General features: G+C 37.9%; 1 long non-coding RNA gene across 1 annotated transcript; it reads right to left on the reverse strand.

The window, feature by feature from the left end:
• Positions 1–24,085: 24,085 nt before the first annotated feature.
• On the reverse strand, positions 24,086–52,953 carry Gm40551. Its single transcript, XR_872915.2, has 3 exons — positions 52,762–52,953; positions 28,387–28,663; positions 24,086–24,160 (listed from the first exon to the last, which is right to left on the reverse strand). It is a non-coding gene; the product is annotated as a predicted gene, 40551 (long non-coding RNA).
• Between the last annotated feature and the right edge of the window lie 19,136 nt (positions 52,954–72,089).

Below are 72,089 nucleotides of genomic sequence, written 5' to 3' on the forward strand. Positions count from 1 at the left end.
AATGTAAATAAATAAAATATCAAATACAAAAGAAAGTAGTACTTTGCATACATATGTATTATGCCATCCTGAGTCCTGACCTTTGTTAGAATTTCATAAATGACTTAAGTATGTATTTTTATTTTTTAGTCACAGTATGTCCTAGTTTCCTCTGTACCTGGGTTTCTGCTAATTCACTGATTCTCAGCACTGCCCACATTACTTCAGAATTGGAACTGGCTATAAGACAAACAGACTTTGATTAGAGGTTTGAAACCTTTTTCATTATCCTGTCCCTGACCCCGTAAAGGAAACAGAAGCAAGAACTTGAAATTGATCATCAATGACCAGTGCTTTAATGACTCAGAGACAAGTTCAACAGAACTCTTGCACAAAGCCATATGCATATGCGATGTCACTGAGTGATGAAGAGATCCTTGGAGGTGGCATGGAAAGAAAGCACACAAGAAAAAAGTATTCTATCCATTTCTTCTATGTGTTTCAGCTCTATGTATTTCTTCCATGGGTCAATTTTGGAGATGTGATCTATATATTAAGATTATCATTGTAAACATAGTATTTCAGGAGTTCCAAGAGTCAATCTTTTGAATTTTAAAACCAAAGGGCAAGCAAACCTACCCATTGGTTGTTAAGCAGAAATTCAAGGAGAATCTGCTTTTCAATGGTGTTCGAAGTGGAAACGAACAAGTGGAGTCTTTAATCCTTCAGATCTCTTCTCACTCTGGGCCACTGACATTGGCACAGAACAATACTGTAGACATGTTAGATGATGCTGGAGAATTACTTAAAAAATAACTGTTGCACAAAGTTTATGATTAACTGATTAGGAAATTATTATTATTTTAATTATCTTTAATTTTATTTTACAGTTCAGCCATTATCTTCCCCCACACCCCGTCTGCCCTCCTACAGTTCCTTATCCCAATTCTCCTCCCCGTCTCCAATAGGAGGTCCACACACTCCCCACCCCACCCCACCAGGCCTTCCCACTCCCTCCCTGGGGCCTCAAGTCTCTTGAGGGTTAGTTATATCTTCTCTCACTGAAGCCAGACCAGGAAGTCCTTTACTGCGTATGTGTTTGGGACTTCATATCAGTTGGTGTATGCTGCCTGTTTGGTGGCTCAGTGTCTGTGAGATCTCAGGGATTCAGGTTAGTTAAGACTGCTGCTCTTCCTATGGGGTCGCCTGCCTTCTCAATTTCTTCCATACTTTCCCTAATTCAACTACAGGGGTCCCTGACTCCAGTCCATTGATTGGGTTTAAGTATTAGTGAATCTCTCTGTCAGTTGCTTGTAGGGCCCTTCGGAAGGCAGCAATGCTAAAGTCCTGTCTATAAGCACACCGTAGCATCAGGAATAGTGTCAGGCCTTGGAGCCTCCCCTTGAGATAGATCTCAATTTGGACCTGTCACTGAATCTCCTTTCCCTTGGGCTCTTCTCCATTTTTGTCCCTGTAGTTCTTTTAGATGGGAACAACACTGGGTCAGAGTTTTTGACTGTGGGATGGCAACCCCATCCCTCCACTTGATGCCCTGTCTTTCTGCTGGAGGGGAGAAAATGGAAAATGGACTGAAAACTGGTTAAACCACTATGGAAATCAATGCAGAGAATACTCAAAAACTTAATAGTAAACCTACCATATGTCCCAGGTATACCAGTCCTTAATATATGCCAAGAGACTCCTAATCCACAGATGTTCAACCGTGTTCATCAGTACTTGATTCACAATGACTAGGAAGTGAAAATAGTGCAAATGTCATTCTAATGAGTGCATCATGAAAATTGTCTGCATATATTATGGAATACTGTTCAGGTATAAAGAAAAATAACATTATGGAATTTTCAGGCAAATAGATGGAACTAGAAAAGATAATATTAAGTAAGATAAAAAAGTCCAAGAATGACAAAAATCATAAGCTCTCCATCATTTTTTTCCTAATTCCAAATCTTCAGATGTTACCATATAATCTGGAATAACCACAGAAATCCAGGATAATACAACCAAATCATTGTGCTGGGTGGGTAAGAGCAATAGACAGGGGAAATAACAAAACACAAGTGAGCTATGAGGGCAAATGGGCAGAATGGGGGCTAACTCAAAAGAAGTTAGAGAAAATAATACAGAAGAAGGGAGGAGGTAAAAATAACCCCAGCAGAACACTTAAAATTCCATGAGCAGTCATATTATTATTATACTTATCTAAATTACATATAATATATGTGTCTATGTGTCTTCTGATACACATATATGTATGCATATATACATATACATCATATACACAACCAGTTTATATGAAATTTCTCTACCTGGGCTGATAATGCTCCCTACAAGGCCCATACTGACCTAGTGCCAAGATTGATAATTCTCTTACAAGTTGTTAATCAGTGGAATCCAAGACACTCCAAAGCATAACACTACCAACACTTTCCTTGTTGCCTCCCAGACACAGGACCTGAAGGATCTAACTGGTTCTAATTTGAAAACCCCTGAGAACAAGGTTTCATATTACCAGAAGATACCATCCAAGCTCCAAGGGAGGGGAGCAATTGACCATATTATCTATGAACTAAAAATTGACCATATTATCTATGAACTAAAAAATGGCCAGCATGGGGTAATAAGTTTAAGGGTGCAATAGTGCCACTCACATTCTGGCAGTAACAAAGAGCTCTCCATTTGGGCTTAAGGACCACTCAACAAGAGGAAAATGAAGCCTAGGGTTAGATACCTAGCCAGAATGAGAGTTTTCTAAAAGCAGTTGCCCTCTTAAGCATGTACCACTTTTAAAACACTGATAGACATCTTGTAAGAGGTTAAGTGTGTCCCCAAATAACTTTGAATATTAAATGAAAATACTTATATAAAATGCTGTGCTATTGTTCTGTAGCTATTACCTTGAGTCTTGCCTTTATTATTAGATGTTCCTAGAAGGAACATCTAATAATAAGCTAAAGCATCATATTCATTAATAATAAATTAAGTACCTTGGTGAATGTCCTAAAAATACCCTTACCTATTATTAATCAGAAAACATTCCACAAACTCTGATTTTCAAGAATCCAGTAATTCCATAGTTTTTGAAAATTAGCACACACTGTTGTTAATGTATCTCAAATGTCTAGAAAAATACCTGACATGTAATAAGGGAATTATTTCAAATGAAGAGTTTGTGTTTTAAAGAGTTGAATTTTTTTTTAAAAAAGTGCTGCTAGATTTACTTTCAAGTATTTTTGATACAACCACAGATATATAAAGAAGGTATATAAAAGGATCTCATGGCAGTCACTAATTAAAAGCACTGGAGGATTATTCCCTTAATGACCACTGATGTTTGCAAAAATGTCCTAACGCATAGAGTAGACTTCAGAGGCACAGAAGAGAATGGTGTTTTTAAACAGAGGCTGTAAAAGTTATTTTATTCTCAAGTAAAGAAAAAAATGTTTATATCACATACAGCCATGGAACAGACAGGATGTTCTTTATTTTATAAGTTTTATTCTTCATAAGGTCTGTCAAATGCAGGTTCACATAATCAACATTTCTGGCACCAGAAACAATATTTAAGAATCCTAGTTAGATTATGGAGACCTTTGAGAAATGCAATTATCTCTTCTGGATGCTTTGCTTTCAGTATCTTCTAGTTCCTTTGTTTTAAAGTTAAAGTTAAAAAGAAGTTAAAACATGTTCCTCTAAATAACTTATTTTTTAAAAAAGTTTCATGTAGCTAGTTTAAAGAACCCATTCAAACAATTGTTCTGTGACCAACTCTATAGTGCAGTGAACTTGTTTCTGTATAGTAATATTGACCATGCTGAAGCAATGGAGCTTTACTTAGGGTTCTTATTTTCATTACCAATTACATTTTATTTTTATACTCACTACAAACACACATACACACTTATATGTCATTTATATGACATGTGACTGAGTTGAAACCAGAAGTACTAGTAGTAAATATTTCACATATGGCTACCAAGACATGGAACCAAATGAATTTTGGAACTATATCAGAAGACATCACATAGATGCCCTAAGTCTGACTGTGTGTACTTAGAGAACATAGAAGATGCTCCTATACACTCAAAGGACCATCACATAAAACTGTCCCCACTCCAGATGCCCAAAGAAAGCATGTTTCAATAAGGCTTCTTAGTGGCTATAACTCTCTATTTCTATCTTCACAATTGATTTGGTTGAGTGGCTCACAGAATTCTTAGAACTCTTGTGTTTATTGACTTAATAGTAAACACTATACTAAATTGTATAGGTGAAGTTAAAAGGAGTTTAAAGCTGTGTACTCACTAATTCCACACTCATGCCAGGCTTTCTAAAAAATCTCTACAGGCTTAGCAATAAATGTCATTTATACATTGTACTTTGAGGTTGCTCGAGATTTCCCTTTAAAGGCATAATTATATGCAGCACTGGTCATCCTGATCAACTCATTCTTCAAATCCTCGTCTTCCAAGAAGTTCAAGAAGTAGGTGCTAAAAGCTCCTACTCATTAAATACATGATTGGTTGTCCTGGCAACCAGCTTCTATCACCTCATCTGCAAGCTGTACTGGAGCCCACCAAGAGTTACCCATTACTCAGGAAATTCCAAGTTACTTAGAAGATATGTCTGGACCCAAGCTCAAGTAGCTAATAATAGGATGAAACACTACCCTTGAGCTGCTGTCTTGAAATATATTAAGAGACAAATATCTGGTCCAACAAAAAAAGACCAAATACTGAAAAAGAATCTCCTCCCAACATGATTGCTATCAGAAAATTATAGAGACTTTAGGAAGCATGAGCCAAGGACCATGGGAAAAATGTGCGTATGTTTTAGTATTTCACTGTGTCCATAAAAGCTCAGAGGATGAATGTATGAAACATGTTTAGGACATTGTGACTAGCTTGACCTGACTTCAAGAAGTAAAAATCTGATAGATGAAAAGCTCAGATTTTACTAATGATTTGGGACCAGTTATAAGCAGAGAGTATGAGGTGTTCCTAGATCTGATGGATTGAGAAAATAGTGGAGTGATTTGATTAACAAGTTGGAAAAAAAATCTCAATCTAGGAAGTCAGGAGAGTTTTCATCTAGGAGAAAAATGAAAAATCTCCCTCTGGAATGAGAGAATTTACAATATTTTTTTTTGTAAGATGAGAGGCCAATTTCTACCTGGTGGATCTCATTATCTGCTCCAGGAAATTAAGGTTGAGAAAATCTGACTTTCGAGACAGGACTGGAATCTGCTTCCTAGCTCCTTTCAGGGTGATTTACACTGCTGAGTTTTAAGCAAAACACCAGAAATATGTAATATTCCTCCATAATTATATCTTATATTTTCATGACAAAGAATGTTCTTTTAGCCTCAGTACATGAGTTCTGAGTTCAGCCAAAAAATAAAGGAAAAAAATGAACTAGATTGCCATTCATGTTCATGCCTAGGTATGGAATAGACATATCACTAATTTTTAATTGATTGTTCAAATTAAATCATTTTTTTAAGTTATGTTAAACTAAGAAGTCAAAATAAATATAAGAACTGAGCCTGATTTCCCAAGGTTATGTTGAAACCAAGGACTTTTGAGACCATACATCAGGTGTGGGTTTTACGCCAATCTCTTTCTTCCATAAAATGCCTGGAAATTTCATTCGCAATCTGAGGCTGCCAAAAATGATAAATACCAGATTTGATAAGTTAATTTGATAAGTTAAAATCACCACTTACTTATAAAAGTTTAGAATCTTACAGGAGAAGCTGTAAGTTTATTGTTTGTGAATTAAGTAAAAGTAAAAATAGTATGCAATATAAATTAACTTTACACAAACACATACATATGCACATAACACAATACACACACACACACACATACACACACACACACACACACACACACACACACACACACACACAAATTTTTCCTTGGGCATCGTAGAATAGATTTTAATCTAATCCGTGAGTAAACCCTAAATATCTGAGTATTAAACTAAAATGAAATAGAGCCAGAATTCAATGAAGGAATGTGTCAAGTTGTCTTTCCTCCACATATTCACACATTTTAAGACACATTTTTGAAATGGACATGAATAGAAATTCAAGTTCTAAAGCATGTAGAATAGAAATACTTCTAAATAAAAAAATCATCAAATTTTTACATTAAAAGACAAATCAATTTTGAAAGATTGATGTGAACTGGCATATGGATATAGACATGAAGAGCAAGACTTAGACAGAGATGGTAATAAGCTGACATGTAAAAAGTTTTCAGTTATACAACTCACTACTTTTGAGACAGAAATTTGATTTTTCTTAGCATTTGAAAACAACAATATATTTTTCACTTAAATTTTGTAACTAAACAATTGTGTACTTGCAAGTTAGAGCCTTATCTTTCTCAAGTATAACTTTATTTAATAACAATTTTTAATTATTGTTCAAAGTGAGTGAGTGGCTCAATGAGAAAGAATGTTTGCTGTAGAAGCATGTAGACTTCAAACATCCATCATCCATGTAAAAAGTTAGGTATAGCCCCTAGCACACCTGTAACCTAAGGAAACAGAAAAAGAAAAGCTGTTCTGATTGCTGACTCACAGCCAAGCTTCAAGCTTGGCAAGAGATATCCATTCAAGGGAATAAGACTGAAAGTGATTAATCAGAACAACAATTTACACATACATTCTCTCTCTCCTCTCTCTCTCTCTCTCTCTCTCTCTCTCTCTCTCTCTCTCTCTCTCTCTCTCTCTTTCACACACACACACACACACACACACACACACACACACACACCACCACCACCACCACCACCACCACCACCACTAGCCATAATACATTTTGGCATCTGTAATATGCAATTTTCCAAAACTATTATATTAAGAGATTTAAAATCCCACTATTTTCAACATTAACATTTTACTTGGGGAAACTCAAGATACATGCAAATGTATTGTTAAAAGACACTGACCTAGTAAACTATACAGACATGCTCCAATACTCATAGATTCTATTTTTAATGTTGACTGCATTTTTTGGTGTGTGTGTGCATTCTTCATGAAGGATGGTATTTTCTCCTTCTATGAAAGAATATCTGACAAGAGAACTTTAAGAAGGAAAAAAATTATTTTGACTCCCAATTTAAGGCTAAAGTCCTTCAAGGGGTAGAATGTGTGGCCAAGCTGTATGACATAAATGGTTATATTGCTCCTGGAGTCAGGATACAGAGAATATTGAGTACAGGTACTTGGCTTACTTTTCAAATTATTAAAACCATTACTACATTGAGGTTAGTTCTTCTCACCTCAATGAACACAATTTTAAATGTCCCTTACAGATATGTTCAGTGGTTTGTGCCCCAAGTAGTTTCTAATTACATCAAATGAGTCATTATTTTTCATCAATAATCCATTTGGACTATATCTGTGGAATGTTTTCTTCAAGGGAAAGTTAAAACAAACAAACAACAACAGAAAATAAATGATCCCAGTCCCATGCAAGAAATATGGCATCAGAATTTCTGGATCTGAGAAGTGGGGACTATGTTGACTTGTTAAAGTTTTAAAACCAGTGATAACATGCAACCTTATGTTCATATTTCCTATTATATTTTCAGAATACTAGGGAACTGGTATCACTATGTCTATTTCTCTGATAAGAAAATTAAGAGTACAACTTTGTCTAAAATTATATAGCCAGTGTAAAAGCCAGCTCTTAAACTCAGTTTTTTTATTCCCACAGGAAAGACATATTTTTATAGCTACTAAGTTGCTTCACTTCAAAGAAAATCAGTATATCTTTCAGATATCAACAAACCCTCAAATTATTTAAATAAAAGCTTTAATATTGTCAGCTTTCTGAATTTCAAAAATGCTGTTCAAAAAGGATATATGTTCTAAGTATTGTTGCAATTAACAGATTAAATTAAGTCATAGCATATGGCATTATTTTATTCCTAAAGAGTCTACTTACAAATCCTATGATACAATGCTTTGAGTTCTAGTGGAAAAACCATAAAGGACACAAATCAAACATTGTCCCTGTATGAAATTAGGGAATAAGAATCTGTATTATTTTAAAGGCTATTGATTGTTTACCAGTAAAATGTTATCCCATTTATTTTACCGTGTAAGGTACAAAGTCGAGGCATTTAATTTTTTATGGCTTGGAGGCTGGGGACATAGTGGAAAGCTTACTTTGTGCTTGGGTCAAATAAAGCTGCTTTTCAATCAGGCGATATAAATTTCAGTTGTCCTGTTAGAGTCATTAAGAGAAAGGATGCGATTCAAGGTTATAAAGTTAAGTATTGTTTCCCATCATTCTCAAAAATGCACATTGCATCTTTCTGCCAAATGAAGAAAGGTCTTTACAGTCCTGGAAAGTGCAATGTGACACTGCTACCCACATGTTTTCCCCAATTTGTGGTCAGAAACCACTCAGCTACTTACCATAAACTCAGTAGTTCATTTGCCAATGATAGTCAATAGGACTTGTTGAATGGGAAGCGTAGACTAAACAAATACCATGTAGCTCAGGCCAAAAGAAAAACAGGAATGTCTTGATTTTTCATAAGTATCCTATACTTTCAAACTCTCTAGGGACTGAAAGTTTGGGTGCTTACAGTTCTGCTCTATATTCATGTCAGGACTGCAATTCAAAAATCTAGAAGTATGTGTCTATTGACTGTCTGGAAGAAGATTTAATACAAGTGATCTGTGTTCCAAAATTTGGCAGCATGCTGGAGTCATCCTTTGTATCAGAAAGAGGGGTGACATTTTTGTATTTGAGACCAATCTCTGTCTTGAAATATATCAACTCTGGGAAGTTCTCAAGATGCATACTCTATATAACCATTAGTACTAATTGTCATATGCCTAAAATCTTAAATATCCTAGGAGAAAAGCTTCCTGTTATACCTGTGGGATAATCTAGGCTGTTAGTTTACATGCAAGCCTATGGGAGATTATCTTGATTTTGTTCCTTGATGTGGAAAAAATGCATCTTAATTGAGGGCAGGACCAATACTTACACAAGAAGTCCTGAAGTGCATAGAGATAGCAGACTGAGAAATATAATTTATCTCCTTGTGTTTTGTGTTTGGGGATAAGGTATAGAGAGATGCTTAGAGCTACTGCTGCCTTGACTTCTCTGCTATGATGAAACTAGGAAACAAAACCAAACTTTTCTCCCTTACAGTGCTTTTGTTAGAGTATTTTATCACAGTAAGTAGAAAATAAAGCAAGATATTGCCAAGTGAAAAAGTTTTTCTCTTTCCTCTTATTCATCTTACCCTATAGAGATGATCTACATGGTTACCTCATAGTACATCTTTACAGCATATAATAAATGTATTAAGCTAATTATTCATCCAACTATTTCTTACATTTATTTATTCTCTCATCTTTGTCTCTCTATTTGCCTTTCTCTCTATTTCTTTCCCTTTGTCTCTCTCTATGTCTCATCTCTGTCTATCTCTCTGTCTCTGTCTCTGTCTCTCTCTCTCTCTCTCTCTCTCTGTTTGTGTTTGTGTGTGTGTGCTTGTGTGCGTGTGTACTTGCCATTGCATTCACATAGTCATTAGAATACTTAAGGGGTTTAGTCCCTGAGAGCTCTGGGGGTAGTAGTTAGTTCATATTGTTGTTCCTCCTATGAAGGGCTGCAAACTCCTTCAGCTCTTTAGGTCCTTTCTCTAGCTCCTTCATTGGGGACCCTAAGCTCAGTTCAATGGATGGCTGTGAGCATCCACTTCTGTATTTGTTAGGCACTGGCAGAGCCTCTCAGAAGAGAGCTATATCAGGCTTCTGTCAGCAAGCACTTGTTGGCATTTACAATAGTGTCTGGGTTTGGTGATTGTATATGGGATGGATCCCCAGGTGGGGCAATCTCTGGATGGTCATTTCTTCAGTCTCTACTCAACACTTTGTCTCTGTTACTCCTTCCATGGATGTTTTGTTCCCCCTTCTAAGCTGTATTGAAGTATCCACAATTTGGTCTTCCAAAAAAAGAGTACACATGATGGGACTCATGGCTCCGGCTGCATATGTAACAGAGGATGGCATAGTTGGACATCGTGTGAGAAGAGACTGTTGGTTCTGTGAAGGCTCTATGCCCCAGTATAGGGGAATGCCAGGGCTAGGAAGCTGGAGGGGTAGATTGGTGAGCAGGGGAAGGGGGGAGGAGATAGGTGGAGGGGGCTTTTGGAGGGGAAACCAGGAAAGGGGATAACATTTGAAATGTAAATAAAGTAAATATCCAATAATAAAAAAAAGAATACTTAAAGGGTCATTTTTCTCACTCCATCACATGGTCCTATTTCAGTGATCAATTTCAGCTCTATCAAAATTTACAAGCACCTTTACCTACTGAGAAATTTTTCCAAGCTTCATCCAGTAGCTACTGATAATTTTTAAAGAAGTGGTTATATACTATATACATATAAATGGTTATATACTAAAATACGGCTGGCAAAAGTATTATGGAGCAGAGATGACTGACTGTGTTTTATAATTAATGTATATCCTTCATTAACTCACAGGTCTAAAATAGATCAAGAAGTAATACAGAACTAATATGAATAAAATTCTTCGTCCTCAGAATGTTGGTTCTATGCAGAAGTAGTTGTTTTCCTATCATAACACTGACAACTTCTGGTAAAACTCAATATAATTAAGCTCATTTTGTCATGACTGGGAGTTGGGACAACTATGGGATGGTCAAGAAATTCTTCAATCCGTCAGATGTATGAAAGAAATAGAATTGTGTTATGAAAGAATTTCCATGAGAACAATGAAGGGATGAACATTCTCTCCCTATCAAGAGGAAGCGAAGGAACTGCTGAGCACATTTGTCCAGCAGTGGAACTCATTCCCCTCTTTGATACGTCTGTCTCTGACTTGAACTAAAGATGTCTTAACATGAAAACAAGGACCACAAAGCTAATACCTGGCTCCAGGGTTTGGACAGATGCCATGTAACACTTTATCCCATGCACTTGCTGGATGTGTGCATTGCGGCATTAATTACTTGTCATTGCCAGGTGCAGTCCTAATGATTAGAAGTCCCAAAATTAATAAACATGACCCCGGGCTTTGAAAAATCTCGCCACTTAAGGAGATGAGAAAATGGTAAACATATCATTAAAATGAAAACGCCACCATAGATTATGTCCAATGCACAAAAGGAGCGCAAAGAAACGAAAAAGGGGAGAGGGCAGAGGTACCTTCAGATAATGACTGGCAAGGATGCTTTCAGCTCTTTAATTAAACTTCCAAAAGGGCACACTCACAACAAACAGTAACTGTGTACTTAGTAAGAAGAGGAGAGAGCATAAGGAGAAAGTCCACTGTTAGAAAACTGTCCACATTATTCATTCATACAGATGCATGGCCCACATCGTTCTAGCATTTTAACATTAGAAAGAAGATATTTCTCCAATAAGATTTAAAACCATTTAAATAATCATATTGTGCGAAATATGATTTTTAAAAGTTGAAATGATATTCTTCCATGGAAGCTAAGGTTTATGGAGAGTCTCTTTTAAACCCCAACATGCAGCATGAGCGCGGTTGTATGGGGCTCACTAACACATATGAAACCTGGTCCTGCTTTCTGAACGAGTAAGAAAACTCCAGTGGGTTTGTTTGTCCTGAGCTTCTGCACTAGGTGCTCACGCGTTCTTACACTGGGAAACAAATCAACAGAAACAAAACTAAGGTTGTTTTTTGTTTGTTTGATTTTTGTTTTTTGTTTGTTTGTTTTTTGTTTTGTTTTTGTTTTTTAAAGGGCTTATGTGACTAGCACAGAAAACTCAGTCAGTGTGTCATCAAATATTGAGACAGTAGAGTGTGGGAGAGAGAGACAACTGGCAGAAGGAGAAAAGATGCTGCAAGAAGACACTGGGACATCTAAGTGAAAACTAGAAATTCACATGGGTCAAATGGACTAGATTAAGCCCTTATTTAAACGGTTTGCATTGTTTAGATAAAAGCAGTGGAACAAAAATGAAAAGGTCCCAAGGGAGGTGCAGGCCTAACAAAAGTCAAAAGGGTGGGAAAATGTGTCTAAGCAGTTATTTGAGCATGTGAAATAGAAAGGTTCCCCCGTGCTTCCAGTCTTGATAGCATTGTGGAGACACAACCCATTATCCCCCCTCGAGCAAGACCACTTATCTGATCTCCTGTGTTCTACCTAGGAAGCTCTGGGGAAAACGGGCATTGATTGCTTTCACACTCAACCTTTCTAGCCCTTAATTCTCAGAAAGGTCTATTTTGTTCTGTGGTTGTGTTTCTGCACCAATTTTTAAAAGACACGAAGTTGTAAAATCATGAGCTGAAGAAAATGCAAATCTAGGGCATGTTGAGTAGAGGAAGAGTGGTTTTACTAGAAAGTGTTTCCTCTCTTTTCTGTAAAGAATGATGTGAGATTTAAAAAAAAGGAAAAAGAAAAAAGAAAAACGAAAAAAGAAAAGAATAGCAAGGGGCTTAAAACTCCTAACAGCTATCCAAGAGTAGCTATTTTTCTTTTAACTAAATATATATATTCAAAGTTGGGCTTTAAAATGAGTCATTTGCACCACATGTGCCTTTTACATATTGATGAAATATTAACACTAAAGACATTACAACATTTCAACCAAAGGTTGCATGAATCAATCTGTTTGGATAGAATCACAGTCCTGCAATGTAAGAACCATTTCCTCACCCAGGCATACAGAAGGTTCTCATCTTCAGTCCCTCATTCAAGGGAAGCAAACCAATGGCCTGTTAGTGGCTGCTTATTTTATAAGTTTCATATGGTACATTAAGGTACTCATTTACTTATGTAAATCTGTAACTCCATACTTGTTGTGATTTACTGAATAGTTATGTTTCCATCATACAATATATGTCGACCACAGTTTCCCCTACTTCCACTTCTCTTACTTCTTCACTACCTCTCCTCTCCCCAAGATGAACTGCCCTTGTGTTTCCTCTTCAGAAGAAAAGCATGCCCCCAAAAGACAACAAACAGCCAAACAAGACAAAAGGAGATAGAATAAGACAAGGCAAAAGCCCTCATTTTGAGTCTGGACAAGGCAACAGAGTAGGAGGGAAAGGGTCCCACAAGCAGAGAAAAGAATCAGAGACAAACCCACTCCCACTGTTAGGAAGTCAGAAATTATGCAGCGAGGTGGGGGAGGGGAGACGGAGGGGGAGGAGGAGACAGAGAATCTGAATTGGAGGTCTCTGCCATCAGAGATCAGGGGACCCTTTGGAAGAGTGTGAGTCAAGATGTAGTAATCTGGGAGATCGAGTGAGGACACTAGGAGAACATGGCTCACCACATCAACTGAGCAGGGCTCAAGGGCTCACAGGGACTAAAGCCACAAGTGCAAGCATGGAGCCTGCATGGATATGATCCAGGTCCCCCAAGTACATGGATGGCTGTTTTCATATTTGTGTAGTAGAGTACTACCAGAGAGTCATAATCATGAAAACCATCCAACCCTAAGGAACATTTAACGGACACTCTCTTAGATGGCTGTCACTGTAGGAAACGCTTGCAGAGCATGTAGAAGAGTCAGCACTTGATATTCTATGTAACCATGGATGTAGTTGGTAGACGGCCCTTCTACCACATCATCTATCCAATCCAATGTACAAAAGATATAAATTTCCTGAACAGGAAGCATTCTCTAATCTATCCACCTTTTTGTTGTTGAGGTTTTCTTCTCTGCTTTGTGAATATATCTTATTCTCTTATTTTAGAAAATCTTCTTTTGTAAACATCTGTTTCAGGAAGCTTTAAAGGCTATTACTCTTAGGCTATTACTCTTGTAGCTACCACCTAAAGACTGCCAGAGCACTGGACCAATATTAAACAGTCTCTTACCACATTATGTTGTGTTTCTGGCTTTGATGGTGGTGCATCCTCTCTTTGGAGACAGAAATCCCACCTTCTTTATTTCTCCTATGTCATGTATGATACCTAGCATTTAGTAGATACTCACATGATAATAGTGTGCTAATGCCAATTGAAAAATTAAGGCAATTCATACAGGTCTCCTTTGAAGACACACAGAATTTTTTTTTTAGAACCTGCTTGTGATTTTATTAGTTTAGCAAAGAACTAGAACCCTGATTTAATGAGACAAAGAGAAAATAAATCCTGAGATAGAGGGGCGAGGTTAACAAACATCTGGAACTGGGTGGCTCCAAAGGTGAGAGTCCTTGGAAACAGGAAAAAGCATTCCAGACAGGGTTTGAGAGGCCAACTCTGACCTCAGGGCCCCACCCTACTCTCAGCCCACCACACCCTGAGTTCCTTTGTACTGGAATTCACATTTTGCATCTTCAGTATCTCAGCTGGCATTGGGACCTTCCATTCTGCCCTGCCCAGTACTAAACCCCATGCTTAACTCACCCTAACAACTGCTGGCTCTGCCTCTTCCACCTTTTCTTCTATTGTGTACCTTTTAATACAAGCTCAACGTGGGGCTCTTTCTGCATGCATATTCTGTCTCTAAAAAAAATTTCCACTCCTTCTTCCAGAATGTTCCCTGAGCCTTGGATGGGAGGATAGAGATATCCCTTATAGAATCAAGCACTCCAAAATCAGTCATTTCCTATATTTTGATCATCTGTGACTCTGCCTGAGTATCCACTCACTACAAAAAGAAGTTTCTCTGTCAAAGGCTGAGAATGGCACTAATTTTCTGGTATGAATATTAGTATTTCAATTCATCTTATATTATTATCTCCGTGTGCATACACACAGAGCTGAAGGGGTTTGCAGCCCATAGGAAGAACAATATCAACCAAACAGACTCCCCAGAGCTCGTAAGGACTAAACCACCAAACAAAGAGTACACATGGAGGGACCCATGACTCTAGCCCCATATGTAGCAGAGGATGGCGTTGTCAGACATCAATGGGAGGGGAGGTACTTGGTCCTCTCTATGATCTATGACCCAGTGTAGGGGAATGGCAGGGCAGTGAGGTGAGAATAGGTAGATGGGTCAGGGAGCACCCTAACAGAAGCAGGGGGATAGGGAGTGGGATAAGGGTTTGCATAGGGGAAACTGGGAAAGAGAATAACATTTGAAATGTAAATTCATAAAATAACCAATTTTAAAAAGGAAGGAAGAAAAATCCATGGTGTCTTCTAGCACTGTGAAAACTAAACAACAGTGAGACAAGTCCCACCTCAATTCAAGCTTGTTTCTCAATATTCTGTAGTATAAGTGCATAGTGTTATCAGCAGTAGAGACTCAAAACTCATTCTGGTGTTCAACCAACACCACTGGCCTGTAATAGTTTGGAGGTCTCTGGGATCTGACTGACCAAACAATGTATAGGGATATATTCCACACTTGATACTAAGATTTTCAACATTAAGCTACTGAGAGTGCATTTTCTACCCATAAAGGCTATCTGTATTCAATGCCTTTTAAAACTGTGCTTTTAATAGATTATAAAATATCTGGTTTTCAGGGAGCATTTTTCACATATCTTTAGGTTTTTTCTCTTTTATTTTTAATTCTTCCCCACGCTCAGGTATTCCTACCTCTCTACTCTCATTTCCACTAAAACGTTCCAACACTGAACTTAAATGTTTATGAGATAATCCTCTTTTATGCGAGTTGAATATTAAAGGAATCTATAGAAATCAACACACACACAAACCCACACACCAATGAAATGGAATTTTAAAAATTCCACAAAGAAAACTATGAAAGAAAACATCGGGATAGTTGTATATGTACTTGACCTACTAAAGATAGGTACTTGTTGAATTTTGCCAGTGAAGGACATTTTTTATTACAAAAGCTAGAAGGTAGACAGTCATTCAGTAATTTCTAGAACTCCAGAGAACCGACTATTCTATTTTTTTTGTCCCACACTCCCAAGAATTTTTGAAGTACAGTGTACACATATGTTTACGTTTTTCACTTCTCAATTTGGAGTTCCTTTTACGTTTTTGTTAAAATCTGTTTCATTAGCTAAGGAGTCTTCCTTGAATGCCTATGTGATGATTAATCTTTTCTGCATTTAGATATTCACTGCCAGGAGAGTCAGAAGCTGAGCCCTTAACTCCGCTTCTTTTTTTTTTTTTTTTTTTTTTCTGGATTCCTATTATTTATATTGTGGGTAATTTGGTCTTAATTCTTTTTTTCTGGTTAAGTGCTTCAGTCAGTGTTCTTGAGAGACAGAGTGAAAGGACACATGGAGCTAGTCTCAATTTTATTTTAGTTTTTTTCAAGCCTTTTGTTTCCTCAAAAGCGACTGTCATATAAAATCGGCAGTTAGGTGATGATGATCTACTTAATGTTTATCTCCTGAGTCTGACTGCTGTGGACTCCTTTATGCCTCTTCAGGGGCCACTGAGCCTGCAGTTACCTCCCGAAAGAGTCTGCCAATTAAGCAGTATTCTGCTAACTAGCACTTGGGGCCTAAAAAACCTCCAACAAGTTTTGTAAGCATGGCTTTAACAGGTGCATGCCCCCCAGTCTAATCTGACTGCAATTTTATCTTCATGGATGGCTGATTCTATAATGCAGGAGTAAAAGCAGACAGTCCTTTTTTTAAAAAAAATTATTTAAGGAAATATTATAGGCATTAACTCACATTTTTTGGCTAACTGGTATTATGCTGATCCTGCCTAGAAAAACACTCTCTGTGTTCTTAGTTAATCACCCACAGAGGAGAGGCTCACGTTGTTTCCCTCTTTTCCAGGTACCCACCTTGGTCTTGCACAATAAGACAAGCACACCCGCCATTTTTTGGCCTCCAAGTCTTATCTCAAGACATGTAGCAATAGGCCAAGTTGAGTAAGAATTCAAACACATATATATTGGGTTAGAGCTGGGCATACCCTGGATAAAAGCACTAAAACTATAACTTGATGAAGAAGTTCTATAGAGCTTCTATCTTTTTCTGTGATGAGAAAATAAACGCCAGGATCCTATGAACACTTAATTACTAGCAACTGTGACTTCTAGCACTTTGGAGAAAAGAAACTCCCTAAACATAGGGATTTTTACCAAGATAGCTATGGAGGCAAGCAAGAAGGGAAGGGTGGAGGAAGAGAGAATGAAAGAAAGGGGAAGAGGAAAGTGGAAGAGGTTGGGGAGAAGGAAGTGGATAAGGATGCAAAGAAAGATAGTGATGATAGATAGACAGATGGGCAAGAAGATAGATAGATGGACAAATAATCTTGATGGCATCACCTGTCCTTAGGATCTAGGATAGTATGGAGTTAGCAGTGTGCTCCTCTTAGAGGGAATGCAACCAGCCATGGCAGCTGGCAAAACAAACAAACAAACAAACAAACAAACAACAATCAACTGAGTCTCCTGTTAAAACTAAATGTCTTTCTAGGGACTTTAAAGTGATGCCTAGAGTTGTTTAAATTCTAAACAACATAATTGTTATTAACAAAAATTTGAATATGGGAAAATGAGAAGAAAACCATCTTGACACAGAAATTAAGTCTAGACCAGGCCAGTTGTGAAGGTGACTGTGTCTTGACTAATGGGAAACTAATGCTATGCTATTTTTTTAACATCTTGAGATTTCAAATAATTTCTTGCAAATGTTCCAGAAATTCTAACAAATGTTCATGTAAAATTTGATGATTTTGTCAGATATGGCCACAAACCAATTACTGTGTAAATAATTAGCCATATATTACATGCTTTGTTTTGATAACTGCTGTTGTTTATTTTCCTATATCCATATGTTCCTGTATTTTGGGTGTTTAAAACAGAAATGTAAAAATAGTGATAATGTACTTTTATAATAAAGTCTTTTTTTTCTGTGTGTGTATGTATGTGTCATTTAAACATAAAGGAATTTTTAAAATCTTCTTCCAGACTTTGTATTTGCTGTAATTATGAAAATAATTAGTAAATCATAAGTGAAGGTAGGTTTTAAACAGCCATGTTTTATTAAATATTAAATATTCATCCTGAGGTAACCCAGACCCAAAAGAACATGCATGGTATGTACTCACTGTTAAGTGAATTTATCTAAAAAGTTCAGAATACCAGTGATGCACTCACAGACCATATGAAGCTTAACAAGAAGAAAGGTTCAAGTGTAGACACTTCAATCCCACTTAGAAGGGGGAACAAAATAATCACAGGAGGCAGAGTAAGGGAGGGACCTGGGGGGGAGAGGGAGAGGAAAGGAGAAGAGAGGACAGAATTAGGTATGAGGGATGACAGGAGAAAAGCCCAGAGAGCCAGGAGAACAAATGGAAATATGCAGCTGTCAGGGTTGGGGGGCAAGAGAACCTCTAGAAAATTCCAGACACTTGATGTGAAGAAGACTTCCAGGACTCAATGGGGATGACCTTAGCCAAAATGCCCAACAATGGGTAAATGGAATGTGAGCAGACCACCTCCAGTAGATAGATATATAGGACTCTAGGAGAGGCAGAGGGTCACCTACTCATCTTCAAAAATTTGTCCCAGAATTGTTCATGTCTAATGGAAATGCTGGGACAAAAATGGAGCAGAGACTGAAAGAAAGACCACCCAGGAACCAGCTCAACTTGGGATCCATTCCATGTGCAGGCACCAAACCCAGTCACAATTACTGATGCCATGGGAGCCTAGCATGGTTGTGTTCTGAGAGGCTCTGCCAGCAACTGCCTGAAACAGATGCAGAAACTTGCAACCAACCATTGGCCTGAGGTCAGGACTGCAATAGAAGAGTTTGGAGAAGGATTGAAGAAGCTGAAGGGAATGGTGACCCTATAGGAAGAACAAGAGTGTCAAGGAACCCAGACCCCTCAGAGCTCCTGGAGATTAAGCTACCAACTGAAGCGCATACAGGGCTTTTTTGGATCTGAGGTACATGATGTAGCAGAGGACTGACTTGTATGGTCTCAGTGGGAGAGAAAGCCTAAACCCTGTAGAAATGTGATGCCTCTGGGAAGGGGAATGCTGGGAGGGTGCTAGGGAGGTGTTGCATGGGGGAGCACCCTCTCAGAAGCACAGAGGAGAGAAGATAGGATGAGAAATTGGGGATGAGGGCAGGGAAGGAGAGCAACATTTGGAATGTAAATGAATAAAATAATTTAATTTATAAAAGGAAAAAAATAATATCAGTTGCCTTAGTCAGAACTCATGTATGTAAGGATTCGGCTCCAAAACTTCATTGTCAATAAACAAACAAACAAGAACAAAACCTACACTGCTAATATCTGTAGAAATAGTTCTCATTAAAGTATTTTTGTGAAAGAAAAAAATCAGAAGAAACAAGTTCTACTAATTTAAAATGGCGTTTAAAAATTAGCATCTGCCATAATTTAAATATTTTGTCACTTGTATAAGTTTAAAGATTAACTTTAAAACCATTAATTGAGCAGAAACAAATTCGGAGTACTGCTAAATGTAGGTGAAATGGCAGTGTCCAAGTGAGCTGATGAGGAAAATTGGAAAAGGGAGAAAGAAAGAAATGCAGAACCAAGGAAGAGGGTAAAATACTAGTAAGGATGTCTAGAAAAGTCACAAGGCATCATATCATTTGTCCGTTTACCTAAAATTAACCTATAATACATGTAAGTCTCTGTGTGTGTGTCTGGGGTTGGGGGCATATTTTGCACTCAATCCACTGCAGGAACATTTACAGAATCATAAATATGCCTCCCTAAAGCTCCTAGGCTTATAGGAAATTTCTAGATGCTCAGATTGCCTGGAATGAAGCAGAGACATACTTTTCAAAAGTGTAGCAATTGTAACATGTATTAAAATAGTTGGTGACAAGAATGAAGAAAAGAAGAAAGTCCTTCTCAAAGGTTTGCTGAGAGAACCCAGTCATCCATCATACTTTAGCAGATCTCACCTGTGTATTAAAACAGGGGAATACTGTCCCTAAACTTAATGCCTTTTTCTAACAGATACCATGGAAACCATGTCCACCATATTTCTGGTGATTAAGAATAGCACAAACAGTTTCCAAAGAGGTTGATAACAATGTGCCCGAGATTGCTATATTCCCCCAGTCAAATCCCTTTCTTTCAGTCTATTATGGCGTGGACATTTATCCGAATTATTTCATCCAAGCAGTGAATCTGCCGTTAGTTGTTTTTGGATTGTCAAAGTTTGTTGATCCTCTTATGATATTTATCCTATTTGCACTCTGTTTGGATGTGCTATGACGGCCTATTAATTCCTGTGGCATCTTGCTGCCTGTTCACAATATGGAAGGTTTAATTTGATGTTTGCTTCTTCGAGTGCCTGGCAGTACACAGGTGAGAAAGCATAGGATACTAATCTCTTTTTATAAGCCTCAGCTAAATTAGCATTCCACATATTTTTAAACAGGTTATCATTTTTCAATCAGTTTGCTATTTCACCTTGTTAGTCCTGACAGAGGCGAAGTGGAAATGCTGAAAGCCACTGAATAAATGTCGCACTGAGTCATGTATGTTTTTGGTTGCAGACAACAAAGTTCAATTGCTTTTGTGGATAGTGTGGCTGTTTGTTTTATAGGCCTTAATTAGAACCAACATTGCTTATTTATCTGAGATGCTTTAGTATGAAGATAATACTCATTTTTAGAAAGGGGGGGGAGTTACATTTAATCAGTCTAAACAAGCCCTTTAGACAATTTGTTTAGAAATTTCTCTAATTAAAGACTGCCTCCAGGTAATGTGACGATCAGATCAACCAGCAGGCATAAATTAAGGACATTATGCAATTAGCACTGAGACCAGAAATGGAAGGAACAGCTGGTGGCTGGAAGCTAAGGAAATAAACAGTTCCTAGGTGCCACCTTAATATTAAGGAGCAGGTCTCCTGTTAGAATGTGCTGCGGTGACAATATTTTTAGCTCATTTGAGGGAACACTTTCTGATTCTGAGTATGTGTTAAAATATTAAACATGATCATATTCAAAAAATTTTTACAGATAAGATTGTTCTACTTCAATTTGAAAATGACTCTTGTTCACCATTCATTTGATGCTTTCTGAATGACAACCAAACCCATTTCACTCTGATAATAGAAAAGTCAGAAGATCAACAGCTATTCCAATTGGAACCAAGAAGATGATAGATTCTTTACCTGAATCTAAGTTTAAAACTAGTTGGTGTTAGAAAAACTGCTGGCTTTTCTTTTATACATGTTTATAAGATTCCCATATGTACTGAGCTCTGTTCACTTCATTGTAACCTCTTCTGTTTCATTTTGTTTTGCCTTAGTAATTAGGCTTTCTGACTTCAGCTCAACTATCTGCTTTGGGAAATGAAAAACATACTGTTTGAATTAGATGGTAGCCTTCTGTGATTCACAGCACTTAATAGTGCTCCGTGGGCAAAAGAGGCAAGCACGTTTTCAAATGGCCTCTTTGAAATCACATAACACAGAGGGCCCTGGGTATAAGATGGTTTCCCAACAATCTTATGGTCTTTTGTTGAGCAGCTCAGATATGAAGGAGAATCTAGAAACAGGGCCAAGTGGATGGCCTCTTGTTACCAAAATGGAATGCTCTTTGCACCTAATAAAATTCAGCATGATTTATGAGGAATTGAAAGGAAGAAACACAGTAAGTTTGAAAGAAATTCAGAGGGCAGAAGGAAAAAAAAAACTAAACTAAATGCTCAAGGGGCTATGCTGTCCATACAGTCAATAGAGGACTTGCCATAGAAGCACGAGCCACCAAGCTAGAACCCTAGTAAAACTTAGGTGTGGTGACCTGCGCTTGAATTCTCAACAAGGTGGAGGGGGAAATGTGGATCACTTTCCTTTATTTGGGGCATGGCAAGCCTAATCTAACCAATGAGCTCCAGATCGCCATGAGAGATTCTGTCTCAAAGAAGACAAGCTGGAGAGCTCCTGAGGAACAACACTAGATGCTGATCTTTTGCCTCCACGCGAATGCAAATGTGCAAACGCATGCATGTGTACCCACCCTTGTGCACACACACACATACACATGCATATATCAGTACAGAAACAGACACACATACAAGAACACGTGCACATATATCCAAAAGGAATGTTCAGAATTAATCTTTATGAAAAGTAGAATGTAGTACTTTACTGATTCCTAAAATAGGTTGTTAAGTAATGTTTCTATCTCAATGGATAGAAATCCATTTAGTTTGGGTTGGTGGTGAGTCACTTAACAAGCCTTTTGTCATAGTGTCATCTGCTTTTGCCTTGTGCTCATAGATAGAACATTCATTCCCATAATCAAGAGCTCCAGCTAATTAGTAAAAGGGAGAATAGATCTTATGAGACATTAGGATAAAAATTATTCAAGCCAAGCTTGTTAGAACTTCTGTCAGAGTAACTGAATGCAGGAAGTCTTTTCATGCTTTCTGTTCTCTGGCCCCTTCCAGGTTAGTGGGACAATGATGTGCATTAGTTTTTCAACAGCTACCGTTGATATTTGGGGTCAGGTGACCTGTTCTGAAGGTTCTGGAGCTGTATTATGTGTGGTATAGACTTTAGCAGAAGTCCTGGTCAAAACACCAATTGTTTCAAAACCATAAATAAATGTCTATATAAAGCCAGCTCTCCTATATGTTGTATAAATGGTTGCATATGTGATATATGTCCTCTATGTCATATGTTATTGAATGATTATTCCCTTCTATAGACTCTGAGGTTCATGTAACTGTAACTTGAGGAGGCTCAGAATATATGGATTTGCTGGGAGAAATGTGCTTATGAAGGTAGTCTATGAGAATTAATCTCGTGTCCTTTCTTTCTGATTCCTGTTTGTGATTCAAAAAGTGAGCTTCCAGTTGCTGCTCTAGTTGCTATGTCTGTATGATATCATCATGGACTATAACCCTCTGAAACTGTAAGCCCAAATAAATACTTTCTTCTACAATTATCTTGGTTATGGTGTTTCATCATAGTAATAGGAAAGTAACCAATATACTACTGAAAGAGAGATGACCCCCCGATTGAGAAACAATGCACTGGGCATTACGGTTATGGCCCAGAATATTTCAAAACATACGTTTCTTTGAAAAAGACAGAGCACTTGTGCTACAAACCTGAGAACTTGAACTTGGCTCATAGTAGGGTCAAAATATTTTAATAGAGGGTAGATACTCACCTGTAGTGCTATTTGTCTCATTTCATATTTGAAATGATTTAAATTTCATCGAGACTCAATATCCCCTTTTAATAGGTTGTATTAATTCGCAAATAGATTACTTGACAGGGGTTAACATTAGTCTTTGAAAGGCTTTGTCTGCTTTCATATAATTTACAGATCTCCTTTTGTATGTTCCTAAAGGACACCTTCAATTAAAATAAAGCAGACTTAACTAAGGAGATTTGAAATTACTTAAAGTAAATCATGATTCATTATATGTTTTGATATAAAATTTATAACACTCACTTTATCATTTTGATTTATAATAAGTATGAATTTGAGAGACATTATGTTTGGACTACAATATTTATAGCATGAGGCCTGTAGCCCTCTGGACCACTGTCTCCTTGCTGTTTAATGAAGAAAGTGAAATAGAGAAAAGACCTCAAACTGTTGTGCAGTGTTGGCATCCTCAGCTGAAGAGAACAGTATCCCCTTGCTCTTTGACATGTATCTCTTCTTTCTTTTGATTATCTTTTGATCCTAGGTACATGGCATTGCCATGAGTAGGCTTTGTGAACAGCTACTGAGATAATGTTTGGGGAAAAAAGGGAAGAGAGGATTAAAGGGGAGGTGGGATTTTGTGTTTTGTTTTACAAGTTATTTTGTTGTTCTTTTTTGTCTCTTTAGCTTTTGTTCATTTTGTGTTGTCATTGCTCTCAGTTTGGATTTGTTTTTCTCTTATTTTGCAGAGGAAAATGCAACCAACTTCATTGGGTTCTTTCACTGAAAACCAGCCTTGAAAAGATGCTCACTAAAGGAATTAAATGATTCCTAAAGATGACTTGCTTACTGTATAAATTTCTTTGCTGTTTACCGTGATCCCAAAGATTGAAGTCACTTTCTCTATTAAATTTCCTGTCATAGTTCACTTGTACAGGTATAACGAAATATCAAGACCAGGAAGTTTACAGATGATAAGTTTATTTCTTCCACTTCTGAAGTCTGAAAACACCAAAATGTGGTTAGGTGGTTCAGTTGTCTGGGGAGGGCTAGCCTCTTCTTCTGTGACGTCACTATGTCCTCTGGAGATCAGTGCCATCGTATCACAAAGGGGAGCAGAGCCTGAAAGCTGGAGATCCAAACAGTGCAGTTTATTGGAAGCTAGTGATCCAAACACTTCTCTTTGAGAAGGCAGTTAATGAACAAGGAGCTTCTTGCAAACACCTTCCCATGCTGTAGACTTCTATATATATATGCCACTCTCATATTCATTTTTTCTCTTTCCTTACATCAGTCAAGACTTAATTTTCCAGTAAAAGTGGAAGCTACACATTATGAATATATTACCATGGCTTTTCCCAGTTAGTTTGATCACTATGCCAACATTTTAGGTTGTTACCTAGTCTATTGGCTTCTTGTTATTGTAAAGTTAGAGGGAAGTGTTTTCCACATTACATTCGAAATGTATTCCAAAGTATTCTCCATTCTTTATTAACCAAAGTTAATAGCAGTAGTCAGTGTATATTCAAGAGCAGACTTTACTAACTGACCTTCCTTACTGACTGAAGCTATTCCTAAAATTGCACTGATTATATTCAGGTAAAATTTCAAGAGTCATTAGCCAAGTGGCAATGAATTTGAGAGATTTTGATGACCATCTTGTTGAACACAGAAGTCCCTCAATAATGCATAAAGTGTGGGGGAATTGAGTTTGGGCTGGCCAATCCTAAGGACATTTTTATCAAGAGGACATGTCATAGGTCTTAAAATTCACTGTGAAACAACTAAACTGGCCAGTCTACTTAAACACAGCATATTAAAGCCACTCTAAAATGCCTACTAGGGTTTATCTAGCTGTCTTCTTTTTTAAAAGTGAGCAAAATCCATAAAATTGTGCATTGCACATACAGCAAAGGCAGGGCAATAAAGCATTGTGATGAATAGATCTTTATGTTAGCTTGATTGATTTGAAGGGAATCTGAAAGATCTGTGAAGAGTGGAGCCTAGGTGTGTCTATGTGCTTTTTTTTTCTTTATATGATTAGCATTTTGATCAGCAAACTAAGTAAGAAAGATGCATAAAATCTCCATGTTGGAAGCATGGCCAAATATTTGAGGGACTTGGGTGGCTCCAAAGTGACAAAATTCTTTTGCTTCTGCCTTCAGACACCAGGTTGCAGGTCCTTTGAACTTCAAAGGTTAGGGCTTACACCAATAGGTAGTTTGGATACTGGGGACTTTAACCTCACAACAGGGATAGCTAGTCTGTCTCCAGATTCTGTAGTTCTCATCCTTAAGAGCCAGGCTATTGGCTGCTGCTTTCTTTCCCTCCAGCTTACAGATTGCCCTTTATGCTATATTTCAACTTCAGTCAGGTTATGTGGCAGCCCCCTAAGAATCCACTTTAATATATGAATATTTTACTCTTTTTTTCCTGGAAAGCAGGAGTAATGTAGCAATACTCTCAAATCAAAGTACTAGGTTTGAAATTACTAATAAAATAGATTGGCAGTGGCTATTATATGTTTTCTTCACATTTAAAAAATATTGCTAGGATTTTTAGATGATTTTCAATGATTTTTTTTTCCTTTTACTGAATAAAACATTAAGAGCTATTGCTTTTTCTAAGCATGCACTATTGCACGAGGAGATTATATTTAAGTAAATCCAATTGGTTGTTGGGTAAGATGATTAGCACACCCTGGGAACATAAATTGTCAAGTAACAAGGACTTGCCCCGTTCCTGTGGTGTGGGGGCTTTACTTTCCGACTCTGAGAGAATTCTGCAATTATAGAGTCACTTAATCAAAATAAAAATCTCTTCTAAGGCTCCTGTTTCTGAAAAGGCAAACACAGTGTACAGGGAAAGCATTGCTTTTAGCATTTCAAATTAAATTTACCATGAAGTTGTAATATGATTTCCCTCAAGTTCTTTTAAATTAATATTTAGTATTCTGTGTATGGTGTTCAAATTGGTTGTAATATAAGCTTATGAACAGATAATAGGAAAAATAGAACTAAAGTATTTGGTAGTCAATTTTACTTTTGCCCTCTCTGAGAATGAGCTGTGTCTAGGACTCGAGAATCCCTGCTAATCAGCTGCCAAAAACTCAGCTGTCACCTTTATGCCAATGTGTGACATGCACATGGTTTGAAAGCCATAATATTTGGTGTTTTATTGGAAGCTGCCGTAGTATGAAGATAGCTAAAAAAGAATTGTTTGTTTGTTTGTTTTGTTTCATATTGGTTTTTTTTCTTTTTTCTTTTTCTTTCTTTCTTTCTCTCTACCTCTCTCTTTCTTTCCTTCCTTCCTTCCTCCCTCCCTTCCCCCCTCTTTCTTTCTTTCTTTCTTTCTTTCTTTCTTTCTTTCTTTCTTTCTTTCTTTCTTTCTTTCTTTCTTTCTTTCTTTCTTTCTTTCGTCATCTGAAAGCCAGAAGTTCTACTACTAGACAACTCTATCCTCTGTGACAAAAGATAGAAGGTGAGCATCCCTCTGTGGACACATCACACTTGCTGCTGGAATCGATTTAGTTAAACATTCCACCTTGTGCATGTATAATATGAGTGAATTGCATTGAAACACGAAGCAGTGCATATTTCCATTGTGTGATTTTAAAATTCCATCCTGAGGATGATCATATAAGCCTACGTACGGTGTAGGCATATGTGCTAACAGGTACTTCATTACGGGTTTGCAGATACAATGGGGTTAAATTGCTCATTTGATAAGAGGAACCTGATCTGTAGGTTATACAGGTAAGAGATGTGGCATAAAAAGTTTGCAATTTATTGACTTCTCCCTATTATCTGAGTGCTGAGTGTGGCAGGGTAGAAGTGTTTGAAATGAGTACTCATGCTTCTCTTCTTGCTGTGGACGCCCTCTCAGGAGAATGGGGGTTATTTTGAAGGAAGCCCACATGTCTGTTGCCTTGATATGCTGTCAGTTCTGTTAGATTGGTTTACTGTGGTTTTGAGTTTTGGAGTTTGGGATTATTTAAATTCACACTCTAGTTTACAGACTAGATGGAGTCTTTTTAACAGGAGCAGTTACATTTACCTTTCTGTCTCTAAAAATAAGCACTGTTTCTATAGCATAGGGAAAAAAAAAACACATACATGTTTCCATTGACTTCTTTGCAATGGAAACAAAACAAATATACTCACATTCTTATACATAAGAACGGATCTTTCTGTTTTGTTTGTTTTTTGTTGTTGTGCTTTTGAGAAAGTCTTCTTATGGAGCCCAAGCTGGCCTAGAACTTGCTATGTATCCCACGCTGGCCATGTTATTGTAAAAAACACTTCCACTTTGTCTCTAAAGGTATTACAGCCACACAGCACCATATTGGTGCACCAATTACTGCACACTTAACAGCCAAATCCTTGTTTTTCAATATCAGTAAGGAAAAGAAAGGATACAGGAAGAGGGAAAGATGAGAGACCGATTTTTTGTTTGTTTGTTTGCTGTTTACATCTTCTAAGTACATCTTAAAATATTACAATCTTGTCTTTCACTTTGTTAGTCTTCCTCAACTTACATTTGTTGTTAACATATGGATTAACTGTCCTGAAAATTTTCCATAAGAATGACATTTTAGCCCAGCATGGTGGAACATGCCTTTAATCCCAGCACTTGGGAGGCAGAGGCAGGTGGATTTCTGAGGTCAAGACCAGCCTAGTCTACAGAGTGAGTTCCAGGACAGCCAGGGTGATACAGAGAAACCCTGTCTCAAAAAAAAAAAAAAAAAAAAAAAACCAAACCACACCAAACCAAACCAAACCAAACAAAACCAAACCAAACCAAACCAAACAAAACCAAAAACCAAAAACCAAAAACCAAAAGCCAAAAGCCAAAAGCCAAAAGCCAAAAACCAAAAACCAAAAACCAAAAACCAAAACAACAACAACAACAACAACAAAACGACAAAAAAAAAAGAATGACATTTTAACCTGAATTATCTGAATGGCATGAAAAATAATACTTTGTTACAGACAGACAGACAGACACACACACAAACACAACAGTATACACACAGTCATGTAATAGTGAGAAATGGGTGAACATTTCCCTTGGCTCAGTCTTCACAGGAAATTACTCATAGAAGGGTCTGGTTGGGCAATGGGATTTCAAGTCACACACACGGATTAATGTGTTACTGCATCTGCTTCTTTGAACTTTTGTCATCTTAGGAATGTATCATTTTACCTCTTTGTCTCTTTCTCCTATGAAGTTGATGAAGTGATATGAATTCATAGAGCTGTGGGCTTTGCTGGTGTATTGGGGTGCCTCTGAAATGTGGCACACCACTCATAGAACATTGGCTGCTCAACATTCTTTAATTTCTTGGTAACTCACCTGTGATAATGAGGTGGCCTTTTGCTTGCGGCTTCCCTGTGAGTGTGTTTTCATAGGCATGCTCTAATAGGCTTTACGTTTGACAATGGATTACTGTCAGAGGCAATAAGTCGCAGCCTGTTGCACTTTGCTTTCGGCAGGTGAGCAGTGGATGAGAAGCAGCGCTGTCAGACTGGAGAGGAAGCTCTACACCAGGACAGAGTGAACTCAGTTTTACATCTCTTGTCTGACATGCTTTCATGATATGAACTTGAACCTGTAACCTGAGAGCCTTCACCTGTAAAGAAGAACCGAATGACCTCACTGATAGAAGACAGAAACTTGACCAAACTTTTTTTTTGCCACTCCTCTGATGATTTAATATCAAGAATGTCTCATTCATACTGATTCTTTATATTCAGCTTCATTTTTTTCTGTTGTTTTGTTTTGCTGATAGCATTTTATAACACAATGGCCTTGAACTCTATAGGTAGTGGAGGCAGACCTTGAACTCTGAATCCTGCCTCTTCAGAAGACTAAGATTACAGGTCTGGACTACCTCACCAGTTTACGTGGTTCTGAGGATGAAATCCAGAGATTCTTGCATGAGGCAAGACCTCTAAAGATTCAGCTGTATCCTCATACATATTTATCTTTTTCTTTTGTATTGTGTTTTAGATCAAGTCCTGCTGGACCATATGAAGAGAAAGCCAGATAAGGACTGTCCTATAGGATTGTCTAAATTTATCACCAATTTAAGAGCACTAATAATGGAAGGTTGGGTAGTAAGTACTAATATATTATTGCTGTGACTGTGTAGCTAAGTGAATTTTATTTTAATTAATTTATAGAGGTGTCCGTTAGATACAGTGCAGAAGAGTACAAGAACACCAAGCTAAGCTAACTCTCCAAACCTAGCACTGTATTTACATAAACTTTACATATCATTAAGATCACTCATAATAGCACATGACTTCTGGAGAGTACATAGATGATTGTCAAAGGGAATTAAGTCATATGGATGTTCTGACATGGGGAGTGATAACATACTGTTATTACTTAATATGTTATTTAAAATTATATATATGCATATTACTATTATCTTGAAACATGTAAATACCTAAGTTAATTAAACTTGTATTTTTATGATATCTGATGGAAATATTTAAAAGATAACACTAAGTACTGCCTAATGGCATGATATTATATTCATCATGTTGTATATTAACTTATTTTTACAGATTTATTTCATTATTTACTTATTGTATTACTATTTATTTTGGTGCTTATGTGTATTTATGTATATGTCTGCACATGCCTGCCTGAGTGTAGGTGCCCAAGAAGGATAGAAGACAGCACCTAACCTGTGATAGCATGAGATGATAGGTGGCCCAAAACAGCTCAACTTGGGTACTGGTGACAGAATTCAAGTCCACTTAAAGCACAGCAAACCCTTAACCACTGAGCCATCTCTCTCATCTCTATTACTTACTTTTTGAAATATAGTTTCTTCTAAGTTTCTTTCTGTTCCATCAGAAAAGGGTGCTCCTGATGAAAAACTCATGATTTAGGTTCCTACCACAACCCATCTTCAGGTCCCCTCATCTCTGGGACATTGGAAAACAGGGAATGAAAGGGAAGGGTGGGTTTATAGGTGAGTTGGCACATGTCTACAACAAAATACCTGATAAGAGCAACTTGTTAAGAGAGGACTCTCATGGCTTGCAGTTCCCAGTACTGCACTCCATCATAGCAAGGAATTTATGATTATTAGGAGGGTAAGGTAGCTGGTTACATTGCATTTGCCATCAAATAGCAAGGGTAAAAGAAAAATAAACATTTGTGCTCATCTTGTATCTCACTCTTTTTCTTTTTTAAACAGTGTGAGAAGCAAACTTGTGGAAATTTAGGAAGAGCATTTAGAACTGGACTTTCTAGATCATTTCAAAGTTCTCTGGAAATGCTCCCACAGACCTGACAAGGACATTGCTTCCATGGTGACGCTAATGAGGACCAAGCGTCACAATGGACATTATTTTAGGGAAGTGTTTGGAAACTTGTAGCCTGTATACCCAAAGTCTTCAATACAGAAAAGAAAAAAATGAAAAAAATGCAATTTTACATATTATTTAAAGGAATACTGAACAAAATAAATGACCTTTAATAACATAAAAGCCAATATTTAATAACATAAAAGCCAATATTTGAAATCCTGTGGTAATACCTTAACATTTTACTTAATAGTGTCATCTATTTATAATACATAGTATCTGACAGTTTAATCCAAAATTAAATGTACAATAAAATTTTTCTTTAAATTTTTTCTACAACCATTTAAAAAATCAGAGTGATCATTTTATAATATTTTACATTTTAGAAAGCTCTCCTCTAAAATATACACTGCATGGTTCTCAGAATGAGATGGGCCTATGCCTTGGATGACTGGGTGTCTCTGGCGTGGTTTCACTTTATGTTAGAATAATGGAAGTGAAGCTGATTTAATGTGCAATAATGGTAGAATGATTAAAATTTTCAAAGCAAATGTCCAAGGCTCTTTGGTACCATACTCGCCCCTATTTGCCTTGTATATGGCCCTGAAAGGGTTACTTTTCCACTGAAAAAGCTTCTGTTGTGCAGGCTCATACATGATTTTGTCAGCTGTGCAAATACCTTGCATCAGGAAAGATCCCCTTGTGAAACTTTGCAAAGGATTAAGGCCCAAGCGTGTATACACACACACACACACACACACACACACACACACACACGCACACACACATGCACACTCACAATGTGATATAAGGCTCTAAATCATTCCTCATTCTAGTGATTTCGTGAATCATATTTGTTTTAGGGATTTTTTTATTTACTTTATTATGGCTTTATTAGGTTTCACTCTTGCATTCAACAAAGAATGCCTAGGAGGTGCTTGTCCAGTGCAGATTTTTCTTTTAAAACTGTCTTAGAAAATATATTTTCCTGTGGAGGCCAAGCTGAGATGTCCTTTCAAACAACACCCCTCCAAGATTGTCCACTGATCACTGCAAGGGGCCACTTTTATTGACTGTTTCTTGGGAATGAGGGTTAAGCTCCAGTAACTGTGTACCTTCAGAGGTGTAGAGTCTGCAGCATGATGTAATAGCAAGCACTTGATGTTTTCTTCAGATTTTTCCTTGTAAAAGAAGCAGGCCTTACTGGAAAATCATTCTAAACAGATGTTCTTAACTCATGTTCCAGTATTGCTTCAGCTTGGGGTACCATAGGTCATTAGACATTCTTCACAGGGTGCCAAGCAGAGTCCTGACTTTATGTTCAATGTTTATATTCACATTACAATGAAACTATTTATGGGATAAGTTCTGACATTACTCAAAGGTTCAACAAATTTGAGAACATTTAATATACCCAACTATCAATGAATTATGCATTTCTTAAGTTTTTCTTCCTTTCACGCAAAAGACAATATAATTATGAGAATATATAAATTCATAAAATGTGGAAGGTTGAAAATGAACCAGAAGTGCCTATCACTATTTCCAAACGATGACACACAAGTATGTCAGTGAATACTCATGTGCATTTTTAAGTTGAAAGCCATCAAAAAATCTACTTAGGTTGAAAAAGGGCACCCATCATAGAAAAACAATTGTACACAAAATTACAGAAAAAAAATTGTTGGATAATGGCAACTCTTGACCATCTGCATAAGAGAAGGTGCACATTATTGTTCATGATAGAGATACTATTCTGATTTGAGTAATGCCAGGTAAGCATTGTGAGAAGAACTTATGATTATTAATTATATTTATAAAGACTGTATTAGTACTGGTTATAGTAAAATATATAAATATATATATACGTTACACAGAAACTTACCTTAACTGAAGCTATGACTAAAATATTTCTGAGTTCACACTAGGCAATTAGAAAACAGCTGAAAACTCAAGGCAAGAAACAGAAAACCCGAGGCAAGGGCAAGGCTGCTAGATTTCTGCAACAGATATGCAGGCATGGCTGCATAAATGGTAAAGATTTCGACTAAATGAATGATTGGAAGTCTGGAAGGAAGTGAACCACAGAAGGTGATGTTTTGTCTTTGCTGAGGAGTCAGCTTAGTGGAGGCAAAAAAAAAAAAAAAAAAAAAAAAAAAAAACCTCTTGCTGATTCCTTGAGTCTTCTTTTTCCCTGATTTTCTCTACAGAGAAAGTGACCCAATTTACAACCAACATTTGGGATTCCTCCAGGATGTCTAAGAAACATTTAAACTTCCAAACTCAGCGCCAGTTCTTTCTCTACCTTCTGGTTCAGAGCAAAGTGTTGATCATTTGACTTATGGTCACACATATAACAACAGAAAGGAAGGAAAACCACAAACAAACAAAAAAAAAACAAACAAACAAAAATTAACAAAAAAACAAAAAGCTGGAGACCAGCTCTGAGCTAGTTGGTCATAGCTGCCCCATGGCCTCCTCCCTTCTTTATTATGCATTACAAATACCAAGCCATGAGTCACTGTAGCTATGTCTCAAAGGTTCTATATGTAATATTCAAATATACCCACAGACATAGTTCTGAGTTTAGACCTAAAGCAGAAATAAAAAGTAAAGCAATAAAGAAAGGGTGGCAAGGAGAAATGCACGGAGGGTTATATGGAGGGAGGAAAAGAGGGAGGGAGGGATGTATATAGAGAGGGAAGAATATATGGACAGATAAACGAAGGGAGGGAGGGAGGGAGGGAGGGAGGGAGGGAGGGAGGGAGGGAGGGGGAGAGAATGCATGACAAAGGAAGAAAGGAAGGAAGGAAGGAAGGAAAAAAGGAAGGAAGGAAGGAAGGAAGGAAGGAAGGAAGGAAGGAAGGAAGGAAGGAAGGTAGAATAATGGAATGGAGAGAGAAAAAAGAAGGAAAAGGGGAAGTGAGGGAAGGAGGGAGGAAGTGAAGTATGAAGTGAATAGTGAGAGAAAAGGGGGAAAGGGAAAAGTAAAATTTGTGCTATATAATTCATCAATACCCATGGAATTAGAGTGTGTAAGTGATAAACATAGCTCTCTTGGTCTAAAGACTATACCCACCTGGCACCAGCTGTCCCCATAGCTTATGTATCTGAATCATGGTTTGTATAGCTAACTACTCAACCAAAAACCTTTGCTTCAAGTTGGGAGATTCACAAGGCAGCTTCACAGAGACAATCTCAGAACAAAAAGGTGGTTTATTTGCTAAACACATGAAACTCAAGAAGAAGGAAGACCAAAGTGTGGACACTTTGCCCCTTCTTAGAATTGGGAATAAAACACCCATGGAAGGAGTTACAGAGACACAGTTTGGAGCTGAGACAAAAGGATGGGCCATCTAGAGACTGCCATATCCAGGGATCCATCCCATAATCAGCCTCCAAACACTGACAACATTGCATACACTAGAAAGATTTTGCTGAAAGGACCCAGATATAGTTGTCTCTTGTGAGACTATGCCAGGGCCTAGCAAACACAGAAGTGGATGCTCACAGTCAGCTATTGGATGGATCACAGGGGCCCCAATGGAGGAGCTAGAGAAAGAAACCAAGGAGCTAAAGGGATCTGCAACCCTATAGGTGGAACAACAATATGAACTACCCAGTGCCCCCCAGAGCTCGTGTCTCTAGCTGCATATGTATCCGAAGATGGCCTAGTCAGCCATCAGTGGAAAGAGAGGCCCCTTGGTCTTGCAAACTTTATCTGCCTCAGTACAGGGGAATGCCAGGGCCAAGAAGTGGGAGTGGGTGGTTGGGGGAGTGGGTGGGGGAGCGGGTGGGGGACTTTTGGGATAGCATTGGAAATGTAAATGAAATAAATATCTAATTAAAATCAAAACAAAAAAAAGTTGGTTTAACTTGAATGTGGATGAATAGACTCTGGGATGCAATTGACTTAATAGCACATAAGTGAGTGGTCAAGAATGTATCCACCAAGTTCTTCAAGGGTGGAGAAGAAAAATTCAGAAAGAAGAGCAGTAACCTGAGATGCTGTAAAAGATGAAAAGACAGAGGGGCCTCATGGTGGAAACTAATGAAGGCCCATGAGCACAGTAGGGAAGCCCAGTTGCGAAGGTCACTCTTAGGTTCAAGGTCAGCAGGGCGATGACATGAGAAGCCCTGGGAGCTCTCTGTGTACAATAAATACCAGAGATTTAGAGCAGAGACAGTGCAGTCTTAAGGATCTCTCTGTGCTACAGAAAATATCCTGTGGCTCTGCTCCCTAATTCAGACCTCACAACCACATCTGTATCTGAGATGTGGCTATACAACTGAGCAACTCCATTCTTAATGAAACTGAAGTAGCTATGGTTATATGACTACTGTGTTGGGCAGTCCAGTCCAGAGCAGGAGGGTTACAGAAAGGAACTGGCTTCAAATTGACAGCAGATTGTAAGAGAGCAATGATCCCAACATTTTGAAGATCAGGCTTGGAGGACCCTAGTTACCATCTGGGATGGAATGAGCTGGGTGATCTATAAAAAGACATGGCTCCTGGGGGCTTTTTGAGAGTTACTGAAAGCAAGAGCAATTCTTATTTCTACTGTGTGACTTTAGCTGTCATGCTTATTCTCTTTTGTGTAGTTCCAAGCTTCCTGTCTTCTTGCTTTTATGAGCATAATTATGTTTCCCTCAAAGCAAAAGCAACAAGAATTAGCATTCCTCCCTCAACACTTCCCAGTCCTCTGGTTTACTGCTTATTTCCATCCTCCCTTTCCCTCACATTGTCAAACTTTTTGAAAAAAAAAATACCACATAAGTATTTTCCCATCTTTGTCTTCAATTTATTCTTATCCCATTAACCATGGTTGTTTTACTGAAAACATATTAATTTCAATAAAAATACCAGAACTGCCAAGTGCAAAGACACTCCTAAATTTTAACTTTAATTGAATTATGAGTTGGCATTTGCCTCTGTTAGACATTTTTTTGGATGGCTTTTCCTCATTGTCTTCCATGGAGTGAGTCTCTTGATGCCCTCCTCTTCCTCTCTGCTTCATATATATATATATATATATCACTTTTCCAGTTCATTTTCCACAGTTCTATGTTGGGACTGCCTACAATGCTTCTTAAACTCGCTTTCACATCGCCCGTCTGTGCTTCCTAAGTCCTCTCATTCGGTATCTCTCAGCATTAATATTTGACTTTCTTTCTTGCTGAAACAAGCTTTGAAATAGCATCCATTTAATGAATATTCATAGCACTGTTCTAAAGTCGATTCCATGTTGCCTGCACTTTTCTGATGAGTACACAAGGCTCAGAGATGTGAAATAATGTGCTGAAAGTTAAACATCCGGTAAGTTATGAAGCTGGGGTATTCAGTTCAAGCACTGTAGCTCTGGGGTCTCTTTATGATCCTCTGTGTTATTCTGTCCACATGAGTTCAGGAAGCGGTTGTCCTTCTTCCTATGGTTGTATTATGAACACTTAAACTGAAACTTGCTAGATCCATCCTCTTAACTCTATGTCCAATAAAAGCCTTCATACCAGCTTCAACTCTCAAACTGAACAGGGGTTTAATGAAAACTTTTCTCCCCACCTACCCTTTATTTCCTGGTTAGGACATAAGCACTCCAATCTGCCTGAGAACCCAGCTCAGAACCTACTCGGACTTTGTTGATTCCTATTTCACTTCCCACACTCTCTTCTCTCGAGCATTCTGTTTCTATGAGAGGTAAGAGTTGTATTACTCCTCAGTAGAAAGATTATCACACTATCCTATATGCCTTCCATTTGCAAGACTCCTGAACTTTTCAGCCATGGTCTTACCCTGCATTAAAACTGACTATACTCATGTTTCTAAGATACAAGCAATTATATTTGCTTATTCCTATTTGCTTATTCCTTACGCTTTTAATCCCAGCACTCGGGAGGCAGAGGCAGGCGGATTTCTGAGTTCGTTCGAGGCCAGCCTGGTCTACAGAATGAGTTCCAGGACAGCCAGGGCTACACAGAGAAACCCTGTCTTGAAAAATAAAAAAATAAAAAAATAAAAAAAAAAAACAAAAAACACCAACAACAAGAAAAAAAAAGATTTTCCCAATGCACTGTTTCTGAATAGTTTTAATGAGTTAAGTGAGTTCCTCACCTTGGCCAGTGCCTAATGACATCTTAACCTTGCAACTTGATCTGCATCAGTGCCTGGTGTTCTTCAGTCTTCACACTGTGTTCCCTTAGACCTAAGCTACTGTGGTCTTCCTTAGCTATCCAGTAAGTATACAAGCATGTTCCTTCTTGCATGGTTGCCTCACCCAGAAATTTTTAGAACTTCCTTTACCGTATTCCTGTCTTAATACATATTTTAAATATGTAGCTATTATGCAGCAATTACACAACTTGGCCCCCATTGCTACTTCAATGCAATGAGTGTTTTTCAACTCATGTGTGATATTGTGGTGCTTTAGCTTCTAAGTACATGCTTGCTGAATGACTGAATATATGCTATTATCTTTCTGCAGGACTATCATGTCAATTTGGTTAAAAGCTAGACTGTAGAGCAGTCTCCAGGGAACCCACATTAAGAGGTTAAGAACTGTTTCCTGAATCTCACACCTTCCATCAGTCCTGAAAACCCTCTTTCTGGTGATGTGTTTTCTCACATTTTGAAAAAGAGAATGCCACCCTGGAGACTTATTTCCCTTTTGTAAAATGCCCTTGGCAAGTCTTCTGGAGAAGGGTGGAGCCGGGAGGGGGGGTGTGGAGAGGCAGGACCACCCACATGCAGCGGCACTCAGAGATGTTCATTCCTGTCCCATTCCCTACTGCACCCTCGTCAAGAATGTCCGTCTGCCTGACAGAAGTGGTAGATCATTGTGAAGAGAGAATGTGGAAACCCCAGAAAAGGGTTGAATTTTGTGAACAGAAAATATAGTCACATTTCCTGAAGTATAGTGAGAGAAGGGAAATTATTTTCCCTCTTTAGGAAGAATGTCATGGGAGAAAAGAGGGAGTTCCACTTCTTCATGAATAATTTTCAAATAAAATGAAAGCACATTTTATTTGAAAAACAATGATCATGTAGCTGCTATGACACAGATAAGTAAAGTGATAGCATTACGTTATGAAACGGTGCCCTTCTGAAAAAATGAGCCACAGTGATGTGCATAGCATGCCTCTCCTCCTGTGGACTGCATACATATGGAGCCTACTCAATACAGCCAACATTCAGACCAGCGATTATATTACAACTAATTATTATATTTAATTAATTGTGAGTATTACTAAATTTTAATCATTGTTTTTAATGTTATGTATGTATATATAATCCTATAGCTTGATAATCAAATATTAATATTTAACAGTCTTTTCAATATATAATCTGAAATAGACATATTTTAGCACATGTTTTATGGGTGTAATAACTAATGCCTGGAGCATCACAGGGCATATGTGAAGGTTCTGTGACTAGAAAAGTTGAAGATGAAATGAAATATGCAATGTATCCAAACTCCATTATGAAAGGCTCCATGGTGTACAGTGCCTAAGCTGGAAGCACTGTCTTACCTTAGATTAATTCCATGCAAAGCATCTGATTTCCATTTCTACAATCTTGAGACACAAGTGTTTTACCAAGTCAACATTATGGTTCTCTCTCTCTCTCTCTCTCTCTCTCTCTCTCTCTCTCTCTCTCTCTCTCCATATATATATATATATATATATATATATGTATATATATATATATATATATATATGCATTTGACTACCATTATGAATAAAATTGGAACTAGTTAGTTCACAAATGCACAATAACCTTTAAGCTGTCTCCTGTTAAGTCAATATTACCCCAGCATGAATGTGGATAACCAATTCCTTATTGTGCCTGTTCAGCTCTGTTTTTAAGATGATAAAGAGTGTTCACCCAATCATAAACCATTAAGGAAGCTGTAACTATGAGTCTACTACTATGTTTAGGTAGGAGAATCATGCAAATGTTGGGAGCCCCTGTGGCCAGATGTGTTTGTAGTAACACATGGCTGTGGTTTTGTTCCTATAGAACCTGATTTCCTGGGGCTGAATAGATACTGCCCCTCCTTAGAATTGGGAAAAAACACCCATGGAAGGAGTTACAGAGACAAAGTTTGGAGCTGACACGAAAGGATGGACCATCTAGAGACTGCCATATCCAGGGATCCACCCCATAATCAGCTTCCAAACGCTGACACCATTGCATACACTAGCAAGATTTTGTTGAAAGGACCCAGATGTAGCTGTCTCTTGTGAGACTATGCCAGGGCCTAGCAAACACAGAAGTGGATGCTCACAGTCAGCTATTGGATGGATCACAGGGCTCCCAAAGGAGGAGCTAGAGAAAGTACCCAAGGAGCTAAAGGGATCTGCAACCCTATAGGTGGAACAACATTATGAACTAACCAGTACCCCGGAGCTCTTGACTCTAGCTGCATATGTATCAAAAGATGGCCTAGTCGGCCATCACTGGAAAGAGAGGCCCATTGGACACACAAACTGTATATGCCCCAGTACAGGGGAACGCCAGGGCCAAAAAAATGGGAATGCATGGGTAGGGAAGTGGGGGGAGGGGGAGGGTATGGGGGACATTTGGTATAGCATTGGAAATGTAATTGAGGAAAATATGTAATAAAAAATATTTTAAAAATTAAAAAAAAAAATCCCCTGCAGCTACACAGAAAGGAACTGAAGGAGAGGAAAAGGAAGTTGATAGGAATGAACTATCAACAATCTAGGCATCAGGACAGAATGATGAGACAAGAGGCAAATGTGACAAGGGACTAAGAGCATGGCACAAGTTCTAATGGCTAAATGAAGCAGAAGGCAATGGAGGGTGTGCTCTGCACACTCAAACTAACCAGCCCAGTCTCTCAGGGAAATGTTAGTTTCAAATCAAGCTTCTCCTCTCTCTCTCTCTCTCTCTCTCTCTCTCTCTCTCTCTCTCTCTGTGTGTGTGTGTGTGTGTGTGTGTGTGTGGTGTCTCTCTCTCTCTCTCATATATATATATACATAATATACTTATGTGTATATATGTATATATATATGAGAAATAATGTATGTATCAGTCTACTGGCTGGTTTTGCATGTCAACTTGACACAGGCTGGAGTTATCACAGAGAAAGGAGCTTCAGTTGGGGAAGTGTCTCCACGAGATCCAGCTGTGGGGCATTTTCTCAATTAGTGATCAAGGGGGGAGGGCCCCTTGTGGGTGATGCCATCTCCGGGTCTTGCTTCTATAAGAGAGCAGGCTGAGCAAGCCAGGGGACACAAGCCTGTAAGAAATATCCCTTCATGGCCTCTGCATCAGCTCCTGCTTCCTGACCTACTTGAGTTCCAGTCCTGACTTCCTTTGGTGATGTGATGACCAGCAATGTGGGAAGTGTAAGCTGAATAAACCCTTTCCTCCCCAACTTGCTTCTTTGTTATGATGTTTGTGCAGGAATAGAAACCCTGACTAAGACAATCTGTTAGCCAGACTACATATGGGTTGTTTACTCTAGTAACTAGATATAATTTACTAAGAAAATGACCATCTTCTTTTTTTTTTCTTTTGAGAAAGTCTTTCAGAAATGCAGGGTAACTTACCCTATGAGAAACATGGGCTTGCATCAAGTACACAAGGTGAGAGAAGGCAAGGACATTAGACAGAGTTTTTTAAAGTTACTTTCAGCAGGAACACTGGAGGTAGGTTAAAATAAAAAGCAATTCGTTTCACCAATTTTTTTGTATAGCTCGCTTATTGTAAATAATGAGTATGTGGAAGATCATCAAAGCATGGGTTGTGCTAAAGAATCCTGGAGGTTGAAAACCACAGAAGAGCTACTGCTAGGAGCAGAGACAGGCTTGGGGAGGAAGATGGTCCTGAGGTCATGGATGCATATCAAAATTCATGATCAATCAATTGAGCTTCATGTTCACATGAGAACAAACAAAATGCCAGAGGGGTGCTGCCTGTTGCACCTTGGAGGGCTCCAATATAAAGTGAGCAAGCTTTCTACGCTCTGCCTTCAATTACTGCTTAGAATGCACTTTGACCTGACAAACAAATGGGACATTCTACAGAAATTAGGAAAGCCTAGAGGAAAGCCAAGCGTTCCCTCTAACAGCATCCTGGGGCTTCTGCTGGATGATACCCCTTCTACCAAACAATAGAGCCAGCTGTGTGAGTGCACTCAAACAGCCGCAGCCCTTTCCAGTTAGGAGCCTCCAGAAAATTATAGCAAAATACAAATCTAGGTTATTTTCAAAGTAAATAGAATTCAAGCTAAAATAGAATTCCCTTCACTTTCATTTGTGCAGAAGCCTCAATAAAGGATAAATAGTTTCCTAGGGGAATTATCAGCATGTAGAGCAAATAAATGCATTTCAATTGTTGGAAAGGAGAAAAGTGGGCAAAAGGATGAAGTTAAGGAGAGAAAGGAAGAGGACAGAAAATAATAAAAAAACAAGGGTAAGCAGCAGAGAAAGGGAAAAGACAGCGAGGGAATGACTCCAGGTACTAGAATATTTTGCATACATTAATTATCAAATTTAATTTCACAGGTCAAGTCTGCTGGGAACTGAGTTCTATAATTGCATCCACTTTGGCAAGGACAACTAGGCTTTGAGAAGTTATGCTACCTAAATCTCATCATTAGCCAAAATTGGAGTCAGACCTCCGTCACAGGTCTACATGGCATCAAATCTCATACTACCAAGCAAATTTAAGTACGGGGGGTCCAAATTATTTCCATCCATGCCTTAACTACCTACAATAGACATACTGTTGCTGACTCTGGAGCCCACCAGAACACCCCCCAACAACTGCTTTCTTAAGAAGGAATAATTTAGACACATAAACTTTGGCTGAGTATTTTACATATTGTACATTAATAGAGGGAAAAGTGATTTTAAGAAGATTCCCGCTCATTTTTCCTCAACCTTACTTTCATTTCTACAGAAAGCTGACAGTTGTCATTCTCATAGAATGAGATGAGAAATACACAAACAAAGAAGAGGTTAAAGGAAGAAATTTTTCAGAGAGACGAACATCAACTTCTATCCCAGTACTGTAAAGAGAAAGGAGTCTATTTCCAGAAGCTTCCCAGACAAGACTCTGTTTCCCACTGTTTGAGAAAGATTAATGAGTGACACCCCACCCCCGCTGCCACTGTGCCACTTTGAAAACATTCGAAGTCTGCTTTGTTTGGCTCTCCAACAGAGGAAGTACTGCTCACACAGAACAAAAAGGGCTGCTGTTCGCCAGGAACTATTAAGTTCTGGCTATATCAACACGTGAACTGTCAACAATAATCTTCTCCAGGAATCTATTCTTGTGGAACCTTGGGGGCTGAAGAAATATTTTATTGGCAGCCTCCCTAAGCCTATAAGTAGCAATGTGTTTTGACAGAATGAAGCTGCGCAATTCTCACCTTGCTTTGCTTTCTTAGAAGATCTAATGATAGAAATTAAAAGCATGGTCCACACTAGTTTTCTTCCTTAAACCTTGGTGCTTCAACTTCCGTTAAGATTTTCTTTTCAGCTTCTTTAAATAAGCTAATTCCAGGTTTCAGAACTGAACTTTTTCCATGCATACATCTTAAAATCACAGCCAAACAAGGGCTTTGTGCCTCAAGATAACATCTATTCTTGTGTGAGTGATCATCTACTCTGGTGACCGTACACATAGGCTTTTAGTTTGGGTGAGAAAAGCATAAACCTCTATCTAAATTGGAATTGTTCTGATCTTGAAAAAAAAATGCCCATGGCCTTATAAAGGAAGTTGAAATACCATAGGAAATTAGATATGTAATGGATGGCTAAAACAACAGCCTACAGCACAGGTAGAAACATTCTACTGGGAATAAATCATTTCTGTTCATTGAGTACAGCAGCAAGGGTGAAGGACTGGAACAAGCAGTAGTCTCCCTTGGCCGTAAGTTGCCTCTGTGTTGTGATCATGTGATTCCAAGTTCTATGTTATGGCACCATGTGCTCTCTGTTCTCATCTATAAAGCAAATGTCAGTATGTGTATATAATATGGCAAGAACAATGCTAGAATCTGTAGCGATGAGCTAGAGAGTATGAGTACACTGTTCTCCTAAAGAGCATGTGTCCTATGTAAAGAGATGAGAGCAGAGTGTTCCAAGAAGATTCCACTAGTATTATAGGAGCAAAGGTGTGTGGCATGTCACCCATATGAGGCTGAGGCTGTAGGGGAGGGTGAGGTGTCATAGCTGTGTTTTATAAGATGAAATGTCAAAGCAAATATTAACATATATGAAGGAAATGCATATGAGATTAAAAAAAAAATCCAGGTGACACTTAGTAAAATATATGTTCTCAGCAGTCTAGAAACAAGCCTGTGTAGATCTGCTGTATGGATGCATCAAATTGTGGGCTGTACTGAAATGAAATTCTTCTGAGAACTAGGCTAAGGCCTTAGATTCATGATAGTGTTCACTGTTTCTGAATGTGTGATCTCAGGCACATTATCCTAATTTAAATATTCTTTATGTTGCGAAGACCCACTACAAGTATCTTAGGTCATGGTGTTGATGCTAATGACATGGTTATAAGACAAGTATTAATTAGGTAAGAAACAGGAGTTGTAGGGGCCCCCACATAAATGTGATGTTGTTAACTGTAGTTGTGTTTCTTGTAAATTATAGATTTCAACAGTGTGGCTGTTGTCACTACCTTCACCCTGACATGACATCTGGTAATAGTGGCGACCTGACCCAGCATAACATTGCAGATAATTGGCTCCTACAATCCCTGACTGTGTGACCTCACTGTCATCTCAGTGTAGCTGCCCCTTGTGGATAAATAAAAAGACAAGAGAGGGGCAAGTCCAGGGTGACAGTGCTGGGAGTTGGGTACTTATTTTGTCATATTAATTGATCTTGCAAAAATTATTTGATTTTCCACATTTGTTTGCATTCCTACTTTTCCAATAAACGGGTTGAACCTGATGCTGTTTAAGATTAACTCTGCTTGTAATTGCTTGGCGCATCAAAGGCAAACACATGGCTCCACTTTGGTCCTAGTGATAAGCTTTTGCTGAGCACTGGATATTTGCACAGCACAAAGCTAGATACTCTGAAGACAAAGCAACCTGTAAGATTTTATCCTTTCCCTGGAGTAGCTGAAGAGTCCATTGAAAGCATTGGTGGGTTCATAAAATGACTATATCTAATAAGTCTGTGCACACTCACGTCAACAAAAGGAGGAATGGATTCGAATGGGGAAAGCAGGACAGATTCTCCAATGGTAGCATATAAATTGGACATTAAAGGAAACCTAGAGACATACCAGAACACAAAATACACAATAAAAGGATGTTTTAGCTATTAAACTTCCAGAGTAAGATATTTGTAGGGAAATCAACAATAGCTGAATTTTGCTGAGCATTGAGAAAACACTGGAAGCTTTTATGCCTTTATTTAGTAAATCTCTTAGCATAATGATTGAGGAAGCACCATTTTTACCACTTTTCAAATAAAAACTAAGCACACTAAGAATCACTCAGATTCCAAAGGATTAAACCCAATGAGAATAAACATTAAATGTGGCTTCAAACATTCTAAGTCCACAAAACAAACCCAAGTTCATGCTGAGAGTAACAAGTAGTAGGGTATGACTAGGACACAAGGTAGGGAGGAAAGTCAGAAAATGATAGCAGCTCATGAGAACCTTGAACGCTAGGCTAAGTAATTCTGTGTATAGATGAGCAAGCATGTTGGACATAGAAGGAACTACAGCAAAAATGGACAAGTCACTGCTATATGATACTGCCATTGTTATGACACAGAGATGAGAGAGAGAGAGAGAGAGAGAAAGAGAGAGAGAGAGAGAGAGAGAGAGAGAGAGAGAGAGAGAGAGAGAGAGAGAGAGGAGAGCAGTAGAAAGTTCTAGGCTTGAGAATGAGCTTCTGTGGAGCAGACTCCAGGAGGGCAGAAGGTCGGTCTCTTGGAGATACCACAGTCCCTGGTTTTTGGTTTTGTTTTGTTTTGTTTTCATTGTTGTTTCTTTGTTTTTGTTTTTTTTTATTGTTTTTCTTATTTTGGTCAAGAAAAGCAATAAAATCCCAGAATTACACACCTAAGTTATTAAATATTGACCAACCAAAACAAACAAGCAAATGAACCACAGTGGATCAAACGAAGCATAGCTACCAATATCCAGATTGCAAATTAAAAAAAAAAAAGACAGGTTTTGAAAAGCACTTGATTGCTATTTTTGTCTAGCCTGGCAAGCTGTATAAGTGTATTATTGGTCTAGCAATATTCAGCCTTATATAATTATAGAAAATAGTCAACATGGAATCAAGAAGCAAACAGGCAGCTCAAAGGTTATTGCAGGAAGCACAATGAATGACTGAAGTCCGGGTTAGCATCAGTGAGAAGAGGAGGGTTTGCAGAGATTATGTGACCATTAGTCCCAGCCAGTGACAAGTAAGAAAGAAAGCGAAGAAAGCATCAATGATAACACAGGGCTGCCTGGCTTTGGAGATGAGTAGGACGTGGTCTACTGACAGAGACAATAAACATAAAGAAAAATAACATTTCTTGGGATGAGGGAAGAGTTAAGTTCAGTCTCCCAACTCTTGAAATAGAGTTCAGGAAGCGTACCATTCCTGTTACTGCAGGTAAGTGAGTGAGGCACAGAGACTTAAGTACCTTGTATACAGTTATGTCCAAAAGCTTATATTTCAGCCTAGCCCATTGGTTCCTCTACAAATCCTTAAAGTAAGGGTTGGACATTGTATCTTAGAGGGGAATCACAATGAAGAGACACCGACTCTCACTCCAAGGGACAAGGCAGTAGATGAAGGATGAAACCAACGTATGACTGTGAGAATAAGGGGTGATCCTAAAGTCCAAGACTAAATAAGATCGAGGGTATGCAAAGAAGGCAGTTCTTTTTCTGCTCTGAAGATTCAGGGGCCCAAGTTGAGAGAGATTTACAGAGAAAGAAAGGCTCTCTGGAAAAAAGAGCAGCTGAAGGAAAACCGTGTTCAAATAACTTCATAAAGGAAAGAGAAAGGTGTGGACTTTCCACACCTCACAAGATGGAGCACAGAAAGCCAGCATGGACTTTGTTCCCTTTATTTTCTTCCTCGCCTCCCTCTGGCTCTGTGAGTGGAGAGAAGATGGACAGAAAAGCAGAAAAGCAATGGCAGCAGCAACTGCTTTGGGAAGAACACTTCTTTTAGGATGAAAAACAGTAGGTTCTCACTTTCTAGTGTAGGGCATTTTAAGGTTCAGATCTGATAATTTGGTATTTCATCTTAAAGTGAAGAAAGGCTATTTATTTCCAAGAAGAAAAATTTGTTGCAATACTCTTTGCAACTCCAAATTCTTTCCCATGAATGTAATAATCAAATCATACTGAAATGAATTTTAAAAGGTGAGAAAGATACACATGTACATTCCTAGTCACATCTTAAAAATTCTGTTAGCCCACTTTGCCTGGTTAATAGATGTACTTATATATGGTTATATTTTTGGTTCATAACTATTAAGGGAATAACTCAATTATTCAATTATAAAAGACTATTTCTCTTTTCCTTTCCATCTAAAATTCTATAATATGAGCACATATACTTGGCATTAAATTCTAAAGTACCTTTCAAGATAATCTTATCAAAAATAAAAATACATTTTACCAATTACATCATTGTTACTTATTTAATAAAATATTAACATAAATTATAGACTAAAATGATCACAATAACTATTTACTGCTCTGCATTTGGGAAAGACATCCCAAGACTCAAAAGAACACATAGAGCAGTAATTATGATAGTAGAGACTCACATGAGATCTGACACAGAGAGAGCATGGTGCTTCAGTGAGTAGAATGTGAAAAAGTAGTTGCACACTCTTATCATGCTTTTTTGTTACCTTTTCATGTGTTGGTGTACTATATATGTTTATATGCATATTTTCATACGTGTGTAGGTGTACCTGTACATGAACACCTGTGTGTGTGTACATGTGGATGTCCAAAATGGATGTTAGGAATCATTACCAATGGCTCAAACATCTTAGTCATGGAGACAGAGTCAATCAAACTCACACTGATACCACATGGATACAGTTAGTCTTGCCAGCCAGACGGATGAGGGATCCTTTGTCTCCAGCTTCAGAGGCTGGAGTTACAGGAAGCCGCTGTGCCCACTGAGTATTTACTTAAGTCCCGAGTATCTGAACTCTGGTCCTCAAACTGGTATGGCAAATATTCAGCCAATGAAACACCTCTACAGCCATCTACCCCCTATGGATCTGTCCTTGTGATCTTGGACAATAATAACATTTCTGTGTACCATGTCTTTCATACATAAGTTTTCACTGGTAGTCTTAAAACTCCTAACTTTCCTTTTGAAAAACATTAACATTACTTATGACCAAGGGATGGATGCTTAGAAATAAAACAAAACAAAATAGCACACAAAATATTGTAACTGCAAAACAAGAATAATTTACTGCACATGGCCTTTGTTTGCACATGCATGAGGGGACATTCACTTTGTTTTCACAAGTATAGATTCCGACACCATCTATAAATAATTGCGTCTGCCAGATGTACAAATGGTTTTATGTTTTTGTACTAGCATCTAGGGGTAAAAGTTTAAAGAAATAATTAAATAAGAATTCACAAATGATGTCTTCAAGATTTTGATGGCAAAGTACACAATGCTATCATATATTACGTTTTACTAGTAATACGACTTTTAAAGATAATGTTCTTCCTGGAACCACAACTGCTGAATACATAAATATTGAAATGAAGTAAGCAGGTTATCACAGAGAAGCTCTGTGAAGTTAACAACCACTTTTCTGGAAGGAAAACAAAAAGGAAACTGAGAAAGATAAGATAAAATAATGTACTAAAAGAGACAAACTATTGTAATTTATATTTATTTGTGTGTTTGTGTGTTCTTGTACATGTTGTGCAGCTCATTACAGCTTGGCATGCTTGTTTTTATCCTTCTGCAATGGAGTTCCCAGGCACGGAACGTGAATGCTTAGACTTGATAATAAGTAACTTATCGCAATAAGCTACCTTGCTGACCTGAGTTCAACTGTTTCCTCCTATCTTTTGAACAGTTTGATTACTTTCATAGAAATAGCTTTAGTCACAATGACAATCTAAAAGATTAGCCAAGGACATGATCTCTAACTCTAGTGGTAAGACTAAACACCTGGGAAAATCTTCTACCTTAGATGTGCAAAGCAGAAAAAAAAATTGAATTTTACACACAAACATTTTCTCCATTTTGCTGATATTGCATGCTTCTTTTTTCTTTCTTTTCTATTTATTTATTTATTTATTTATTTATTTATTTATTTTTGGTTTGGTTTGGTTTTTTGACACTGGGTTTCTCTGAATAGCTCTGGTTGTCCTGCTGTCCTGAAACTCACTCTGTAGACCAGGCTGGCCTTGAACTCAGAAATTTGCCTGCCTCTGCCTCCCAAGTGCTGGGATTAAAGGCATGTGCCACCATGACCAGCTTATTTGTTTCATTTTTACTTTTTTTTTTTTTTGAAACAGGGTCTCACTGTGTAGACCTGTATGGCTTGGAACTCAATATATAGAACAGCCCAGAGATGAACTTACAGAGATTAACAGGTCTCTACCTCTAGGCAACTAAAGGCAAGTACCATTATACTACTTTTAAGATCAATATTTTGACTACAATTTTGCTATAAACCTTATTCATGTCAGCAGCCTTTGATATCAAAGAACCTGAATGCCCAAGAGCAATGATGGCTCCCAACAGAGGAAGAGCTGCACAGCTGTGATGACTGTGTCCACCACGCTGTAGTATTCTCTACCTAACCAGAGTACTAGTACTATATGACATAGTATCATCATGTGTGCTGTGCTATTTGTGGATAAGGAGTCCCATGTACATGACTTAACCTGGGCTGGTTGACCTTTGCCCGCCTTCATAATTTCATGTTCTACCGAAAAAATTTCCTTGTAATGTTAATGGAACAACGATTATAATGGCCAGAAGATGTATTCCTGAAACCAAGAGGATTTGAAATTAGGCTAGTTCATTGAATATTAGGTTTTCCTTCTCTTCCTTGTATGAGGTATAAAGGGTTTGTTTGTTTGTTTGTTTGTTTGTTTTGTTTTGTTTTATAATGAGCCCAAAACTTAACTGGGTTAATGGGTTAAGAAACAAAACGTGGAATGGGGGAAGAATGAGAAAGATTATAAAGTTGAATGTGTAGTAAGGTGTGGGATCAGGAAGGAGATAAAGAAGACTAGATGTATATGATAAAAATATGTTATATGTAATTCCTAAAGAATAAATAAAACGTTCCTTAAAATACAGTGTTTAAAAAACTCAAAGAATTAATAATTTTTATGAATATTTTTAAACCCTCTCTTTTTTGTTTGGTTTCAAGCAGAGAGAGAGAGATGTAGGTGACATAAAAAAAGAGGAATTTCCAGCTTGTCTAACAGTCCAGGTCTATAATCCCAGCTGCTCATGAGAATGAAGGAGTAGGACAATGAAGTCAGGACCTCCTGGACTAGAGAGCAAAGTCATTTAATGACGAGAACTGACCCTGCCTTGAAGACATGAGGTACTATTGTCCAGTACCCAATATCAAAAGGGGGATGCAGTGTTCCAAACAGGAGCAGAGCATGTACACATTAGATCCCAACACATGTACATCAGATCATAAATTCATGAGCTAGTTACAGTGAAAGGAAAACAAGGGAATAAAAAAAATAGAACAAGAATATGGCAAAAGCTTTCCTGCCTTAAGTGGAATCTGTGGGAGAGGAAGCTCCTAGCCTCACAGAGAGTTGAAATGCCAGGATAGGGGGATAGTTGAGGGGGGTGTCACCAGCTCAGAAGAGAAGGGGAAGTAGGAATGGGGGCAGTAAAAAGAAGGAAATGAAAAGAAATAAAACCCAACAAAGTCCAAAATAAATAAAACTCAAGAACGAGACAGGCATGGTGGTACACAGGTTTGGTCCCAGCATTTGGGAGACAGAGGGAAGAAGATCTTTGTTACCAACTGACGTGGTTTACATAGGAAGTTTCAGGACATCCAGGGCTATGGAGATAAACCCTGCATCAAAACCAGAAAATATGAGTGCAAAAAAAAAAAAAAAAAAGCAAATAAAAAGGACTCCAGTCAAAATTAAAAAAAAAATTAAAAATCAATTAAAGAAAGAATTGTCTAGAAGTATTGTACTTGGATGAGTGTGAATGATTGAAGGATTATGCAGTGTAAAATCTAGATTCAACAAAATGTTGATGGGTAAATAAAATAAGTGTATGCATACCACAGACAAAAAATGAAGAGAATTCAAGCAGATAATGAAAAGGCAGCCATCAGAGTTGTCTTTGCATCTCAAACCAACCAAACAAACAATCAAACAAAGAAACAAACAACCTTGTTAAATTGCATCTGGAAACGGGGAAATAGTTTCTGTGGTGGATCTGGAATGAGAAAGGTAGCTGTAGCTGTGCAGGGCACGGAGACAGTTGAGAGGTAAATGAGTCATGAACAGATGTGAAGAGAGGCAAAAAAAGAGACACTGGGCTGTGTGGCCTGCTTCACAAAGGCTTTCATGGTCCCTGTCAACAGCTCCCAGAAATATAGATAGATAGGTTGCTTAAGGGTTTGTCTCCTTCCTTTAAAGAAGAAAAATGGTCAGAATATAAGATTATTGGAGAGGATATAAGATTTATTTAGAAAAAATAAAAGAATAGAAAGAATGAGAAATAAATAGAATTAAACAAAGAACCACTAGGATTTATAGAATTGGCTAGATATGAATCCAGCATTTACTCTGTGTCCATGTCCATTTATGCAGAAGGACAGAAAAAAAAAAAAAAACAGGCAAGCAGTGAACCATGGTATCATTAGCTTCATGGGGTAAGAAAACAAAACAAAATAAAACAAGAAAGAGCTTTCCATTTTAAAATCCCCAATGTCTTCCCTGGATAATTTGGACAGTCTTTGTGGAAGATCAGCTTGTTCCCACAGAAGAGAAAGACTGTTCAAATAGCAGAATAAATATGAAGATAAGAACTTAGTGAAAGCTCAGGGCCTGCATCGGTGTGCACCAGGTCCTCAGTGTATATTATAACTCTTAGCTTAGTATTTTTATATGACTCCTTACTGTGTGAATGAATGGGTCTCTGACTTTTTGCCTGTCCTTGGGACTCTTTTACTTCTGTTAGGTTGTCAAATCCAACCTTGATTTAATAGTGTTTGTTCCATCTTAGTATATTTTATTTGTCAAGTTAGGTTGCTATCTCTTAGAAATCTGGTCTTTTCTAGTGAGAGACAGAAAGGAGATGGGTGAGGCGAAGAGGAGATGTGGAGATGAACTGGGTGGAGTAGAGAGACTAAAACTATAATCAGGATATGTTGTATGAGAAAAGGGCCTGTTTTCAATAAAAGGAAAATAATGCAATAAAAAAATTCTTAGCTCATTAGTCAGGACATGAGAGCCCAGAAGAGTGCTAAAGAGAGTTCTGGGAGAAGCCATCTGAGAAGGTGTTAGTAATGAGCAAGGCATCACCACATCACACGTTTAAACCAGTGGAAAAAAGCAAAGGAAAGAACTTAGAATTGAAATCAGAAGAAATAAGACAAAGTCAAGGTGGCAGCAGAAAGAGAGGGTTATGGGAAACAAGAGCCCACCTTTTCCCTAATGAACTATTAGTTAATGTTTGATGCTGAGAGGGGCCCAATTAATGTCTTGAGTTGTGTACCCACTCGTCAGACCATCGTGTACCAGTGAATAATTGCAAATCCACTGTCATAGACAGCCCTGGTAAAATTAAGGATAGTCACAAAACAAAACAAGAGAGCATGGATATGGGAAGACCACATATATGGAGGAGGAACATGAAGGGGAAGGGAGAGGTGAGAGTAGTCAGAATATGTTTTAGACATGTATGATATTGTCCAAAAAGAAATTAAATTAATAAGCAATCAGTATGCATTTTATTCCTGTTTGGGAAGAGAGGTGAGAAAGAAGAGTTTTGAAATTAAAATGGATGGTGTGAAAAAGGTGTAGACGAATTATGGTTTTTGTTTTGTTTTGTTTTCTGTTTGTTTTGTTGTTGTTTGAGACAGGATTTCTCTGTGTAGCCCTGGCTCTCCTCGTCTCCTGAGTTAGATGAGGCTGGCCTCTAACTCAGAAATCTGCCTGGCTCTGGCTCTCAAGTACTGGAATTAAAGCGCCTGGCCAGAAGAAGAATTGTGTAGTTGAACTCTTTCACTTTTAATGGGAAGTACTCTAAAGAAAATTATGTGAATTCTTACCAGAAAAGAAGTGAAAGTGAAGAACTCAAGGATCCAGTAGGTGAGAGCTCTTCACAACACAGAGGTGGGATAACCACTGAGCTAATGTGTCTGTTGTCCCCACAATCATGGGCATGTGATGTCATGAAAAGAAAATCAGAGTAAGAGCTGAGCAAGGACAATTATGCATCTAAGTATGTATAGGAATTAATGAATAGAGGACATGAATTTGAAAGAGAGCAGAGGGATTAGGTGGAGGAAAGGGAAGTGAGAAATGATGTAACTGTATTATAATTTCCAAAATTAAAGAAAAAAGTAAAATAGCTGTTACTATAAAAAGTTGTGCCATTTTAAAAAGACAACAGCTGTGAGAAATGATTGTATAATGATGAAGTTTTTTGTTTTCTTGAAACACCGCTAACTTCTCAAAGCAAAGGATAATTCCCCTACGTGGTCATTAGTTAGACAGTATTTGGACTGTATTACAGCATCCTAACAAAGGCATGAAGGGGAAGATGATTTTGTACCAACTCAGTCAAGGGACTCTTGTATGGAGACCGTTTGCTAGGGGATCTGGGGACACATGAGGATGAGTCACTCTAAGGCTAACCATTGTCATCACAAGGAAACAGAAAAGAAATCAAGTTGCTGAGCTGTTTGTTACATATTTCTGTATAAAAATTTCGTAACTTTTCCAAGTGGGAAACACATCTGATTTGCAAGAAAATAATATAAAACAGAAAAGCAAAAGAGAGAGAACACATACACACACACACACACACACACACACACACACACACACACACACAGAGAGAGAGAGAGAGAGAGAGAGAGAGAGAGAGAGAGAGAGAGACAGAGACAGAGACAGAAACAGAGAAACAGAGACAGAGAGGATAGCCATGCCATATATTGCATAACTGAGATTATTCTGCAAATACTGAAAATATAGGAGATGAGAACATTTAAATTAAAGGAAAAGTACATAGCAACATAAGAAAAGCTACAGCAACACTACACAGGATGACAGATAATCTGTATGTCTCATATTCAAACCTGATAACGAGTTATAAAATGCCATTGTTTCTGTTTTACAAATTAGGAAAATTGGAACCAGACAGCGTAAGTAAAATGTTCAGGGTCATACCTAAAGCAAATTGCTGAGATGCGATCCACTCCGTGTCTTACTCCTCAGCTTTTATCTGTACACCATTGCCTTTCAAAACAAAGACATAAATGTGAGAAACGGGGAAATACAATGATATTGAAGCTGCTTGGTTGAAGGATAGGCGTATTGTCTGCAGAGCACAAGGCTGCAACACAGTTTTGAAAAAGAACAAAGGGAATGCTGGCATGATTTCTACTCACTTGTCAGTTAAAAGAAAATCTCCAGTATTATGCAGAGGTGTGTCAGCCATGTGAGATATGAGTGGAGTGGTGTGCCACATACCCCTGATAACTGCACACACAGAGCTGCAATTTTGAGCCCGGTTTCTTGTTTCAGAAATACTCCCCTCTAAATAATACATAATTAACATGGATTAGGTGGGATTTGACTTTTCTTTTGTTGCTATTTAAATGTATATCATTAGCATTCTGCATAATTAAATTAGCACTTATCATTGTGGTGAGCCATGTAGCAGCTCCAGGTGAGGCTGCTGGCTGTGTGCACTCCAGTGTCACTCTGGAGACCCTGTACTGGCTTGTCTTATAGGAAAACTGGAAGATAACATGAGTGTATTTAATTGAAAAAAAATGTCTTGTTTTATTCTCTGATGAAACAGTTCGTCTATTTTGGCTGTAAAGGCCCACTGTACTTTAAATATCAAGGGTAACATAACAGAAAAATATATTTTGAAATAGGTTTTGAAATATATTTTATTTAAAGATTAATGAATATGTAGAGTTTGGTGATATTTTAATGAAATGTTCAAAAGTTGCATGAATAAAATACAATTCAATTTTACACAGTTATTAATGAATTACATAAGAATATTATAGGTGATATTTCTTCTTTATTTTCTCTGATATTTTACAGCAAAATATATTTTAAATGAAAAAGTGTGTATTTTTTTTAAACCTAACAGCATAAGTGCAAAAGAAATATTTAGCTAGAACATTTACTAGTTAGAATTTTTATCCTACTAAGTGAGGGTGATTATGAACCTCAAAGCATAACATGTTCTAGGCCTAGGGGTCTGAACTTTATGGCGCTTTGGTATCAATTTGTTCCCCAAAGTTAAACTTCTGTCAGAAAATCAGGGTGTAGTAATAGTGTGAAAAATGTTAAATGTCTACATGTTATTTCTTTTGTATTAATAAGCCTTATTTGCTGAGGTTTTCTCTAAAGCTAAGATTAGCAAGATATGCTGAGATGTGCTAAGCTGAGATTGTCTATGCAGATTTTTAGTAATTTATATCACTTAGCTCATGTGAGTACTCCTGGGACATAAACATTGTATTTTTGCTATGACACTTAGGAAGGCTCAGTCAATAACAATACATAACACTGAAATGACTCAGCCAAGACTGACACTTCCTGAAAGTTTTTTTTTTTCTTCTTTCACCAGACACAAATCACAAATAAGTTTGAAAAACATCAATGTCTGTGTACTCCTAAGGGAAAGTGGGTGCTGGTTCATTCTTTAAGAAGATAAAAATGGTGTGTTTATCCTATTTAGGATAGGCTCTTCAAATCCAGATCCTAATTGCCAAGGCAGAACTAAAAGGCTTATGCTGTTTACTGGGTCCCAAAAGATGTTTTTCACTGTGAGTGTGTAATGACTTGTGAGTTTCAGTGACAAGTGATAAATTAAAACACAGGGACAACAATATTTAGTTTCCTGACTGGGATTTCTAGATCTACCTGGTCCCCTTTCAATGTGTCACTAAAAGTGGGAAAGTTTGGAGCTACAATTTTATGATGTGCTCCACACAGTCTTAGTATCACGTTTAGATCCCAAGGCCACAACATTCCTGTAGTTTTCCTCATTCCTCCACCCCTCACTTTTCTGCAATGTCCAGGAAAGCATGGTAGAGTACCTCTGTTGATCTGGGTCAAAGATGTCTGTGTTTGGGTGTGAGATAGCCTTCCATATCTGATAGTGTATGTATGCCACAGCAAGAGAAACAAGTGTCCCATGTGGGACATATTTTCTTCCAATAATATGGTGATCAAAATGTTAAAATGGGGAAAATGGAACTAACTCCCATTCTTCCTGGAACCAAAATTCTGCTGGGCAAAAACAAAAACAAACCAGTAGAAAAATAAATACGTTTTATTTAGGGTCAAAGAATGATAACTAGCCATGTAGAAAAATTACAGAAGGGTGCGCTTATAGAAAGTTAAATACAGCCCAATACGTTTTGAAGTAGCAGGCACTATGTTAAATGATAAAGGTTCTCGGCAGGTCTGGAATGGGAGTACACAGAAGAATGAGCCATGGAAAGTCTAGGGAAGAGAGGTTGACACAGAGGAAAGATGGTGTGCAAAAAGCCCTTGCTAGAAGTGGAGGATGTGATTTTTTCATGGACATCATGAAGCACAGACAGTATGGGAAGAACACTTTGAGTATAAAGGCAGTCTGAACAATGAGTAAGGATAAAAGTTTGGACTGAGGAAAAAGAAACAGGGAATTTTGAGATGACATGCTTGTGTTTCATGCTGATGGTGATAGAACCTACTGGGATTTCCCAGAAAGTGTGAGAAATCAAGCAAATTACATTTTTCAACATCATTGCAACTGGCCTTGAGACAAGTGACTAAATGTAGGGAAATGCAGCAGTCGTCTATTAGAGCCCATCCCTGTTAGAGGAGGCTGTGTGTGTTAGCAGATAGATGTTGAGACTTGGTTTGGTTCTGTGCAGACGTGTTTGGTGGTGAATATAGAAACCTTAAGAGTTACAAACAGATTAGATGAGGAATGTGGGAGATAACGAGGGATTATAGATTCTTACAAGGCTTTAGATCCATGTGTTCAATATTGGAGCTTTTGTACCGAGATGGGGAAAACAGATTGCGGATCCACGTGCATTGCATGAAAATGCAAAAGGAAGAGGGAGTGATTCTGTGTGAGAGAGGAAGAGAGGATGGGGAGGACGATAGAGAAAGAAGACAATTTAGGGAGGCATCTAAACCAAGAAACAAATGAAGGCAGTCTGAACAATAAGGGAATGAAAACTTACAATTCTGGTTCTCCTGAGTGGCCTCGTGCAAATAAAGAAAGAAGACAGGACACTTGTGGCATGGTGTTCAGTAGAGAACTAGCCGAAGCCAGCAGTTCTATGCCAATGGGTGAGGCTATTTAACTCTCTGGAAGTGACAGACAACAACGATCTGACAAGGAAATCACAATTTATAAAACAGGTATGCGTCACTATAATTAGGTTAGAGAATTAATGTTACCAGAGATATCACAAAACTGCCCTAAAATGTTCACTATTGACCGTCTTATCTTAGTCCAAGTGAGTTTGGGCATGAATACATTAGCATTCTACACTCTTGCATCCATTTCCACGACCAAGCTCCACTTAATCCTGAGAGGCTGGCAGATTCACTTTTAAAAACTGGTAGTACAGTTGGGAAGAAAAATTACCCTTTTGAGTAAGTGTTTTATAAAGGCAATTAAAAGAGAAAGATGTGTTTATAGGCTTCCACCCTTCAAAATTGCTATAGATCAAATTTATTAAAAATGTAATTTGGAAGAGATGCTCAGAACATAGTCATAAAAATAAAAATGAAATCAATTCATCTTAGAACTATATGATGCTTTTAGCCCCAGTCAACCTAAAGGCTCTGTTATCCAAATTCAAGCAGGAATTAGAAATTGCTTTTCCATTCCAATGCATTTTGTATCTGATGTTTATAGAGCCAAGTGAGAAGTTGTTCTACAAGGCAGATAATATAGAATTAATTTTTTGTACTTCCAGAGTTCAATGCAGATAACAGGACTTTAAAAATATGATATATAAAGTCAACACAATATGTAGAAAGTGTCTGAGAACATTAAGAGCAACATGAACAAGTGATAAAAGAATAACTATAAATGCCTTCCTGTTTGGACAAACATTTCTTCTTTTATTTGCCAATTATTTTGCAAAGAAAATACAAAAATAATTCCTTAGATTCATCAAGATAGAAGAAAATGTATATGCTATGATAATTCAAATAATCAAATAATTTTTTTTTTAGATTTCTCTCAAGGTACAATTATTTTATAGTGTTTCATCACACTTTTAAAAAGTGGAATTTGTTTAGGGTTCAAGAAAAGTTCCCCAGTGGATTATATGAGGTTGCAAGACATGATGATGATGATGGTGGTGGTGGTATAAATCTTAGTACCCTGCATTGCAAGAGTTGAGTGAGCCTGAAATGGGCAGTTCTTCTTTCATAAGCAACTGCCCCTTGGGCTCAGGGGATACATCGGTGGGTAAACTTCGTGCTATGCAAGGATTAGAAACCTAATTCAAGTCCATAGCATTCACATGAAAATGAACATGGTAGCACATTTTTGTAACCGTAGCAATGAACGGCAGAGATGAAGAGACTCTAAGAGTTCCAGGCCAGAGCGTAGAGGAAAGATCACAGCCAAGCAGCAGATTTATTGAGAAACCTGTCACAAAATATAAAGTGAATGGGTTGGAGAAGGCATTCTTATATCAACCTCTGAATTCTGCACACACACACACACACACACACATACACACACACACACACACACACGCAGGGAGAAAGAGAGAGAGAGAGAGACAGAGACAGAGAGACAGAGACAGAGACAGAGAGACAGAGACAGAGAGACAGAGACAGAGAGACAGAGACAGAGAGACAGAGAGAGACAGAGACAGAGCTTTGATGCTTTGCAGACAAGGTTTCAATTCACTGAGTGGACTACAGGATGCCTGCAGAATCTGAGAAAGGGGCCTAGTGCAATGCCAAGAGTGTATAAGGCAGGGCATTGCCTTCCTGAGAGACCTGAGGAGCATGGTGTGCGAGGATGCTGGCAGCTCTGTTTCAGGTGGCAGCCTTGCTCAGGGTGCTTTCCCCACCTTTGTTCTGCTGAACAAGATCTACGCTGTTCAGAAATGTAAATCCCCTCATTTCCTTTCTTGCCTCCTCTCGGCATTCCTCAAAGATTACACATAGCTTCCATGCCAAGAGCCTAGCAGATCAGCATCTTTGGCTTGTTCAGCATGGAAAATTGTTATTAAAAGCACACAGAGGAAAAAGCGATCTCAGAGAGTCCTTGTTATTTTGATGCCAGCCTACCTATGAGGTGAGTTCTGAGTAGGAAATGAGAAATGGATTATTTTAGCAGAAAAGCTGTCCAACGCTTACCTTTCAAGCTCTAATGTTGTATTTATAATAATCCTTAAATGATAATGAAATGTTTGCACTGAGCAGATCATCTGGACACAAGCCTGAATGATGCAGTGAAGCTCTGATTCTAAAAGGTTAAATGTTTTCATATAACTTATCCTTGAAAATTATCTTCTCCTTCCATATTACTATCAATCACTGATAATATTAATTTATGAAACATAAAGAACAAAGAATGTCTTTTCTCATAGTTTAGTAGTTCATACTCTACGTAAGCCAGAAACATTTTTACATTGCACAGAACTCCACAAACACTCACACACTTAACATACACATTGCCTGTGAGTTTCCTAATCTATGAAAATAACTATGGCCTCTTACCTCTCCGTAATGATTCTCCATGCACAAATATTTGCTATTCTGCGATAATAATTAAAGACAGCCTTTCAAGAGAGGACATTTTAAAAGCAACGAATACCACCCAAGTCACCGCTTAGCTTCATATTTTCAGCTACAAAGCATAAAATAAAATCAGAAGGATTTTATGGGGCCTAGTGATTTTCCATCTCTGGGCAAAGGAGAGGGATAAATGATTTGCTTTGTGAATATATTTCACCAGTGTCTATATAGACTATGACAGTCACCTACTTCACAAACTTTACCCTTTTAGAAACGTAGTAAATTTAAAGCTCTTTATGGGACAGTGTGAGCCAGAAGCGTGGTAGCTGAAAAAATAACATGCTGAAAAGGAACTTATTTAAACTTCAGGCTCTGCCTAATGGTGCAAGCAATATCTTTGCCTAGAGGCAGGAGAACTGTCTAAATGGATGTTCTGACCATCTCTTAATTTGACAATGAGACCGAGTCTTTAATCTGTTAATTTGATGTCATTTTCACATGATGTGTGAATTAATAGAAGTATATTGATTGCTCTTATTTTTTGCTCTCTATATTCTTATAAAGATGCCCAAATATATTTAAAGTTCAATTACTATGATGTTTTACTAAGGAGCATGGAAGATAGCTCAGCCAATAAGTTGCTTGCAGAACAAGCTTTAGAACTCAAGTGTGGTCTTTATAGCCAAAAAAAAAAAAAAAAAAAAAAAAACAGTCCAGTATGGTGATATGCTTGTTTGTAATTTCAGTATCAAGGAGAAATATACCAAAGGGCTCAGGAGTGATGTAATCTAATATAGTTGGTGTTAGGCCAGTGAGAGTCCTTATCTGAAAGTAACCAAAAAGTAGAGGGCTACTGATAAAGGAAATGTGTAACCTTTTGATCTTTGACTTTTATATATGCATATACATATATGTACCAACATGAACATGGGCCCACATGGACACACAGATTCATGTGCACAAAAATATTTTCTTAAATGTTATCTCTGTTCCTAATATATGGATATGTACAAATAGAATCAGATAATATGAGATAGTAGGTACATAGGGAAGGTGAGATAGAAGGAGATGATCAATAAACAGATAATCAGGCAGATTGAACTGACCTATTTTCAGGTCTGTGGGGGATTTCCCTGCATGATTATTGATATGGGATGCCCAGCAAATTTTGGGTCTTGATGACCCTGAACAGCTGGCCCTGGGTTTTATAAGAATGATGGCTACGGAGAATCACCAGGAGGAGGTCCTGAGTAAGCAGAGTTTCACTCTGGTTTCTGCCCAAGTTTCCAAACTAGACTTCCTGCCCTGACTTCCCTCAGTGATAAACTGGGACCTGGGAGTGAAAGATGAAATAAACTCTTTTTTCCTTAAGTAGCTTCTGGTTATAGCGTGTCTCACAGCTGCAAAAATAGGACACCATCATTTTTTTTTAAATCTACATGGATACTGGAAAAAGGTGGAGATAGAGAACAGAGGGTTGGGAAGAGGAGCCAAAGGCCAAGAAACCATGTATGTAAAAGATAAACTGGTTGATACTTAAGATTTTACTAAATGTATATAGTTTACCATGAGTATTCAAATCAACCTGTAATCTGTTGTATATAGAAGTTGTAAATAATATACAAATGAATCAATACACATCTATTTTAACAAAATATTTTTGTAGACACTGAAAATTAAATGTATAGTCTCCATATACTTTATTTTCCCAATGATGTTTTAAAGTTGTGAAAAATACCCTTGATTTTTATGCAGAGAGAGATACTTCAGCTTAGAAACCTGAGTCCTTGTTTGCACTCTCATGTACAAAGATAATAACCACTAGGACACTAAAGTCCCTAGATCATTGCTGGATTATCATCGTGTTCTGATCAGCACTCATTCCTAGAATAATTTTGGATTCTATACAAGAAAAATCAAAGTCAGTTTAGAAGTAGGGGATATTTTCAGTGAAAATGTAATTTTATTGCACAAGTTGGAACACAGTCAAAATAAAATCTCACACCTCCACTTCAAAGGAAAGTGCAAAACAGGAATATGTCTGGGCTGAATGTTTCATTATAGGATAAGTAAAGATGTATAATTAGTCAAAACATGGTCCCTGCATTTTCACAGTATCGCAAACACAGCACAATATTAATTTCCACATTATATTTTATATGCAAACAAACGTGTTTATCTTTTTTAAAGTGTTGCCTTTCTCTCAAAAAGCTGTCTTTGACAAAAAAAAGATTTCTATTAAAAACTGAAGTTTTAAACATGTGAAGACTTTAAAGATGCAAATAATAAAAGCATAACCCTTTCTTAATTAACAATTTTACATATAATGTCTTAGGCATATGCTGAGAACAATTTGAATACCCAACTCTAGAAGTTTGTGCAGAAGTATAAATACATAGAAGTACCAAAAGTAAGAACTGCAGACAGGTGGTGGTACCCTGCAAGGGCTAAGCATTGACCTGGATGTGTGAGTGAATACACATCCTCTTCTCCTAAATTAATTTTATCAGTGTGTTTAATCATCACAAGAGGAACAACACAAAGACATCGTTCCATCTTTTTTCCCTCTATTGTACTACCCAAACAAGAGCAACCCTGAAGTTTTAATAAATTAGAATGAAACAATGAAAAAATACCCTCCAGAATTCTGATAAAGCAATGTCCATAGATGGTATTTTCCAAATCATCAGAATGTGTACTTGCTTAAAAAAAAAAAAACACTAAAAATATTATCCAGGGAGAGGTGCATCGTCCCTTGAACCACATTTTCTTGCTCTGGGCTTGTGCTTCAGTCCAGAGGAACATTGCAGGACCCCGAATATCATCCTGCATACCTCCACCAATCCCAACTCAGTAAGATCTGCCAGCCATACCAGTTGGTTCTGACTGGGCCACAATCTGCATAGTAGGATCCACAGCCTGGAGAGTGGGGTCTTCCCAAGGAAAACCAGCAGAGTCCAGCACTCTGACCTCCATTGTCTGCCGCCCACCCCACACCATCTTTCTGATCAATGTTAATAAGGGAAATTGGTCTGAAATCCTTTCTTTGTTGAGTCTTTGTGTGCTTTAGGTATCAGGGTGAGTGTGGCCTCATAGAATGAGCTTGGCAGTGTTCTTTCAGTTTCTATTTTGTGGAATAGCTTGAGGTGTATTAGAATTAGCTCTTCTTTGAAAGTCTGGAATAATTCTGCACTAAAATCACCTGGCCTTGGGCTTTTTTTTTTTTTTTTTTTTGGTTGGGACACTTTTATTGACTTCTATATACTTATGTATTATAGGACGGCTCAGATAGTTTGCCTGATCTTGATTTAGTTTTGGTAATTGGTATCTGTCTACAAACTCATCCATTTCATTTTGATTGTTCAACTTGATGCAAAAATACTCAATAAAATACTCGCAAACTGAATCCAAGGAATCATCACCCACCATGATCAAATAGGTCTCATTCCAGGGTTGCAGAGGTGGTTAAATATGTGAAAAAATCCATCCACTTAATCCACCATATAAGCAAACTGAAAGAAAAAAAAATTATCATCTCTCTAGATGCTGAAAAACATTTGAAAAACTTCTAACACTGCTTCATGAAAACTGTCTTGGAGAAATCAGGAATACAAAGCACATAAGTAAACACAATAAAGGCAACATACAGCAAGCCAATAGCTAACATCAAATTAATGGAGAGAAATTTAATTCCATTAAAATCAGGTACAAGACAAAGCTATTTACTTTCCTTATATCCCTTAAATAGTGTACATGAAGTTCTGTCTAGAGAAATCGGACAACTAAAGATCAATGGAATATAAAATGGAAAAGAAGAAGCTAAAGTATAATTATTTGTAGATGATATGATAGTATACTACGTGATTCAATGCTGTCCCCATCAAAATTCCAATACAATTCTTTAAAGATTTTGAAAGAATAATTCTCAACTTCATATAGAAAAACAAAAATCCCAGAAGAGCTAAAAGGATATTGAACAATAAAAGTTCTTCTGGAAGTATCACTATTCCTGTCTTCAAGGTATACTACAGAGTCGTAGTAATAAAACCTGCATGGTATAACCTGCATGGTATTGGTATAGAAACGGACAGATTGATCAACATGACTGAATCAAAAGCCCAGAAATAAGCCCCCACAACTAATGACACTTGATTTTTGACAAAGAAGCTAAAACTTACAATGACAAGGTAGAGAATCTACAACAAATGGTGCTGCTCTAACTGGAAGTCTGCACAGAAAATGTGGTATATCTACACAGTTGAATACTACTCAGCCATTCAATACAAGGGCATCATGAATTTCATAGGCAAATGGATGGAACTAGAAAATACCATCACGAGTGTGGTAACTCAGACCCAAAATATCATCTATAGAATGTACTCACTGATAAGTAGAAATTGTCTATAAAGTACTGAATACCCATGGCATATTCAATCACCAGACCAAAAGAAACAAAATAACAAGGAGGGCCCAAGGAAGGAAGGGTGGATCTTCTTCAGGAGGGGGAAACAAAATAGATATTGGAGGTTGATGGACTAAGGGAACTGGTTAGAAGAGGGGATGGGCAGGGGAGCAGTGGGTTGGAGATCATATGTTGGGAGATCAGGAAGAGAGAAGGGAGATCACTTGTACAGTGGGTAATCTTAGGCTGTGCCAGAGAACTGGGATAGGGAGAGGCTCCAGTAGGTCTTTGATGGTGACTCTAGCTGAGACTCCTTACACAGAATGTTATGGATCTTAAAGTGGTCATTTCTTGTAGCTAGGCAGGACTCCCACTGGAGGGATAAGGACTGCAATCCACCCACAAAATCTTCAACCCAAAATGTGTCCTGCCTACAATATGTGCAGGAACAAAGAGAGAGCAGAAACTAAGGACATGGTCAACTAAATTTTGTCCCCAAGTGAGATCCATCCCATGGACAAGACCCAATTCCTAACACTATTAATGATACTCCATTATACTAGTAGTCAGGAAGCTAGCATAACTGTCTTCTGAGAGGCTTCACCCAGCAGTCAATGGAAAGATATCCAGAAACTCACACCCAAATATTAAATGGAGCTCGAGGAGTCTTAGGGATGGATCTAAACCAACAACCCCTCATATATGTAGTAGACAAGCAGCTTGGTCTTCATATGAGTCCCCCAATAACTGGAGCAAGCAATGTCTCTGAGCCTATAGCCTAGTACTGCAGCAACTGGATGTGTGTGTGGGGTGACACCCTGAGTGGGGGCTTCTCTTTCTCCAAAGAGAAGAGGAAGTTGGAAGGGAGCAAGACTTAGGTGAGGGGATGATGGGAGTGGAGGAAGGGCAGATATTAGGTTGAGATCTGAATAAAAATAAAGTAAAATATGTTATCTGGAAAATATAATCTTTTAATTTGCATTTATAAATTGAATGAATAAATCCATTTTATTAAAAACGTTTTCAGTTTTATGTAAGTACAAAGTGAAAAAAAAATACATACCTTACTATTTCCCTCACATATGTGAATCCATATATTTGTACAAAAAATTTACATAGTGTTAATTGTATTTCTTTCAAATTAAAACTCTGGAACTGGTGAAGAAAGGTAAGGTGAATAAATTAAATAAATAAATAATAAATGGTGGAGAACATTTGAGGATATTATGGACACATAGGAGTGAACTTACTTATTGACACACATATATACTCATATACATACAAATAAATGAATACCATACATCATACACAGATGTTCTAGTATAGTTTTCAATGCATAAATAATACAAATATGAGTGAGAAGAAAAGAAACAAAGGAAGCTTCAATATTCTTATTCCACCTCTAACATCAATTTTATTTGTTACAAGATAGTTTTCTTGCCAATAATGTCATGATAAGCCAAACACCCGTACTCTATACTAATTTTACCACAATTTCTTGGCTAAGAGAGTTTATTGCTTTCTCTGTGACATTCATATCAGTCTTTAACACCTCTAGTCTGCTTTCAAATTTGTCATGCAAAATAGCAAAGGAAAATTCTCTGACCAAGGAATTTCATCACAAGATCTCAGGAATTTAAAGAGCTTATCTTAGTTTAAGCACCACTTAGCACACACCTATAAATTCCTTCAGTAATATCAAGTATATTCTAAGATACATACACCCCAGAAATCTACATATAAACTCAGAAGAAGTAACCTCATTTCTAAACTTTCATGCTCTCAAAACTTCAATGTCCTGAAATGATTCTACAATAAAGGCCATAATTGCACTGATCTTCCAGAAAGCATAAATATAATCCTGAGGTCAAGATGAAATTATTGCTTCCAATTTATCTGTAGCCATTAATTTGTATAATCGATGCATGTTAATTTTCTAATAATATATATATGTATATGTATTTATATGTATGTATACACTTTAAAATAGTAATTCATTCTATAAAAATATGCACTAAATGCCTATTATGTATTCACCACCAACAATGACAAGACTTTGATGAGTTAGCCAAAACAGAAGAAAATCTGAGTTTTGTAAGAAGGTTGCTTTTGGTTGTTGGATATTGGCTATGTGACGGTGATTTTCAGAAAAGTTGAGCATAGGTTGTCATAAGGACATTACAGGTATCCACGAAGTAATTATAAATGAAGACATTGCTAATAGCCTTCTCTGGGTGTCATGTTGTTTTATGCTGATTATCTTATTTGAAAAATATTTTGCAATTACAATTGTAAAAATTATTAGGCAAGTTGCATGATTGAATGAGCAATATCAGAAAAAGAGGCCACAGTATAAAACTTTTCTCAGGCCCATGCATGCATTGTCTGTGTGCCTCTGCCCAAGGCACTTGGCTGACCTAAAAGAATCCATTGAGCCTACAGACATACTGAAAAAAAATTAGTCACTCTAAACTAATGACTGACTTTGAGTTGCTGTAAAATTTTTCCAGCTACTTCAGCCCTCAAAGAGGATGGCTTTGTGTACACAAAACTCTGTCTTCAGAAGGTCCTATTAGGACCAAAAGACAATCTCTCATGGAAATTTGCTTTGCTGTTCATATTTCCCTAGTATTCCCTAGACTTAACCAGCTTGTTTCCAGGGATCATGTGCCAAATAAATATCTTAAAGACCAATCCTTGTCTCTACTTCTGCTTTACTCCATGGTAAAACCAAACTAAAACATAAGATATCTTACAATGTCCCCCTGAGATAACTTCTATCAATTATGCTTTCGTTTTCTTTTATTTAAAATTAATGCTTACTTAAATGGGAGTGGAGATGTTGAAACAATTTCTGGTGCTACAAAAATTAAAGAAAAATTTGCCCAACCATATAACCCTTTTGCCAGAAGTGAACACATCTGGGATAAGTGAGAATATAAGGAAGTTTGAGTGAATTTCTAATCACTCAGTAATAAGGAAGTCTGAGTGAATTCGTATTCATGAATATAAAAAGATTTTGTGAAAGTTCCAAATATATTGAAAGATGTTGTTGCTAACCTTCCCTATTTCTTCTACTTTTTATTTTTGAGATTATAATATGATAACTTTTTTCTCCTTTCCTCCTTTCAAAAAATTCTTATTCTTACTTCTTATTCTTCAAATTCATATTATCTTATGTTATTAATTATTATTACACACATATATGTATAAAAAGTAAAATGTCTCCATACATATTCCAGCAGTTATATATAAAAACACAGTATTATGGAACTTGAGCACACCAAATTGAAGCATCAAGTTGTAACTAAACATGTTGATTGCTACAGGATAAAGTATATCCCTGGAGTCAGGATATATAAGTCTCTAAGACTATGATGCGCACACTAAACACAATGTAATAGCAGAAGATCAGGTGTGATCAGAAGTAAGGTGTGGTGAGCTCTCCTGTGTGAAAGGTTTCATAGAGGAAATATTCCATGCTCTGAGACTGAAAAGAAACAGAGATGTCATTAGAAATAGAAGTTCCAAGAGCATAGACAAATAAGGAGGAGGAACAGGAGGAAAGTATTCAACTTACCAGTCCATTCAGGATCTGATTTATTCTAAGGACTCAAGTGGGTTTGTCAAGAAGTAAGAATAGAGAGACTGTCTGAAAGCAAGGTAAGTATATAGCTTTCTTTATCCCATAGGAAATGAGGATCCAACATTGATAGAAAGGAAGGATGGACAGAGGAATAAGTAGATAGCATAATATTAAAATGCAGTATGAATGGTGAGGGTAGAAAGCACCCACACATGAAAGATGCAACCACAGATATTTCTATGACTACTTTGCCACAAAGGCTGGGAGTCACTGCTGGTGATGGGTAAGAAGAGCCACATAAAAAAGGAGAGATGAGCCATATTATTGTCAGATATAATCTAGCCTGGCAAACCTCTGACTGGTACCTGACACATCTCATTAAACATCAGTGATTTCTCAGTACCATTAAACATCCCTCTCTCATCCAGAAACATATTTTAAGTCATCTTTTGTTCTACATAACAATGTTTATCTGTATGAAAGATGAGGACATTTGAAAGTCTGGATTCAATTAAAGACATGAACATGTTGATGTTATATTCAACAGACTCTGTCAGCTTCTATTTGTGCATGTGGTGGGAGGTCCCATGCATATGTGCCTGTCAGACTCCTTGTTGTCTTTAACTTCATCAAATTAACCTGTACAACTGCTGCTGTTCCCAACACTACCCCTTCAATGGAGCCTGAAAATTGTATGTTATCAAGCAACTATCACTAATAACTATAAATTATATACATGCCATTAAATATTCATAATGCTTTCAATCTCATTTTACAGCTGAGATAACTCTCATATAGACTGCCAAACCGATGAATGATCATCAACTGGCACTGACTCAGATACAATGCTAAGTTATTTTCATTTTTCTGAGGATGAAATAGTTAAGACTAGCTATTAGAAATGTCTTCATTACCCTGGATACATCACAGGTCCAGGGTGATCTCCCTGAAGTAATGCCACCAAAAGTGGATATGTCTTACCATGAAACAGACACAAGGAGAACTAACAACACAATAGTATGTTGGTTTACTCTAGAGTAAAACTATCAGTAAATAAGATAGTTTTTTTTTATCTGGAGAAATAAGTATTAGTATTAGTATTGGTATTTAGTATTTATTTAGAGAAAGAAATAGTATTTCTCTTCATGGCTGTAACAAACAATATGGGAGTGATCTTCACACCAAATATCTACTTTCCTTTTTCCTTAGTCATCTCTCTCATTGCCAGTTGTCAACCTGGCTCTGCAGTAGTGGTTCTCAACCTATGGGCTATGACCCCTTTTAGGGGAGTCAAACTTCCCTTTCATAGGGGTTGTCTAAGATCATCCAAAAACACAGATATTTACATTATGACTCATAAAACTAACAAAATTACAGTTATGTAATAGCAACAAAATGTTACGGTTGGTGGTCATCACAACATAAGTAACTGCATTCAAGAGTCACAGCATTAGGAAGGTTGGGAGCCACTGCTCTTGAATTTCCTGCCTTTTCAAGTGGGTTTGTCTTTTTGTCTCATCTCTTCAGCACCATCAGCCACATACCACATGTGCAAAGTACTTGGTTTCTGCCATCACAAACAGAAAAAAAAAAGTGACATTGGTTTTTAAATGGGGGTCAAATTAATCTCAGTGAGATAGAAAATACAATAAAAGAAATGTCTCACAGACATAAAAGCATACTCACCTTTTAAAAACAAACTAATAAACAAACTCATCCTCCCAATAGTGGCAAGAACCCATTGCTGAGCGCCTAACCACCTGTGAACTCTACTTCTGATGGCGATGCTTTAAAAATTGTTTCCAGCACATGTGCTTTGGAGGAGAACACTAAAATAAGATGATGTAAATTCTGTGGATTTCCATAGTCTTCTAGCACTGACCTTAGTGACACACGGCTACCTAATCCGTCATCTACTCAGCATCGTAACACCCCAAGTGGATGCCTCTTTTCCTGCTCTAGAAAGACAAATAATCTGTCCTAGTGTCTCTTTGTCTTAGTACCTTTGTCTGTTCTACTTTCTGATGAATAAAACCTTGAAAAGTTTATGGGACTCTCCAATCATCCTAAATTAGAGTAAGTCACAGTTCCTTAGGAACTGATGCTGCACTGCTCTGGCATGGCAGAAGACAAGCAAGTAGACTCTGAGAGGATTTTCCCCCTCCCTAATTCCATTCAGAGAAGGGGTCTGGAATGGTCCAGAGAGCACCTGATGGTTCTACCTCATAATCAACCATGCAGTATCAGGAGGCCTGTAGCAGAGCTCACAGCCCTCAGGTACTCCCACAAGCTCTCATAACTACTCTCCTTGATGACTCTGTTTTCCAAATCTATCTCCATGGTCTCCTTTGTAGTTGGAAAAGCACAAAACATGTACTTCCAGTCTATTAGGTAAATACTACTCTATCATGCTATGCTTTTTATTATCAAAGTTTTAACCCCTTACTCTAAAGAAAAACGTTATACTTTTAACTCTTGTTAATACAATAAGCTTCAAGAACATGCATTTAAATTTTTTTATCATTTGTTTATTTACAGTCCAGATTATTTTCCCCTCCCAGTCCACTCCCTGACTGTTCCACACCAGATAACATCTTCCTGCCCCCCCCCGCCCTGCCTCCATGAGGATGTCCCCACCACCCATTCCAGTTTTTGGTTCATAGATGGGTATAAGTGTTGGTCACATTCTTCCTTTGGAAGCTTGTATGATACTTTCTAGTACTAAAGAGACACTGATATAATTAAATAAAACTTTAAAAGTAAAATAAGTTTTGGCCTCTTCTTTTATTATTTGTAATAGATGAGAAAAAAATTTCAAGTATATCTTATATGCTAATATTTCAATATCTTCCTATATGAATAAAAGGATACCTAATAGTTACTTTAATTACTTTCTCCAGAACAGTAAATTTTACATGGACCAAAACATAATATATGTCTATGGTAGGAATGCTACTCTAGAATCCTATAGATGTGTCCATAGTAGGATACAGTATTGTAGAGCCCTATAGAAGTGTCCAGAGTAGGATGCACTAATCTTGACCCTTATATATGTGTCCACCATAGGATACACTATTCTAGAGCCCTATCAATGTGTCCACACTAGGATACACTATGCCACATGATTGCCTAAAACTATGCCAATAGAAGCTATCTATTCTCTGAACAGCTTTCTGTAGATAAATGCCAGGGTAGGGAAGGCTTTATTCAAAGTCCAGTGGAAGCACTCACAGACTCTCAGAGATCATCACTAAGATACTCTCAAGCTAAACAGCACTTAGTAATGGGCACTTGAGTTAAAAGATTGTGTGGATTCCGATCAAGTGGACATGTGACCAGTACACACAAACCATGCACAAAGCTGTTGCTGAGCAAAGAGAACTGAGTCCAAAAAAAACACAGAGCAAGGAAAAAAAAAAAAAAAAAAAAAAAAAAAAAAACAGAAGCAGCCCAAGAATCATGACTGAAAAATAGTAATTAGGTTGTGAATGTAGACAGCTATATTCAGAAATCTATCTTCTGGCTTTCAGGTCCCAGTCAGTCCTCCATAGTCTCTATCACAGCCAACATGTTATAAAGTTATATTTATGGTACGTTTCTAAGTGTACTCACCACGTATACTCACGCACCAGACTCTAGATTGATCCAAGAAGTAAATGTTTATTGTGTTGTGGCTGCTATGCATTCTCAACTCCTATACTACTAATGATATTATTCTCAATAAATGCATGTTTCAGGAAAAACAACAGGGAAAGGAGGAAAGAAATATGGGGATGAGGAAAGAGGAGGACGTAGAAAGGATACTGAACAACGCTTACCCTCTGGAAGCTCCAAGCGAGACACCCAAACACCAGTCCCTGACTTATGGAGGACAGCACTGTGTATAGTGGAAGGAAGGGAATGATGGAGTATGTGGTAGACAGACAAGAATGCAAAGCCAGGCAGTTCATGCACTGTGGAGAGAGGTGGAACTGGAGACCCTATAGAAGTGAGGAACAGGCAGGTATGAGGAGCCTGGCCAACAACTGGAAGCCATTGTGATGTCTGGCCCTGGGCTGCCTCTCTGGGCCATGTCTAGGTCCATGGCCCTACCACTACAGAGATCTGTACTGTCTGAGAGCCATGTTGCCAGTAAGGGGCACCTGGATGTCAGTAGCCTGGGCTGCTGCCTCAAACCATGTTGATGGCTCAAGGCCTTACTGATGCTGGTGCCCAAACTGACCTGAGTTTCCAGTGTAGTCACTTGAGGACAGGGTGACATCTTAGCCTGGGATGCCAGAAGAAGTCCTGTCTGGATCTGTGGCCCTGCTGATGCTAAGGTCTGTGCTGAGTCCTTGACACGAGTTACACCAAACTCGACCAATGTCAGTGGTCTGGGCTGCCATATCAGACCATGTTAATGTCTGAGGGTTGTGTTTCCACTGGGTTACATTTACTGATCTGAGTGTTCTGAGCTGCTGCTTGGGGCCAAGCATGATAATGACCATGTTCCTACCCTGGGGGGCATATCTGCGTCCATGGTCTGATCCTAGACAGGGTCCCAGTCTCTGTGTCACTTGGGAAGCATGGAAGAGCTGAAACTGGTGGTTTTCATGCTAGAGAGCTGCCCCCATGGAGTGAATGCAGGAGAGCTGGCCCCACCCTCCACCAGCTGCAGCACTTGGGAGATGTGACCCCACCCTTCTCCTGGGCAAAGTAGGACAGCTGGCAGCGCTGGCGGTATGGAGATCTGGTGGGGTGCCCAACTCAGCTTCCACCCAGGCCCAGATCCAGGACTCTGAGTTGGCTCAGAGCAACCTCCACCCCATCGATGAACTCCTGTAACAGGGAAAGGGGCCAGACCTGCAGATCCAAAGCTGCAGGATTTCCATGACACAGTGAAAAAAAAAAGTATATCTGAAAAGAGTCCAGGTGAGGATCTAGTACTGATGGTGTAGCAGAAGCCACAAGCCTTGAACCAGACCAATGACTCATTGCAGTGAACATTTGCGAGTAATGTTGTTTAGGCAAAAGGGTATACTGTGTGACACACTGCAGTTTTTGTTGTTGTTGTTGTTTTTGTTATTTTGGTTTTTTTGATGAGATGTTTTTGGTTTTGGTTTTCTTTGGTGAGAGGAGGGCACAAAGGCAGAAGGCAGATATGAAGGGACACGGGGATGAGTGGGATTGTTGTGCATAATGTACAAGTCCCAAAGAATTAATAAGAAAAATTTTACAAAGGGATGTTGACAGTTTTCTGTATTTTCAATCAGCCTGGCTGCACTTCTATCTCCTACTGTACATGAAATTTCTCATTAATTTCCATGTGTCTGCTTTCTTCACTTGAGAATGCCCAATCTACTTCTCTTCTCCTTGACCTCACAATATTAGGTAAAGAAGTGGCCCTAGTGGACGTCACAAGCTTTTATTTATTTCAGCTGATTAGAATAACAAACGATTTTATTTTAAATAATCTTGGGGAAGGGGAAGCTGCTTACCAGCTGATGTACTTGCAGCACACTGTGAGGACTTTGTCTTCAACCCTCAGATCTCAAGGAAGAAATGTGGCATGTAGGTACAGAATTCTCAAGGAATTAAGAAAAATGTTTATTTAAAGGATGTTTTACATGGTATTCTGTGCTTGTCATTCCAGCACTAGTGAGGTAGAGAGGTGATGCTCCTTGGGGCTCTTTGACCAGCCTTTGTAGCCTAAATGGCAATATCCAGGCAAATAAGGGACCTAGTCTCAAAAGTAGTCAGATAGTATTTTTGAATATGACACCTGAGGTATTC

Source organism: Mus musculus, chromosome 12 (genome assembly GCF_000001635.26).
Source record: "Mus musculus strain C57BL/6J chromosome 12, GRCm38.p6 C57BL/6J".
In the NCBI taxonomy this organism is placed as follows: domain Eukaryota; kingdom Metazoa; phylum Chordata; class Mammalia; order Rodentia; family Muridae; genus Mus; species Mus musculus.